We start from the raw sequence: 71,420 nt of genomic DNA on the forward strand, positions 1-71,420 counted from the left end.
TTAGCCTGTTGAAGTTAAGGTTAGACTCTCAGAAGTGTGTTATCCTTTTTGTTTTATATGTGTGAGCAGGGTCTGAATGAGCTCTCCCCTGACATCTAGTGACGAGCTGTGAAAAAGGACTTCAGGAGCTGATCTCGTTTGCATGGGCACACCCACCCTGCCCAGGTGCTCAGCATGATGGGATTCCTTGCCCAAATGATCACTTTTGGCTGGTGCTGGATCCCCAGACTCTTTGTTATTGGGACAGGCATAATAAAGGGTTGTTATCCTTGCTGTGTGAATCAAGGGCAGCAGAACTGTGCTTGGCATACCCTGATTGAGGAGCTCACCCTCAACTTACTAGCACTCCCTAGGCAGGGGACATGGGTTCCAAAGCCCAGTGAGTGGAGAGAAGGTGGGTTTTGTGTAAGGGGTTATATTGCAATCATGTAATAAAAAAACAAAAGAGTCTGGTTACGTACACCAGAGCTGAAATCACTGATATCTATGTCTAAGTGTTAGACCTACTTTGGGACAGTGTCTCTGATGCAAAAGGTTGCTTAGTGTGCACCAGCAATGAGGCTTCCCCATTAACAGCTGAAATCACTGAGAGCTGTGTTAAGTGGTGGGAGCTGAAGACATCCTAGTGAGAGGGTGCCCTGTGGAGAGGAATGGCAAGTGAGTCCCTGGACAGAAAAGTGAGCAAGGTGTCTTCTTACGCGCTCATCCCCCCATGGTGGGAGGTGAACTTGGCAGATGCACCTCTGGGCCTGCACTGACCAAGGACAACAATTGTGAGTGGGGTGTGGAGAAGAGACAGGCACATTGAAGGGACTTGTGGTTGATGGACTTAAGAACCTGAGGGAAAAGGACACTGTCCAACTTACTTGGGGGTGGGTCTTTTGCTCATGGTTTATGTTATGAACCCTGGTTTGACAAAGATTGTTTGACAAAACAATGAATAGGGATGTTTTGCCCAAGACATCAGGAACAAGGGAAGGTAACAAACAAACGTCATGATATACGTAAGGTGGCGTGTAAATTGTGTATGTTAGTTTGGTTTAGCCTATAAATGTAGGGGTACTTCGCCTTCACTCTTTCTTTGGCCGAGGGGGCAGCAGAAGCGCCCGCCTCCAGCTGAGCCATTCCTTGCCACTGGCACTCATGTGTGAGCGTATCTGTAACCATGGAGCCAGGGCACCAGGACTGTGTCATGATGCCAATTAACCTGGCCAAGTGCCTTTGTCACTGAACAGTGCCTGTGGTCTTTCTTTATAAGTAACATCAAGGTCTGGGTGAACGAACATGCTGCACTATCTACTAATAACGTTGAAGCTTCAAGGACAGAAGGCCGGAGCAGCCTAACCAGTGTTATTGCGGTAATGACATTCCAGCCTTCAGTACTTAACAACAACGAGTAGTATTATCGAGACCTGCTAACCCAGCTAGCTATATAGGGCTGGACAGCGCACTGAAGGAACACACAAGCATGTAAGCCCACTGACAACAGCCATCACAAAAACAAGCTGGAAAGATGTCAAAGGGTACGTCTACACTGCATTGTAAATCATAGGCACCGAGTTTCTAATCTGCCAGGGGGTGCTCCCCCCAGCTCCACCCAGGCCCCTTCCCCCAGGACCCCACCCCCACCCTGCTTCTTCCTGTCCTCACCACGTCCCTTCCCTGCACATTTCCGCCCCCTCCCTCAAGCAGGCTGCGCCCTTGCTCCTCCCCATCCCCCACAGCGCCTCCTGATACCGTGAAATAGCTGATCTGCGGCAAGCATGAAGCTCTGGGGGGAGGGGGAGGAGCTGATAGGGGGGATGCCGGTGGGTCAGAACCCACCATTATTTTCCCATGGGTGCTTCAGCCCAGGAGCACTGACGGAGTTGGCACCTATGTTGTAAACTCAGCGCTTCCAAGCCTGTGACTGAGCATCCTCACTGTATTGTAAACCTGGGTTTACAATTGCTCGACCCAGGTCCCACAGCTGTGCTAACATGTCCATACCGCACTGCACAGATCTTCCGGCTCGGGTCTGTGGCTTGAGCTGAAGATATGCCGCAAAATGACAGAGCTTGGACCCAAGTCACAGGGGGACTCGGGCTCTGACCTTCCCCCACTCCAACAGGGTCCTAGGACCTGGATCATGAGTGCTTGCTCTCCCTAGTCACCCTAATTTGTGTGTGGACATAAGTGAGGCTTGGGCTCAAACCTGACTTATGAGGAGAGGCTGAGGGAACTGGGATTGTTTAGTCTGCAGAAGAGAAGAATGAGGGGGGATTTGATAGTTGCTTTCAACTACCTGAGAGGTGGTTCCAGAGAGGATGGTTCTAGACTATTCTCAGTGGTAGAAGAGGACAGGAGAAGGAGTAATGTAATGGTCTCAAGTTGCAGTGGGGGAGGTTTAGGTTGGATATTAGGAAAAACTTTTTCACTAGGAGGGTGGTGAAACATTGGAATGCGTTACCTAGGGAGGTGGTAGAATCTCCTTCCTTAGAGGTTTTTAAGGTCAGGCTTGACAAAGCCCTGGCTGGGATGATTTAATTGGGGATTGGTCCTGCTTTGAGCAGGGGGTTGAAGTAGATGACCTCCTGAGGTCCCTTCCAACCCGGATATTCTATGATTCTATGATTCTGAGTCAGAGCCTGGGCTTAGTGTACAGTGTAGACATACCTTAGAAGGCCAGCTGTGCATCCCCCTATGCCAGGACACCTGCTCCATAAGGCAAGTCCAAGCCACTTTAATCACCTGTGGGACTCACCATCAGTTTTGCACTTCTCATGCCTGGGCAGCCCAGAGAGCACTGTGTACCTGCCATGGGAAGCATCACTTGGCAGCATCGTTGTGAAATTCCCTCAGAAGCTTGCAGGGGATTGGTGTGAAGAGCAATAGCACAGCCAAAACAAAGAGTGTGGCCGAGCAAATAGGGCCTGGGCCTCAGGAGACCCTGGTTCAAATTCTGGCTCTGCTGCTGAGTGACCTTGGGCACGTCTCTCCCCGTGCCTCAGTTTCCCCAGCTGTAGTAAAGCAGTTGGAGATCTGCTGATGAAAAGCAAATTATAGGCGATTATTATATCTCCAGCAACGTGATGGGGCAAGATGTCCCCGTTATTAACCCAGGAGCTCATGTAAGCTCCCAGTGGAGCTCTGTACAGGCAGCGGCCAGCAGCCTCCTTTTGTGCAGGTGACGGGGGCCTGCCACGGAGAAGCCGAAAGCCGGGGCTTTGGGGGAAGCCGGCGCGGCTGGTGCCACGTGGCTCGTCCCGGCAGCGAGCTGGCTTTCGCCGCACGTGCAGGGGGCGTTTGTCACCCTAGCCAGCGGTGAGACCCACCCCCCCAGGGTAAGACAAGGAGAGGGGGGAAGGGATCAGCCCCCCCCTCCCCTCCCCTCCCCTCCCCCCCCGAGCGGCCGCAGGGTCGGCCTCACAGCATCGGGCTAATTTCGCGATCGCCGCACGGTCCACGGAATCGTGTTTCCCCAGGGCCACAGTTACCAGCCAGGGGCGCCCAGTGCGCCCTGGAAACCAGCCGCCCCCCTCCTCCCCGGCGCCGAGCCTTCCGCGGGCCGCCTGGCAAGGCGGGGTGCCGGGGGGGGGGGGGCGGGTGCCCGGCTACACCCCGCAGCGGCCTGGGCGCGCGGGGCCGTCCCCCGGCCGCGGCCCCGGACCGCGCCATGAGCCGCTTGGCCGCAGCGGAGGCGAAGCCACCAACGCCGCTCCCAAGCCTCGCCCTGAGCCAGAGGCTGCTGCTATAAAAAGATCTGCGAGAAACTTGGCGAGTCTCCCGGCCCCATTTTAAGGGGGGGGGGGAAGCAACGTTCTCCAGAGAGGATGTCGTTTTCTTAAGCGGGGGTGTGTGTGGGGGGGATTATTTGTTTATTCTTGCTAGCTTGTGAGTGACTCTTGCGCTCACGAGGGCCTGTAACGGCACGTCCCGGGACAGGCCGAGCACGGGCTGAGCACGCGGCGAACCTCCAGCCCGCGCCTCAGCGCCCGCCACGCCGGCCCCGGGCCCACAAATCGCTCCGCGGACGCACCTCCCCCGGCACCGCGCCGGCCGGTTCGGCCTCTCCCGCCGCTTCGCCTCCTTCCGCCCCTCCCTCAGCCCCTCCCGAGAGCCCTGCGGCAGCCGGCCCCCCCCCCTCGCCGTGCCCTGGGCGGGACTTTTCGGCCCTGGGCCGCCTCCCGCGCTCCTCGCGCTCGCTGGGTGAAGCGGGAGGGTGTTGCCCTACGTTCGCAATACACCCCTGCGGCGCCTCCTGCTGGTCGTGGGGGGAATCAGCTCTTTCCAGCGCGGCGCGCCCCCTGCCGGCCGGTGATCCGCACGGCTCTGCCCCCCCTTCACGTGTCCCTCACAGACCCCGGTGCCCCTTTCTCTGGGTGCTGCCCCCTGGCAGCAGCACCCCCCCCACACACACACACGCTGCCTCTGGGTCTCCCCTTCCTGGGGAACCCCCAACCCACTATCCCCACCTTGCCTCAGGCTGGGCTCCTGCCAGTCATCACCGAGCCCCCGCGCCCTGGGGCAGACTGCCGTGTAAAGGCCACTCCTCTAGGCAAGGGGGTTCGGACCGGCTGCCTTCCTCCGCCTCCCAGTACCTCCATGGGCCTTGGACCAGGCCCTACAGCCTGGGGAGTTGCCAGCCTGGAGCACCCCCACTCAGCCTGCTCCTTCCCCAGCACGGCACCACCCTCAGTACCCGGACGGGCGGGCAGGCCCGGCTCTCTCCCGGCCTGGCGAGAGACTCCTGGCCCGCTGGCTCACAGCCTTTTCGTACAGGCCAGCTGGGGCCTGATTGGGGCATGGCCCAGCTGCGGCTGCTTCCCCAATCAGCCATCCCCAGCCCTCTGCAGGGCTGCTTTTAACCCCTTCTGTTTTAGGAGCAGGGTAGCCACCCCGCTACAGGCACCTAGAAAATTACAGGGACGCGAGGTGGGGAGGTGCCCAAGCTAGTCAAAGCCCACCAGAGGGGGGCGCCACCCCGCTCTCAGAGTTCGGCACCTAAGTCCGGCCTGCTGGGAGGTGCCGTGGTCTGCTTACGATCCACAAACCAGCGGGAAGATGGGCGTTCGGGGGTGATCCAGTCAGCGTGCCTGGAGGGCGCTCACCCTGCCGATCCTTCAGGAGAGTTCACACAAAGCAGCAGGGGGTTGGAGGACCACTTCCCTTATAACCTGTAGCCAATGGTCAGAGTACTTGGGTAGGGTGTTTGCCACGTCCCCCAGCTCAAGTCCCGCCGGGATTTGAACAGGGCCATGCTACTTCTCGTGTGAGTCCCTAACCACCAGGCTCCAGAGTCATTCTGACTCCTTCTCTGGCCCAATTAATATTTAATTATTCAGTTACTTAATTAAAATGGACCAGCTGTAGTAGGAGAGACTGGGGCAGACTCCATGGGAGACTATCCCAGGGTTTAGAGCACTTACCTGTGAGGTGGTAGATCCCAGTTCAATCCTCCCCTGAGGTGAAGAGGGGACTTGAATGGGAGAGGGTCTCCCACCCCCAGGTGAGGGTCTCCCACCCCAGATGAGTACCAACCAGTGGGCTAAAGGTTACAAGGGAGCTCTTCCCCTTCCCCCGGCCCAGCTGTTTTGCGTTGAACCCGCCTGAGGGGCCTGATCCAGTGGGTCGGGCCCCGCATGCAGCGTAGATGGCCAAGCGCCCATCTTTCCGGGGTTGTGAATCGCCCTGGGGCCCAGCTGGGAGAGGGGCGCCTCGAGAGAGGCAGCAGAGCACAAGCCCAGAGGCAGACACATCGGCGCCTTGGGAAATTTCACTGCACACACTTAGGTGCCAAGTGAGGTTAGGTGCCTACAGCATTCGGCAGGAGTTTTGTGCCGCCTAAAACTGGTCCTCGGGCACCTAACCCTGTGATTTAGGCACCTAAGTCTAGGGTGTATTAGCCTACGGACCTTTGTGGGTCCCACCCTAAGTGCCCAATACCAACAACCCATCTTGGGGTCTGGTTAAAATTCAAAATAGATACAGAAGACCCTCTTCTGAGCAGCCGCTCCCAGGCCTGTCTCCCCAGAGTCTGACCCTGCACTTTATCGCTGCAGGACCCCCAGACTTTTCCACCTGGAGTCTGCCACAGGCTCACAGCAACCAAATGACCCTCCCAAACCCTTCCACCAGCCAAGGGTCTCCTGCAGGGGCCTCCGGAGCAGAGTAGCTGTGGCCACAGCTTCTTCTCTCTCTCTGTTTCCTGGCCCTTTCTGGCTCCGTAGAGATGCCAGCTGTTCCCTAGCACAGTGGTTTTCAAACTTTTTTCCTCGTGACCCAGTTGAAGGAAATTGTTGATGCCCGTGACCCAACATAATTATATCTTTTGACCAGAGTTTTCATAAAATCATAATATTGCAATACATTCCAGCTTAACCCACTTACATAACTAACACTAGACACTAGCATTAGTAAGCCAATGGTAAGGAGTCTGGTAGGTGGCCCAGGGTAGGGCAGAGGGTGCTGAGGGCTCTGTCTGGGGCTGAGGGCTCTAGGGTGGAGCTGGGGATGAGGGGTGCAGGGTGCAGGAGGTGGCTCAGGGCTGAGGCAGAGGGTTGGGATGCAGGGGGTGAGGGCTCTGGGGTGGGGCCAGGGATGAGGAGTTTGGGGTGCAGGCAGGCTGCCCTAGGGCTGGGGCCAGAGGACTCCCCCAAGCCCTCTCCCAGCTGGCAGCAGCTAGTCCTGGGGAAGGGCCTCTCTCTCCCTATGCACGGAGCTCTAGGGGAAGGGTCCCTCTCTCCCCGCTGGCAGCAACATGCTCCAGGGCCAGGGGAGAGGCCCACAGCAGCCCTGCAAGCCCCAACTTGTTCCCCTTCCCAGTTCCCACCCACCCCCTACCAATCTCCTCTCCAGGCCCCTGCTGCGCGACGATTGTTATGATTTGAATCAGCAAGACGACCCAGTGTCTGACATTCCAAGACCCAGTACTGGCTCCTGACCCGTACTTTGAAAAACACTGCCCTAGCAGGCCCCTTAAAAGTCTATTCATGAGCCACAGTGGGCTGGACCCAATCCCTCTTTAAGGGCCCAGCTCTGCTGGTGCTCATGACTCCTAACGAGCGATGCTCTTTGGTCGTCTAGTCCTGGGCTCTCACCCAGTTCTGCCAATGACCCTCGGTCCTTTCCTGCAGTGTTACCCGCCCTCATGGTTTTATTGTGAGACTCCTGATGTTTGGGGTTTTCTTAAAGTCCCAACTCCCGAAGTCAGTTGAATGTGTCTTCACACTGGGGTAGGAGATCAAAGTTTGGATTTCAGTATAGTTTTGTAATCAGCACCTTGAGCTCAGCGCCCTGTGGTGAGGGGAAGTCCTGGGGCCAGGAGCCTCCTGATTCCTGCATGAAAAGGACGCCTGCCAGCAGCAGTCAGCAGCCCCTCTGCAGTGACTGAGGAGTTCAGAGTCCTCTCTGAACCTGAGGCTCATTCACATAATTATGAGTCACTATCTTTTAGTTAGCTAGTCAGGGAAATTGTTTGGGGGACCCTCTACTCCCTGAACTGTGTCCTCAAGCCAAGGGGTCAGGGTTTGGGGATTTAGTTATCTGCTGCCCATTAAACCTGCAAAGGGACTTACCACCTTATCCCACTTGTGAGTCTTTTGGGCTGTACCGAGTCCAGTCAGCCACATTGCTAACTGCTGCACAGAAGATATCATGGTCACAAGTCATCGAGGGCCCCTACAAAGTTTGTGTACCAATGGGATACTCATTTTCATTGGTTATATCAGGTCACATGACTGGGAAACATCACAGGTAGTATGAGCGTGGGCACCGGTGACCCTGAGAATAATGTTCTACCCTGTTAGGTTATATTTCTCTCCTGTTTAATATAATGACTGTGTTCAATATATTGTAGGTGCCAGGAAGGAGCAAGGAGGGGAGAGAGGCACTGCCAAATAACTTCCTATGGAAAGAGAATAAAGAAGTTACATATTGATGAGTGGGTGGCAGGATCCAGAAGAACCCAGGCCTGTCCATCACAACCTGTAAGCAGATTGGCATTTAAGAAGGTAACTGGGTAGATAGGGGTTGCTATGTACGCAGCTTCAAGTCAGTGCCGCCAAGGTTCTATCAGTTGCATGGTAGCAAGTGTTTGCAAAATATTTTATATATAGAAGTGCGTAGCAAATTTCATTGTGACCTAAATCATTTTGGGGACTTGTCTAGAAGGCATCTAAGTGATGTTTTGTCTCCCCTTGGAGAAAATGGCTGAGTTTTATCTATTCAGTTGGACCTACCCAGAATCTCAGCTCGAGATTCCGATCCAAGTTTGCATCTTGAAACTGTACAAACCGGCTCAATAGAGCCATAGGTTTTAAGGCCAGAAGAAACCACCGTGATCATGGACTCTGCATTCCTGCATAACACAGGCCATAGAAATTCACCCAGGGATTCCTGCAGTAGAAGGAATTAAGCTCTCAAATGTACGAACACAGAATCCAAATGCCCTGCCATCAGATTTGGAATGCATCTCAAACCACCACATTACAGAAGGGTTGGAACCATGATTTTGTTATGCCCATCACAGCAATGAGAAATTGAGACCCCCATCTGCAGTTCAGACTTGTGGCTTTAGCTATGGCCCCTCTCTAATACACACACACACACAAAATGCAGCAAACAAGGAACAAAGACTCCCCCCCTCCCCCAAATGAGAAAAGAATGCTTTAATGAGAAAAGCTACAGTAACAATAGGCATGTATATTAGAACATTCTCCAATCTGAACCGGGACAGACATTTCACTTACTCCATCATTCAGGCTGTTGACCTGGAAGAGACCTTTATGGACAAGGTGGACTTTTTTTGTGACACCTTTTAACTGACACAAAAACAAGTTAAAATGCCCACACTTAATGCCAGAAAAGGGTTTTTTTTCAGGTTGAAACTAAACTTGAACCTTCTATATCCCAGAAGCTGGTGCATTAGGTTGCATTTGTTGGCGCATTGGTGGGTATTACGCATATCCCTCCCCCACTTTCCCTCAAGGTCCAGTACACCCCCAGACAATATTTCCTGCCCACCAGAGAGATCTTTACACTAATCAGTGTTAATTCCACCTATTCCAGCTTACTTCTGAGCTAACTTTGAAGCCTCAAATTCCTGCGGACGCAACAAATGCAAAGAGACGGATCCAGTTGTGTTAGGGGGAAAAAAATCTCTGCTACATTTCAGATCTTCCAGTTCTTTTTTGGTATGAAATAAGTGAAATATCCTTCCCCCAGCCTATATGATTCAAGTCGCTGTTTTATCTTAGGTATCAGAGAGCAATGAGAGTGCCCAGGTACTCAAAATTCAGACCCCAGTTCCTTCTGATTGCCACATCTCTGTAAAGGCCACCCATCCTCCCATGAAAAAAAAAATTATCCAAATAACTTCAGGGCTGGGACATTTTGTAGCTTTGTAACAGGAATCTGGGCTGGCAAATGAAGAGACATTCCGTTACGTCAAAATCCAAGGCCAGCATCGGGGGTTCATCGGAATCTGTCTTGTCCTAAAAACAAAGTTATTTTTAAGCACGAGGAGGGGAAAAAAACAGCAAAAAGCAAAGCCCCAAGCAGTTCCAGTTTCTCTTGGATCTGCACTCGGATTATCAATAATGAAACATCAAACTGATTCTCACTCCAATGTTATTATTTATATTGCAGTAATTGCCAGAGATTGGGGTCCCACTGTGCTAGGCACTGTACAAAGTGAAAGACAGTCCCTGCCCTGATGAGCTAAGGGTCTTAAATAAAAACACAGAAAAGGGAATAGAAGAACAAAGAGGCAAAGTGATTTTCCCAAGGACATATGGCAACCCAGTGGCAAAGCCAGGAACAGTGAGTTATAGCCCAGTGTCCTATCCTCTAGACCATACTGTCTCCCTATCTTGTTTCTTATATTGCACTCATTACTCTTATCTGACCACAGTTTCCATCCCACAGAGAGGGAACAGCATCGCCTGTGCCTTGTACCTTTTCTGAGTTATTAGCGTAAGAAGTGAAAAGAGCAGCAAATCTGGGAATGCTTCCCTACGGCCAGGCTGAATGTGAAGCAAGAAGAGCTGGCTGAGATCCAGAAAAGCACTTGGCCCAGAGATCTAACAAAATAAACTGAGGATTCACTAGCAGAGGATGTAACAAATTATACTTTATTATCAAGAGTTTGCAGCAGCCGGTTGGAGAGTAAGTGGAGGGACCAGTCTGTGGTTGAGAATAAAGATGCAAACAGGCAAACTAGTGGTGATAACCCATGATCATAAACAAGAAGAACACAGATGAGCTTAAGCTGCTATATGTGGCTCCAGATCCATGCTTCCCTCAGTGCTTGGGATGTTCAGGCCTGATGCTTTGGTTTGACCTATTAAACAGAGCCACGCTCCTAATTCAAATTCAGATCCAAACCTCCACAAAACTCGAATGGATTCATGTCCAGGGTTTGGAGTTGGCTTGTTATACCATTAGGGGTCTGTTATACATTTGGGCTCCAGATCTGAATTTTCCCAAAGCTGCGGTGGGGTGACGTGCATTCGATTTGGGACTATCTCTAAATAATAATCATGATGCATTATGTTAGCTGTGGGCACAGTCCATTGTGGATGTGGGCCAGCAGGATTTTAAATGTGCCAGGCATTTGCTAAAACAGTGTGTACGTAGGGATGAGAGAGGAAGGCCCAAAAGAAAGAGAACTGGACAGTGACAAGAAAACAGCAGCTGTTTAAAGCCAACTCACATTTTAGAGGCAAATTATATTTTGGAACAAAAGTATTGGAGACCTGGACTTGACTCCTACTGAAATGAACTCAAGCTCTAGGGCCTCAGCGAGCACAAAACCAAAAAGCCACTATTCTGCTGTCCTGTCTGCGGGTTGTGACAGTGCCAGATCTCACAAGCTAAGCAAAGTTGGGCCAAGTCGGTGCACGGGTAGAAAAATAAACCAAAGCTGAAGAGAAAGGAACTGGTCCAAATGAAGCCAATCTCTTTCCCGGCCTATCAGATCCTTTGCGAAATAAGTGGGGTGGTTGGTTCCTAGGTCAGACTTTTCCCATGGGCTGTAAAGATATCAATACTGGGATAAGACACTCAGAAATGTTTTCCAGGAAAGGATAAAAAAATGATGGGCAGTAAATACTGGAAATGAAGTTCAGCCAGTTTGGCATGGCGAGACTTGCGTTTGGGGTACTTAAGCTCTATTGTGGTTTGGAGAACACATTACTGAATGGGAGGCCAAAGGTACTGCCTGGAACAACTGAGGTCTTCATCTGGAAAACTGGGATAGCTGCCCATAAAGGTGGAGAATCTGTGTTGTGAATGGCCAGTAATTCTCCTGAGGATCTGGGTTTAGAGCCATAAGATTGAGTTGCTTCTTTCTATTTAGACATCATTTTTCATTCACCCGTGACTTCCTCCCTAATCGGTTTCTTCTCGACTTCCCTACAGGGAAAGACTATGACAGCAAAGCCTTTAAATTACACAACTATATTTTCAAAAGTGATGAGTGATTTTAGGGTCCTCAGTTTTCAGGTGTTCAGCTTGGGACACCTCTTAAGGGGCCTGATTTTCAGAAAGTGCTGAGAGCTCATCTTCTGAAAGTGAGGCCCTTTTAGGGTGCCTTACATTGGAGTATCAAAAATGTAAGCACCCTAAATCACTAGATAGTTTTGAGACGGTAGGTCACAGGGTCATTGTACTTTAGTTCCAGTGCAGTGTGGAAAATTATGTGTAACTCCCTTGAATGGAAGTTCTCAGCTGAGTTCCTCCTACAGTCCACTGAAAATTTTCATCCCCTGTAACTGATCATTTGCATTTCACGCCATGATGGGTTTTCCAAGCCGAACTCAGAGACATAGATAGATTCCATGCTCCCCCCAGCCACCCTTCACTCTCTTCTCAAAGGCCTGTATTATGGCATCTAGCAAGAGATAAGCCCAAACTAAGAGTGAGTTTCATTTTACACCCCCCAAAATTGGTGGGGTGGGTGATCAGACAAATAGTTATGAATTGGGCCTCTCATTATCAGTGTAATGGGGATAAATTATTTCCAGGCTCTTGTGTAATAAACTCTCGATTTAAGAGCTGAAAATCTAGCCCTGAAAGATTTCATCTCTGAAATGCCCTCACACCCAAAAGTGCTGTTTTCCAGAACAGAGATGGAAGAGCAAATTGGAAATATAACTCTGAACAAAACTGAAAAGAAAACATAGCTTCAGATTTCATAATGCTCATTCACAATAGTATTTTTCTTGTGGTCTCCTGAAAATGATCTGAAGGGGATAAATATCCCTATTATACAAACTGAACAAGAGATACCACCTCACAGTGGAGGGGTAGCTGGCCAGGAGATTCTCCTGTGTCCAGGGCATCTTTGACAGTGGCTTTGGAGAAAACGGCTGAGTTCCAGCTACATGGGACCCCACCCTATACCCCCAAGATGAGGCGGAGGCTGCAAAGCCAACAGGGGAAACTGAAATAATGGTGGGATTGGGGGATGAAGAAGGAAGAGGCTCACCTAGTGTTCAGTTGGACATGATGTGCTTCACAAAAGCTGGAATGAATAGAAAGAGATAATTTAGCATCTATTTCCTTCACTTCAGGAGCATTCTGCATCTGTTCAGCACTGTTGTTATTTAATTCCATTCCCCACTCATCGTTCTGCATAATTAATACAATTTAGCTTTGTAAATAAGCCCCCAGGTGCCATGGTGGCAAGTGCTCTACAGATCTTTAAGATAATATCTACAGTATGTTCTAATGGTCTCTCTAGCCCACATCTGAGTGGCCAGCCTCAGCTGCTTCTGTGGAAGGTGCAAGGAATCTCATTAAGGACAATGGACTTGAACTGCATCATGGCACCCAAACTTTGGGGAAGGTCAGATTCAAATCTTAGCTTTGGGGTTGAGGCCCATCATTGCGCCAAACTTTCACAGGCTTACTGACACCACGCCTTGTGAGATGAATCCAACCCTAACCACCTCATACCTTCATAGTTGATACAACCATTGGCATCTTCCTGGCCAGCCATTAGCTTATCAACCTCCTCTTCACTCAACCTCTCACCTGGATAGAAAAAAACAAATTCCTGCTCAGTGATTCGGAGTGTCCGAACCATCACTTGGGTTGGGTAGTGGTCACCGTCCAAAAACTACCTACACGATAACAGCACCTTCTTACTCATCTTAGCTGCTATCTGTCTGTTTGTCTGTCTTCAAGTCATAGCTGCTGACTTGGTGTAGAGAAATCAAACTTTGCAATTCTCATACAGGTGTGGGAGAGACACAGATTCTATGCTACTTCGCATACCTGCTTCATTTCACACTGAAGATCTAAGTAGCAAAAAGAACCTGGAAGAAATAAGGTATTGGTAATGTGTGTTTTTAATACTCAGTAAGTGCTCAGGTGCTATGATGATGGATGCCACATAAGAAAAGAGAGAGAGAGATCCCAAGGTGAATTTGCAATACTGAGTGTTAAAAATCCACTTTAGGGCTTGCAAACAGAGGAAATTTGACCTAAAAGCCAGTGACTCTGAACAAATATGGAAATCCCCACCATATCTTTTTCACATTATCACTTTTCTAAGTATAACCGTACTTTAGGGGCAAAATCTTAAAGCCCTGAGGTCCAGATTTTTAAATATGTTTAGGCACCTCACTTCCATTGAAATTAATGACATCAATTAAAATCAATGGGACTTTGGCATCGATGGGACCTTTTTCCCCTCAGTTTTCACTCAAGAAAAACTCATAGTAAAGTCACTTCAGTTTAGCTTTGAGTTTTAGATCCAGGAGGGATCCAAGATGTAACACAGGACCAGTGCTCTTTCAGGGTCTGCTCCCGCTGCCACTGAAATCAGTGACACAACAACTATTGATTGAATTGGTGCTCTTGGGAGCGAAGCATGGAGCCATCTGGAGAGTTAACAGAGACTAATTTATAGAAGGAATTTATTTTAGATAGTACTAACTATGATTATGATTTACAATGTTGCCAACTCTGGCAATTTAATTGTGAGTATAGTTTTCTTAAAGCCCCAACTCTGGGAGTCCTGTGATTAAGTGAGAATCTCAGCTCTCGTTTTTTCTAAAAAAGTGAGTTTCTAGTTGTAGGGAAAACCCTGAGAACATGACCCAGGTTAACCTAATTGCTCTGAGATCAGAAGATAAATAAAAAGAACCGAGTTTATTTTTAAAAAGTATCATGTATTTAAACTGATGGCATGATTTTTGAGTACTTCAGGTTAGCAACACTGTGATTAATATATTTATGGTAGTGCCTAGGGACTGCCTAAGAATGCGGCCGCATTGTGCTAGGTGCTGTAGAAAGAGTAAGAGACAGTCCTGGCCCCAAGCATCTTACAGTCTATATAGGCAAGACAGATTCAGGGTAGGGGACAAGGAGTATAACACACAATTTGTGATGGTTGGTAACTGTCATGTTAGTGTCAAAGTTTTTCTTTTGAATTCTGCTCTATTAGGAGGGGATCAGAGAATGGAAAGGCAAGGGGAGGGAGAGAACTTCAAGAAGGAGGGCAAGGCAGGGCAGAAGAAAGAGAAAAGAGAGGAGGGGAGAACAGAGGGCAGTTGGAGTGAGGCTGAAGTGAAGATATTGTGGGTTGGGGACAACAGTCAGTCAGCACAGGGCAGAGGCTGTCCAGAGTCCAACCTGTAGGAAGCATCCAGATGACATCATCAGTGCCTGGCCAGTCCCTGCTACAGTTTCTGCTCTGGCGGCTACTCTGCATGCCCCTGTCCACACAGCGGGAGGCTGGAGCACGGGTCCTATTGCCTGCATCAGGTGGATGGGAGTTCTCCCCTGCACTGTACTTGTTCTGTGGGTGGTCCCGGCTGGGCCCCATCTCCCGTCACCTTCCCCCAATGTTGCAGAGTATGCACAATCTCTCCTGCCCCTTGGTTAGGATTGAACTTTCCTGCCCAAGTGACCACAACTTGAGCTGAATATTTAGCACATTCCCTAGCTCCCGGTCGCACCTCTCTGCCCCCAGCCTGCCATGGTGTCTGCCCCGAGCCCATTCCTGGCTCATCCGCTTGTCTCCCCCTCTGCTTCCTGGCACCTTAGCACGTCCCATTTGGAACTGAAGACTGGCGTGGTGTCTGCTTTAAAATCTGAATTCTTCGTGACGACCCCATCACAAATGCACTGGACCAATCTGGATTTCAACACTGGTGTAAATGAGAGCAGAGTCAGACTCATGGACTAATCACATGAGGAAGGGAGCTTCTTCCTCTCTCTGGGCCCATTTCTTCTCCCAGCCTGTGTCTGTCTAGTCTCTTTAGAGTGTAAGCTCTTTGGGGCAGGGACTGGCTCTTTTTATGTGAATGGGGCCTTGGTCTTTACTGGGACCTTTAAAGCAACACCATAGTAGCAGTATGTAATAATCACCCGGAGCAGGCCCACAATGAGCTGTCTAGCAATTTTACCTTGCTTCACATACCTTTTGCAATGAAACTTCAAAGTTGGACGCTGACAGAGCAGCTACATGCCTGCCCATTGGTGTGTAGAACGGCCCAAATCTTCAGCTGGGATAAACTGCTGGAGCTCCATCGAAGCCAAGGAAGCTGCACCAGTTTTCACTGGGTGAAGATTTGGCCCTGCTCAAAAATCCTTTGAAGTCAATGCAAATGTTTCCAGTGACTTTCATGGAGTTTGCTTAAGGGTCTTATTCAGCACCGTATGTGACTGCCAAGAAAGTATGTTGCAATTAAAGGGTCCGCGGATGTGAAGTCACACTCAACAGGTTTTCTATTAACTGCTTAATGGCGAATTGAAAAGCTTTCCCCCCCGAAACATAGAGCCAAATACATGTAAAAAGCCACTTCAGATCGGCTAATCAGTAACAAGATATGTGTGCCGATTTTAAAAAGGTGGGGTCAATCAGTTTTTCAGCTGGAAAGTGAAATTGTCAGGTAGCTTTAGCCAAATATATAGATGGCATTTAATATATAAATATACTGGTCAGGGTTCACCTCTGTGTTAATTCAATTTTACATCATTGATTTTGGGCACATTGGGCCAGCTGGTGGAAATCTATGTCATTCCACTGAACCCAGATTTACACCAGTTGAGGCTCTAGGCCATTAATTCTAAATCTTAATCTGAATAAAAATGCACTGACTTTTTTGCTAACTCAATGATTTTCCTTTGGACTGAAATATTCCCCACCAGGGCTTGAAAGCCAGACATTACAGTGTTGTGCTGGGTCAGGAGAACCAGAAAGGGGAAATGTCAAGCTAAAGAAGTGAAATTGACCAAACTGAGCAAACTAGTTTCTTTGTCCAAGATGCTTTGAATGGACGCAGCTCCCCTGACCTCACTGACATGGGCCCACGTGCCTCGGCACTGAATTTGGTCTAGGGTGACCAGATATCACGTGTGAAAAATCAGAATGTTGTGTGTGTGGTGGTGGGGGTGGGGGGCAGTAATAGGTGCCTATATTAGACAAAGCCCTGAATACTGGGACTGTCCCTATTAAAATCGGGACTCTGGTCACCTAATTTGGACCCCAAAGTAAACAAACACCATACATGGTAAAAAGGGAATTTGACATTTAAAATTCTATTTTAATCTTCTCAAGTGTCAGTAGCAGAGATGGGCCTAAAATGGAATGCCTTCATCATAAGTCTATGCAACTAAAGAAAAACAACAAAGACACAGATGAATTTTTCACAGTTTACAAAGAAAGTGTCTTCCAGAGCTGGACAACTGACCATATAAATTAACAGTTGTCAGGGGGAATAGAATGATAGAACTAGAAAGAGAGAACTCAGAATTCAGAAAGAGAAAATCTGTGAACATTTGAGCTGAAAGATAATGATCCTGAGCTGGAATCATTTTAGGAGTTCTTCGGATCCCTGCCGCTAGAGGGTGACATAATCATCCCAGATGCTTAAGTGCACCTGTCTTTCTGTCCAGCAGAGAGCAGTGGTGCACATTCACACCAGTCAGTACGTTACCAGCTGTTCTGAAAAGACCTCAGAGTTGAAATGATATAAAGAAAGCTTCACCTTACCCAGAGTCGCCAAAACATGGCGGAGTTCAGCACCCATGACCGTTCCATTCCCCTCCTTGTCAAACACTCGCAGGCCTTCCACAAAATCCTCATAGGTGCCCGTGTCTTTGGTCTGGGAGATGTGCTGGAGCATGGGCAGGAAGGTCTCGAAGTCAATCATTTTGCTGTTCATTTCTGTAAGATCACAGGTTCAACAGAAAGGTGCAAGGGATTCTGTGGAGACAGTGTGGCTCAGGGCCATTCAGAAGGTGAACAACACCTTGCAGGATGTGTGTGAGGGAGCTTGGCAAACTGTCAGCTAAACAGAAGGGCAGGAATATGGGACCAAGATAAGAACAGAGGGGAGGGAGAGAGAGAGAGAGAGAGAGGTGTATGGAGAATGCTAGATAGATGGATATTTGCAGTGGTGTTGTAGCCATGTTGGTCCCAGGATATTAGATAAGGTGGGTGAGTTAATGTCTTTTTACCTCAACTTAAGTTGGTCCAATAAAAGATATTACCTCACCCAGCTTGTCTCTCAGATAGATAGATAGATAGATTAGATTAGATATGTGTGAGGGTGGATGGATGGATGAATGGATGGATGGATGGATGGATGGAAGGGTATCAATAGGGATGGATGGATGGATGGATGGATGGAAGGGTATGAATTAGGCTAGATAGATAGATGGGTATGAATGGGGATGGATGGATAGACGGATATGAATGGGGATGGATGGGGAGATGGAGGGGGATGATTGGATGGATGGATACATGGGAGGGATGGCTAGATAGATGGAGAAGAATCAGGATGGATAGATAGATAGATGGAATGGATGGGTGCATAGATGAATATGTATGGGTATGGATGGATACATTGTCATGGTTGGGAATGGATACATGGGTATGTATGGGGATGGACAGACAGCATCTGCAAGTATTTGAAATATGTAAATGTCATGGAGGGAAAACAATTGTTCAGGGTTAATCAATGCTTATTAATTAAGACTAAGTACATGAAATTGAGCAAATGAAAATTAATATCTGGAAAACAGTCCTGGCAGTGGAATCACTTTTGCTTTGCTGTAGTCTCCCCAGGGCATCAGGGCAGTGGTGGCAGCCCTGTAGCATAGGCATGTTTAAAACTGGGGAGCAGGCAGGAAAGGGGCTGGTTATCAGATGGGCCTTTTCCATCTCTAATTTCTATGATCCTGTGCCTCCCATACTGAGCTAAGGAACGAGGTCCTCGTAAGGTACAGTTCTTTCTTGGATAGCCCCAAAGTCCACCCTTGTGTCATCAGCCAAACTTGCTGTATCTTGATTGATCACAATTATTCAACAAGAGCCTGATTCTCCAAGGTGCTGAGCGGCCTCCATTCCAATTAGCTTAAATGGAGATGGCAGACAGTGTGGGCAGGTCTGCAGGGCTAGTTTGTAGGTGTGGGTCAGGGAGACTAAGCCCTGCATTCCTATGAGCAGATATATTGAGTGTGGGGAGCTTTCAGAGGAGACCTGAAAACCCAACATTAAAGATCATGTGACACTTTTTTTTAAAGAGCAGAGAATGCCCTACAATCCAGTCTACCTATCTGTTCATTTGACCCTCAGAATATCTGAGCACCTGCTCAACAGAAATGAATTTTATTCTCAAGGCAATCCTGTGAGGCAGGGAAGTATCATTATCCCCATTACAGAGATGGGGAATCGAGGCAGAGAGAGATTAAGTGTTGAGGGCTGAATGCACAAAAGGAGATATGTGCCCAAGTCCCCGTTTTAATTACCTCAGTCTCCGCTTTGGGACCACTGCAATGCTGAACCCTGAAGGCACCTAAACACGCTTGGCGCCTATGTCTCTGCAGTATGAGTTCCCTCGTCACCTATGTTTCTACCTTTGGATCTGCACACGGCTGCCTCCTTGTGGGTGCCCAGGGGCATGAGCCCCAAAGCCATCCACAAACCAAGGGAAGATGGGCATGTGGACGCCTCCCTCACCGGAGGGGCCCGATCCAGCAGGCATGCCCAGAGGCTGCCTGCGAGTCCCCATAGGGGAGCTTACCCAAAACAGCTGGGGGTGGGAAAGAGGAGAAGATGTGGAATAGGCCTTCCCTCACAACTTACAGCCCATGGTTAGGATACGCACCTGAGAGAAGGGATCTGAACAGGGATCTGCTACCTCTCAGTTGAGTGCTCTAACCTTTGGGCAATGGGCTTTTCTCATGTGGGGCTCCCTCAGTCTCTCCTGTTGCAGACTCTCCCTCCCTCCCTCAGTCTCTCCTGTTTCAGAGAGAGGGAGAGCACACCCACATGAGCATGACTCCATAGCCTGCTGGTTAGAGCACACCCAGGATGGGGGGGACCCAGGATCCAGTTCTCCTGTTCCAATGGGTCCTTAATTATATATCCGCAGTGCAATAGTTTCTCCACTTCAGGCAGAAGGAGAGGTGAACACCCTCACCACCGGGCGAAAAGGTCTCCTCTCCCCCTGGCTTCTTGCTAAAATGGCATGAGGCACCTAACTCCAAGGAGGGTTTCCAGCTTCAGAATCACAAGCAGAACTAGGTGCCTCCCTGCAGCTGGAACTCAAGTGCCTATCTCTGTGAGAGGGGACACACCCCTCTGGCCAGCATCTCCCAATGGCTAGCTTAGGCGGCTGCCTGCCTTGTGTGGTGGCTTTGGTGAATCACAATGTAAGGTTAAATAATTAGCCTCTTAGAGTTGATATGGCAACTTCCACCTTTTCATGTTCTCTGTATGTATGTATATATATGTATCTTCTTACTATATGTTCCAATCTATGCATCTGATGAAGTGGGCTGTAGCCCACGAAAGCTTATGCTCAAATAAATTTGTCAGTCTCTAAGGTGCCACAAGTACTCCTGTTCTTTTTGCGGATACAGACTAACATGGCTGCTACTCTGAAAAATGTAAGGTACCTATGTCTCCCCATTAATGTGTAAGAGCTTAGGTGCCTAACTCAGGCTTTGAGAATCACCGTGATTTTTCCAGGCACCTAGAAGTTAGTTGTTGTGACACTCATCATCACAACACCAAATTCCTTTTGAGCATTCAGCCCTAAGTGTCTTGCCCAGGGAATGCATAGTAGAGCTAGGAATTGAGATCAGAGACCCCAGATTCCACTCAAGTGCCTTGACCACAACGACCATCTCTTCTCATTGCCCCTGATTGACTTGGAACCCCAGAGGAGGCTGCTCCAGGTTGTTATGTTAACCTCAATCAATCTTTCCACCAACCGAGGGAGACACGATCCGATTGGCCTGACAATTTACTCCTGGAGATCTCTCACCGAAAACAAACAGAAAGAGGGTCACTGACCTTCTGGTTTGGGTCTGCCAAGGACTTTGTGGACCTCCACTTGGGTTGGATTCTGCCCCAAAGCCCTCAGAACATCTCCACACTGCGCATATGTGATCTTCATCTCAGAGCGAGGAGTTCTGTCGAAGAGCGAGAAGGCTTCCTTAAATTCTGGGAGACACAAAGAGAAAAACACAGAGAGAGATAAAGTAACAGCCTGTCTGAACCTTCCCCCCAAACTCTCACTCAACCTGACCCTGAACCTTTTGGTTTGCAATTTGGAAGAGTTCATTAACATTGTAGTTCTCTGACATGTTTACATTCCTCCTCCACCACACTTCCTGCTTCCAGCCAGGAATGGAATTAAACAGGTCAAACGGTTCTTCTTGTGGTATTTCCGACTCAGGGGAAATACAGGAAAGCTCATGGGAAAGCCAGACCTTGAGAGCTATGCACACCAGTGAGAGTGCGCTCCATGGCCCAGAACTCTCATTGGCTTCAATAGCAGCTCTACATGTTAATTGCTTGCTTAACAATCCCCTGCATGAGTCATCCGTAGGGTTTTACAATACAGGAGCTTCCTATTCCATTTGAGTTAAAGGGGCATCTCTACTGGCTGGTAGCATTTGCAGGCTGTTCTCTTGTAGTGGATGCTCACTTGACACACACTGCCAATGTGTGGATCAACCCCCAAGACGTTGGGGTGCTTATCCAGGGTGAACCCTACCTCTGACACTTGAGGTGACTAATTATAATACAGCCTCTTCACCCCTTCAAGAGGTATTGTCAGTAAAGACAGGCTAATGTAATGGCCTAACTGTACAGTCTTTGCTCAGATAAAAGCCCATTGAACATAATGACTGAATGACGATTGAACAAATTCAACCTAAGGGAACTATATAGTGAGAATAATTGACTGCTAAAGACGAACAATGTAATAGTGGTTAGCAACCGACTAGGAAGCTTCCCTCTTGGCAATCTGATGAAGCAACGGCAGAACAGGGAGGATTGGTGTTGCTATTTGAAAGCCCTGGGAATCAGAAAGTCTTTTAGGCCTTAAAAGTTAAGGGCTAGATTCTGAGCGGCACAAAGGAGTAGCTGAGTAGCACAGTGGAGCCAGAATTTGGCTGTAGTGTAAAAATGGTAGGAGCTGGTTCCTGTACCAACAGGTCACCTATGCTGTGTGTCAGGGACAGGCAGAGGCAGGCAGTGGGCATGCAGGGGGTAGCAGAACAGAGCTCCACTCTCCGCTACTTCAATGCACAGTTGGCATATGGTCTCTTAGGGGTTGTAAGCAGTTGTCATAATCAAAAGCAGCCCCTAGGCTACTCTAGTTGCTGTTGGGACAGCTTGAAAATCAGCCAATAACTTACACCACGAAACGTTTTCAAGAATGATAGACATTATTGGTGGGTGGATTTGAAATGTTCTGCTCTGTGATGAGGAAGTGACTTTGCAACACTAGAACTGTCAAACTTCCTGTTTCGCTGTTCCTGTGTGACCCTTGCTTTGCTGTAAATGTGAAGACCTTGAAGTGCAGCAATAAATACATAACCTCACACCCGCGGTCAGTGCCAAGTTACCATCCAAATCTGTTATTTCAAATTGGAAAGAAAGGCCCAGGCAGTCAATGATGTGTAATACGCCCATTGTCCCATATTCTCCTGGTTGGGCTGGGAATGGATTGAACTGGCATTGGCAATGGGTATGTATTGGACGGTGTATTTCTGGTCTCTTTGGGACCAGATTCCTTAATGGCTGGACGGAGGAGAAGAACACAAGCTATTCAAGCTGAGAATGTAGGTAGCAATTAGTCATAATAATATATCCACTAAGCCAGCAAGTGGTTTAATGGCTAACTTAAGAAATGAGGAGGGACGAGCATCCCCGGTTTCACTGCTCTGAGTACAACTGTGCGAGCCATTGAGCTCAGAAAGAGGGATGCTTTTGTATATGGCCACAAGCGATCCCCCAAAGCCATAGACCTTGTGCTCTAGTGAGAGCACACTTTCATTACGATAAAGAACCACCCGAGCTGCAGGTGACTATGGCGCAGCATGTCCTATTACAAGATGCTGCAAGAGGCCCAGTTTCAAATCAAGTTCAGGCCTGCCCTTAAGCTTTCTTGGGGCTTCCACAGCACGGTGAGAGGTTAAGCATCTAAGATAGATAAGTGGATTTCCCTGCTGCCCCGAATCCCAAGAGAACAGCTGGAAATGGAGCAAATTTGAATACCACGCACTATGGCGTTCTCTGTCCAGCCATCAGCAAGGGTACCGTGAGATGAGCCCCATGCTGTAGCAAATAATTCCCAGGGGATCTGGTGTCTGCCCTGACTATGGGGACAACGCCCAGGAGAGGGAAAGAGAGAGAGAGTAAGAAGAAAAACAGAGAGACAGGGAGAGACAGAGAGACTGTGCATATCTAGGGAGAGAGAGGGGATGCAGAAAGAAGCAGTGGAAGAAAAGAGCAGGGGGGTAGAAACAAGCAAAGTGCTGCAGGAGGAAAAAGGAGAGTGGAGAAGGAAGGGACTAACAGGGAAAGAAAGAGAAAGCTGCCAGGAGATGCCAGTGGAAAGAATGAAAAAATGGAAATAAAGGAGAGAGATGATAAAAAATGAGAGGAGAAGTGAGCAAAATTCTGAATGCAAACTAATGAATAAGTGAATGAAACAGGATCCAGGGAGGGCTAAGGAAATCTAGTCTCACCAGACTCCCATGACATGCAGACTGGGGAGAGAAAGGCAGACAGGAGAGGAATAACTGCAATATGAAGGGCCAGATTCAGTAATGTGTAGCTGTTAAAGCTAGAGTGACAATTGTGATAATCCAGCCTGGGGTCCTGCATCACACAGGCCAGAGAACCTCATTCCTGCATTGAGCCCCCCACTGATGGTGGGACTGGAGCCTAGAGGTTGGTGAGCATGGACTCCAGTGAGACTGCCCGTGTGAACAACTGCTCACCAGCTTCAGGGGCTCATCCTCTGACCCATAGTCCACAGAGCGCTAGGAGGTGAAGGAGAGATGGAATTAGGACAAGTCTGTGATGGGAAGTACCTGCTTGATGATGCATCCAAGCACAAGGTTTGCGAGGTGGGTATAAAACCAATTCTTTGGCAACATTTACTTCTCCTGACATGAGACACATTTCTGGTGACTGTATTTGTTGGCGTACAAAGGTGGAAAGTCTCCACAAGCGATCAGAGCTGGAACCTGGATCTGGGGCATGGATTGAAGGGTTAGAGGATCTTTCTCATAGACTCATAGACTTTAAGGTCAGAAGGGACCATCACCATTATCTAGTCTGACCTCCTGCACGTTACAAGCCACAGAACCTCACCCACCCAGTCCTGTAATTGACCCCTAACCTCTGGTTGAGTTACTGCAGTCCTCAAAGTGTGGTTTAAAGACCTCAGTTACAGAGAATTCACCATTTACACTAGTTTAAACCTGCAAGTGACTCATGCCCCATGTTCAGATGAAGACGAACCCCCCTGCCCACCCGAGTCTCAGCCAGTTTGACATGGGGGGAAATTCCTTCCTGACCCCAAATATGGGGATCAGTTAGACCCTGAGCATATGGGCAAGACCCACCAGCCAGACACCTGGAAAAGAATTCTCTGAAGTTACTCAGAGCCTTCCCCGCTAGTGTCCCGTCTCCAGCAGCTGGGGATTTTCTAGATTTGTCTGTCCTCATTATTAACTGACTGCTAGCTTGTTGGGCCTGATTCACCCAACGGCCCCTTTACATGCTTTGCCAGTGTAAAGGGACCTTGATGTGGATGTAAATGAACCTTTCCACCGGAGCCTTAGTGTAAATGAGAATCTGGCCCAATAACTTAACACCAAATCAGTTTCCCAAGAAGCAGCCCACTTCACCAGAGAACCATCCTTTCTTGGACTCGCCTCTCCTTTACCACCCCAACCCACGTGTGCGTGGCTTTCAAAACCATTTATTTTGTGACCCTCCAGTGGCTCGTCTGTAACAAACCAGGGTGACATACATACAGGCTCAATAAGCTGTCAATGCGGATTGAACCCAGCTCTTTCTGCGCCCATCTCCCAGGCGAATGGCAAACTCTCTTAGGTGTAAGTAGCAGGTTGTTCTACTTATGGAGGCCACACACTAGATGGCGATATGATCCTGGGATATGCTTATAAAGTGTGGGTTCTGTCCCCCTCCAGTGGCTGCACCATGCTGAGGATAACAGCCTGCTACTGCTGCCAGCTAAAAGAGTTACTCCTTCAGTTCCAGCAGTGGAGGTCCATGCTAAAGGTGCTAGATTCAAAGCCTGCTGACTGCTGGAGGCTACAATCACATCTCTTCACCCGCAGTGACACACCTAGACCACAGTCTGAGAATCATAGAACTACATCAGGGACCACTCAGGGCACTGAAGGCTGGTTGTCTAGGAACAAGAACCATAGACTGGGCTTGGCTAAGCTCCTTCACTTTGATGGTTTGCCAGGGACAAAAAGAGGCTCCTTCTGTGCTCTGACCACTTAGACAGCCCGGCCTCTGAAAAATTCATGGCCTTTGAGATAGAAAACAAAATGCCCTTTTATCGTACCGCCTGGAGTGAAACAAATTGATGCCTCTGGAAAGCAGACGTGGAAAGAGACAAACTTGGAGATAGAAGCCTGGCCAGATTCAACACCAGACACGGTGCAATCGGTCTGTTTCCTCCACCCTTTGCTGCCAAGAATGAGGTTCTCCCCAGCCTGGCTGGTTATCACCACGCCATTTGCTGCGAACCTGTCCGAAGATCATGGCCCTTCCATCACCGTGGGCTGAAGGTGAAAGTGGCGGCTCTGGCCTGCCATTGTGGCGGCTCTTGCCTGACTGCAGCTGAAAAAACACACTGGGTTTTACTCGCAGTGTTTCTCTCTCGTTTGCTTTGGCCTGTCCTTAACGATTCGAAAGTCCTTGTCAGCAGGAGCTCCGATCTCCGTCTAGCTCATTCAGTGGTGCTCGCAGAGCTGTGGCTTTGAATTCCAGCGCAGACCTTGGCCTGATGCTGCCGTGCATTGCTTGGGGGCAGGCGGGAGGGAAAGGGCTGTTGCACTGTGGGAAAGCAGGTCTGCTCTGATTCCATTAGCCCCCTCGGCAATGCTGCGATTTGGGAACTTCCACTGAAACACCCTCTCGGAGACATTGCTGAAGTTCCCGTAATCTACCCATCATCTTAAACTGTCCAGACCAAACAGCAATGGGACAGGCCTCTCTCTGTTTCCTCGTCTCTGTATTTCTCCTCCTTCCTGGGCACTCTTCATTTTGGGGCTCTTCCCCACCCTATCTCTCTGGTCTCTCCTCTCCCTGTAGTAGCAGGATGAGCGGCAGTAACCATGCTCCACTCCACGGGTGGGAAACTCACTCGAACGCCTCCACTCCATCTTCCTCTGCCTGTTGCAGAATCAAACAGACTAGATTGCTCTCATCAGTTTTTTGCTGCAGCTGACTCCTTACGCAAAGGGAAAAGGGGCCAGGCATCTCCTTTGATAAAACTCCTAGGTTGAGCCCAGAAGGCAGCAGGGAAAGATCAGGGCTTGATCTACAGCTCATTGAAATCAATGGAAAGACGCCCACTGCCAATAACTTCAGGGCTCCAGTCCACAATGAGGGTCAGGAAGGAATTGCACCAAGGACCGGATGGGCGGGCAGTATTTTTAGCTCATTCAGTACGTGATGCCTTTACTGACCGGTGCTTCTGCCGGCACTACCCTCACAGCACGCACACCATGGTCTGTGGAAGCGTCAATAGAGCAGAGTGGAGTTGGCATGGGCTGGGATTTGGTGCCCTGTAGTGTTTTTCCTCCCCTCAGTAACTCCCACTGTTGCTGATGCAGTGTGGGAGCGGTGTGTTGCGCTTCATGGACACAAAGGCTGACGTGGTCCCTGCCTGCGGGTCCCACTTTGAGACTGGCACTAGATAATATGGCAAACCTGGATTCTCAGCTCTGTCTGGTATCCTGTGGGTGAAGGAGATGGGCATGGCTCCCTGATTCGAGGGATGGTCTATACCAGCCCTGGACCTGCTGCACTTTAGAGCAGCCTTAGGGCTACTCCAAAATACACCATATATCTGTGGTCTCCAGAGGTTCTCTCCTGGCTGAAAGTCAGCAGAGTACAGAAGTGCTCCAGCCATGCCCTCTCCTCTACCCTCCCCTACATATCTCCTATACCAAGGGCCAATGGGGCAGTGGGTGGGGACAGAGCATAGGAGCCAGAAAGGGACTCTCCAGCCTTAGGAGAATCACCTTTTAGGGGCAATCCAGCTGTTTTCAAACCCCTTTGTGCCACTGAAATGGTGCAAGGGGGCTGGCTTGCAGCTCAGAATGTAGCCCTGTGAGCTCAGCATTTGCTCACACACAACCTTGGATGCCAGTAGCTGTGTTCAATGAGATGGGAACTGTTGCCTAAGACATGGGGCGTTTCTCTTACCCTTTGTGGAAAGCTCTCTGGGATGTGCTTCAGTGCAGCATCTCATTGGGAGCAAAGTGGCTCTGTGTGTCAGGCCACACAGTCTGGGCCCCAGAAATGGACACACACGGAATCTCTAGTCATTTTTTTTAAATGATCTATTATTGTCAGAAGGGAAACTGAGGCACAGGGTGGTGAAATTACTTTCCCAAGTCTTGCAGTACATCAGTGGCAGAACCTATGGCTCAAGACAAAAGGCATGAATCCAGTACGTCCTGGATCAGAAAAACCCTTGAAAGTAAGAAACCCATCCTCCTTCCCTTCAATCAGCCTGTGGTCCCATACCCATAGGGGAGTTTTCCACTGTGCTGATAACCAGCTTGTCAGCTCTACCTTTCAAACATTTGAGAACCTGTTAAAAACCCCATCAGACGTTCAACCACAAAGCATCAATTATGTCTAAACAAATCCTACATTGGGTGCCAAGCTACAGGCAGCCAGCTACGTCATGTGGTATTTGCAGCACTACATGAGATCGGCTTCCGTCTCAGTTTCTGGGACCGGGGTGGCCGGCTAGGAAATTGAGCTTGATGTTTTTCCTTCAAATGAAATAAATTAAAATAAAATAAATGCTCTGAGTTCCATTATGTAGCTGCAACAGATTAAATTCCAATTTAACTCAGGGAAAAGTTTTCAAAGGCAAAGAAGGGCTGTTTTTTGTTTTTTTTTTAAAGAAAGGACATATGGTTACATTGAGTGATTTTATTCTTTCTCATTGGGGCGTTTGTGTTTTCCTTAATGTAATAAATCTGCTTTGCATGTCTGTAATCTGAACGACGTATGATTTTCAACCCTCTGCCGAGCACCACAGAGCCATTTGGGAACGTGTCTTAATTTCATCAAGGAGTAAATTAAAGTGCCCTTCCCCTCAGTGTATTGTGCAGCATGTCTCCATGGCAGGCATGGTAAGAACAGGGCAGACACGGCTCAGGGATCAAGTGCTGTGAGATCGAGGAGGAGATGTGTGTAGCTTATAAGAAAGAAAGCATTGGTCATTGTGAGATAAACAAGCTGTGCTCACCAGGTGGGTAAGGGTCAGGAGATACACCTCATCCAAAGGGACAAACAATGGAACTAAAAAACCCCACTTACTGTTCTGAAGGAACATTCATGTGGAAAGTCTCTGTTCCCCTCTGCAGCATCTCGGTGTGACCAAGCGTCACCAGGCCAGCCATATGACCAAGTACCATCAATGATCACTTCTCCAGACTCCGCCAGGGGGCCCACCTCACCCCTGCTTTACATGCTAGATGGTGACTTGCCCAAGGAATTCAGTCTCTCTTGCACCCCTGCAGGGTCTGCCCAGATCTTGGGTCCAGCAGCACAGGGGCCAGGAGGTACTATGCACCAGCTTACTCCATGCCCAGAACTGGGGGCGGGGGGCACTGGTGGAGCCTTGGCTCTGCCTTTTCTCCTTGCAGAGAGATGTTGTAAATTGCTTCTGACATAGACCACTACTCTCCCCACCACATAGCAAGAGACCGATGTGCTAGACACCGTGCATACACACAGCTAGGGAACTGCTGTGGAAGGATCTGGACCCAAACAAAATTAGCCATCAAAGTAAGAAAGAGAAAAAGAAGAGAGGGACATTTCAACGATTGTTTGGTACATAGGCCTCGTATACACTACAAAATTATGACAGCACAGCTATGTCAGCAAGGAGTGTGAAAAAAATCACACACAGCCCAGCCGACACAGCTATGCTGGCAAAACCCCTCGTGTAGACGCAACTAGGCCATACCTACAGGATGTAGGGGCTCTGTCCTGGGAAGCAGTGACTCTGACAAAGTTTTGGAGGACATGGTGGATAGTCAGCTGAACATGAGCATCAAGTGTGACTGAGGGTGTGTCTACGCTGCTATTAGACACCCGCCGCTGGCCTGTGCCAGCTGATTCGGTATAAGGGGCTTGGCTAAGGGGCTGTTTAACTGCAGTGTAGATGTGTAGCTTGGACTGCAGCCTGAACTTTGGGACCTTCCCACCTTGCAGGGTCCTAGAGCCAGGGCTCCAGCCTGAGTTGAACATCTACACCACAATTAAACAGCTCCCTAGTGTCAGTCCTCCAAGCCCGAGTCAGCTGGGTATGGGCCAGCCATGGGTTTTTAATTGCAGCATAGACATACCCACTCTGGCCAAAACAGCTAATTCTGGGATGCATAAGCTGGGGAATCTCAAGTAGGAGAGAAGAGGTTATTTTACCTCTGTATTTGGCCCTGGTGCAACCAGTGCTGGAATCCTGTGTCCAGTTCTGGTGCCCATAATTCAAGAAGGAGGTTGATTAATTGGAGGGAGTTCAGAGAAAAGCCACGAGAATGATTAAAGGATTAAACACATGCCTTATAGTGATAGATTCAAGAAGCTCAATTTACCTTAACAAACGGAAGGATAAAGGGTGACTTGATTACAGTCTATAAATGCCTAGATGGGGAACAACTATTCAGTCTAGCAGAGAAAGGTCTAACACAATCCCATGGCTGGAAGTTGAAGCTAGACAGATTCAAACAGGAAGTAAGGCATACATTTTTATCAATGGGAGTAATTAACCATTGGAGCAATTTACCAAGAGTCAAGGGTCCTGCCATGAGTGCCGGGGACTTGACTAGATGACCTCTCAAGATTCTTTCCAGTCCTATGATTCTATTCTATGATCCTATGGTGGATTCTCCATCACTGACTATTTTAAAATGAAGTTTGGATGTTTTCCTAAAGGATTTACTCTAAGAATTATTTTGGGGAAATTCTACGGCCTGTGTTGTACAGGTGACCAGACTAAGATGATCACAGTGCTCTCCTCTGGCCTTGGAATCTATGAATCTATGGCGGCAAAGTGCTAAAGTTGTATGGAGAGGTGGTGAAGCCATGCCAGTACGTCTGTTGGTTTACACTGCATCTCCACTAGGGCCCTCAGCAGGCATAGCTATACCGGCAAAGGCTCTGTAGTGTAGACAAGCCCAAAGAAACATGACCACTGAAAGGACTAACGCTAGCTGAAATAACTGAAACTACCTCAGTTTACACCAGCTGAGGATCTGGCTCCAGACATGAAATTAGGGACAACCCTATTTTGCTTAAGCCCAGAGAAAAAACACAGTTGTGATGTGCCTTTTACTCACATTGGAATATGCTCTCACTGTTAGGTTTTGTGCCCCTGCCTTTAGAGAGAACTTGCCCTGACCAGAGCATTTATCTGTTGCCATGGAATTACCCCAGTGGACTGCTGGCATTATGGGGTAGAAAGCTGGGGTGATATGACAGTTTGTTCAGTGACTAAGGCACTGGCTGGGAACTGGAGATACGGGGGTTCTAGTCCCCACTCTGTCCTGCTGAGTGACCTTGGGCAAGTCATTAGCTCATCTGTTCCTTCCCCCAGCCCCCATTGTCTGTCTTGTCTATTTATCCCAAAGGGGCAGGGATTGTCCTTTTCTATGCGTTTGTACAGGACCTACCGCAGTAGGGCCCCAATCTCAGTTGAGGCCACCAGGTGCGACCATACCACAAATAGCAAAGCTGTTAATTAAGTATCTTCTTTGTCAAGTTAATTATAAGCTCCAGAGGCTGTGTTCATTCCGCCCACCGCCACCACCTGGAAAGAGAAGCAAATTCTCCTCACCTTCAATCTGATCGGGCGTGAATTCAAGCTGAAAGAGAGCAAGAAAAAAAAGTCACAGTTTAGTCCCTCTGCTGATGTACCTCAGGGACTGCGATCTCTGACATATGGTGCTGGCCACTGCTGGAGAAAGGCTACTTGGCTAGGTCGACCCCTGGTGTGATCCAGTCTGGCACTTCCAATGGGCCTGTGGAAACCCTCTGTGTAGAGAGGGTCAATGTGAAATAGGGTGAGGAAAATAGGGCCCTGCCACTGTCAACCCAGCACCTTTCTCTGCTCTGTTTCTGATCAAGGATTGTTTTATTAAAAAATTGAAAATATGTCCCATTTTAACTCGGATGGATGGAAATCAAAATGTGAAAATATGGCCACTTATTTAGATTACTCATTCAGCACTGAAAATCTGGCCCATAATGCCCAAAGCTAGGCGCTGACTAAATGATTTCACTATTCACTGCTCTTTGCCTCAGTTCCCCATCTGTAAAATGGGGATAATGACCCTGACCTCTTTTGTAAAGCACTCTGAGATTTACAGATGAAAAGCACTAGAAAGATCTAGGGACTATTCTCAAGGTAACTTTTCTTTCCCAAAGACAATATTTTACACCCACTATTACTTGCGAGTGAACCACGGTGTTTGTTTTAGCATGACACTGTTATTTGGAACGAGTCCAGCTTTCACTAGCGTTTTCTCTGCCAGCCATTGTGTTTCTGAGCCCTTTGGGGCAAGGACAGTTACTGATTATATGTTTGTACAGCACCTAGCACAATTAACCTCATGTGGTTGTGGCCTTTGTGTGTGTGTGCAGGGAGTTTGCACCGGCATTGTTTCTTGCATTCTTTTAAACAACGCAAACAAGGAGTCCCCAAAATGGAACCAATGTGTTTCTCTTCTACGGCAGGCTAAGGAATTCTAATGTTAATAACGAGGTTCTTAACTAACCAGGGCGGGGCTGGGTTAGGGATTAGAAATGCTGAGGATGGGAAGAGGCCCGGAAACCCATCAAGGTCTGTATCGTGGTGATGAGGTGGCATTTGTGCCCTGCAAGATTTTTTTCCACTCAGTCCTTTTTAAAGCTATTAACACACATTGTGCTCGGCAGCAAAACCCACAAACCCATCGGTTTGTGCACAGAGCTATTCCGTTGCATGCAAAAGCCTGCAGTGCCCAGGCCCATGTGTTTATTAGTGTGAGGTCATGCTCCCTGGTTCAGTAGTCCATGAGCTTTGGTACCATCTGCTTCTTGAAATTCTTTCTGATCTGTGGATACCTGAGGTTCTCCACTGCATAATCCACAGAAGAGAGGATGGAGAGAGAGAAATGTGTGTAGGCAGGGGAGGGGATAGATAGATAGATAGATAGATAGATAGATAGATAGATAGATAGATAGATAGATAGATAGAAAAGGGTGTGTATGGGGTAGATATAGAGGTGTGTATGGGGATGGATGGATGGCTAGATAAATTAGATAGATACTAAGTCTGCTCTTAATACTGAGGATGAGTATTATTGTCTGTTCAGTGACCTCTTTAACCTTCCTACAACCCACACCTGCCTCAATGCTCCTTTCCACCTGCTGAACCTACTCCAAACCCTCTCACAAGCATTCTGCTCTGAATTCCCCCCTTGCTGGTCAACCCACCCACTAACCCTTCCTCCCACAAGTCCTCACACCCTCCTCCCTCTTTCCCAGCCATTGAATCCTCCCGCTCCCCTTTTCCCCTGGAAGGCAAACGGGGACCCCTGTCTGGGTCACAGGAGTTCCTGGGCTTGCTAAAAGAATAGGACGTGGCTGGAGCAAGATATCATGGGAGTTGCTTGCCTGGGGTGGCCCAGGGGCTGGCCTGTTGTTTGGATTAAGTGCCCTTCCCGATGATCGCTAGTCACACCTTCCGCAGTCATTGTGGAGCGTAAACTCCACAGGGATCCCCGGGCAGCTTTGGTGACTCACAGCAGCCCATGCTGAGTGACTTGCCCCAGGCCCTGACAGAGCTAGGAACAAAGCCCTGGTCTCCTAGCCCTGCACTGTAATCTGAGCCTATTCTTCCTCTCCCCGGGCATAAGCGGGTCATCTGAGGTCTGTCCCCATTAACTGGGTTTCATGATTCGCTCTGTCTACGTTACATGGTAGGTGATGTATCACCGTTGTCTGTCTTGTTATTCCAGCACTTATACTCATGGTCTGGGTACAGACTAAAGCCCAGATCCTCAAAAGCCTTTGGCAGTTAGGAGCCTAAATACCTTTGAGGATCTGGGCCAAATTTCCTGTGTTTGGGGCAACCACTCAGGGGCGCTGTGCAGGGAAGAAGGGAGGTAGAGCCAGGTCAGGGCTTTAGCCTGCATAGATCTGCCATGCCAGGTACCTCTCCCTTCCAAGCTGTACTCTCTGACCCTTCTCCTCCCTCAGCCTGTGGAGAAGCTAAATGGGGGACGCTGGCTGCATGGGGAGCAGTGGCTCGCTGAAGCTCTGGCAGGGGTCTTCTCGTTGCTCTATGCAGTGACCAGTGCTCTCAGGCGAGGAGGAAGCATGAGGTTCTACCTCCTGTGTGAGAAGCTGCGGGAGGTTGTGGCGAAGGTTAGGGAGAGGGAGGAGAGCAGTACCGCTGCCAGGGCTAGGGTCTGGCTGGTTGACTAGCCTTGCTTAGAGAAGGGCCCAAGCTACAACACGTAGCTTCAGGTCTGCTCAGGGGCAGGGTTTCACTGCAGGCCCATCTCTTGTAGGGGAAACAAGAATTCTGTCTTCTGAAAAATGTCAACATGGCCCCGGTTGGTTTTGTTTCCACATCAGAACGAGTCTAGCCCTGATGAAAATGTTCATGAAACCACAATGAAAGCCCCGCCCTGTGAGAGGCACTAGCCCAGCAGTGAGCACGCCCTCCCTGATTCAGAGCAAGGTCTTGAACCTGGGTTAGGTTCGGAACTTCAGCTGAGCTGTGGGAACCCAGGTTCTGGGCTATTGGCTATAACGGGGCAGACCAGAGATTCTACCCTGGACCTGAGGATCCTTCCTGACATTTCTGTTGACACTGATACATTTTTGCAAAAAGTCACAGTTTGACAAATTTGACACTCTCCGATGGAGTAATCGTTTCTGTAAAAAATTCCCAACCCGCTCTAATCTCTAGCCTGAAGCCACTAGAAGAGAAACCCACAAACCCTTGGGGTGTTGAGGGCTAAACCTAGCAGCCCATGGGGAACATGAGTCTCCAGTGCTCAATCTCCACTTCTGCAGGGCCACCAACCAAAGAGGAACAGGGACCACGTGCTCACACTTTAGTCTATCCTACACTATGGGTGCTTTGGTCCTGGCCTACAGCCAAACCACCCTGAGGTCTTTGGGTGGCTGACGAGCAGCAACCCGCCTTGACGGGGACGGCCATTTCCAGCCTCCTCCTTGCAAGCATACTTTTTCAGAAGAGACTTTTTGAGGGCCTGGGGTCGCTCTTTGTTCTTTTCAGTGCTAAGCCAAGTTGGCAGGGAGGCTTCAGTCTGTAAAGTGATAGCCTCTTTCTTTGATTGAGAACATGCTCCTCTTTCTTTTCCATAGCATGGGGAATTCTGAGGCATCAGCAGGAGACGTAGGGCCGCTTTGCAGAAACTGAGACAGTTTCTGGCAACATTCGGCCCCAGAAATGTAAAACATTTTAACCTCACTCTTCCCCTTCAGCAACATGAGCTTGGATTCTCTGACCACTTATTGAAGGCTGGCTCACCTCCTTCTCTCCCCCCCCGCTCCGCCCAACACACACACACACACACACACACACACCACAAGCCTTGCAGCAGATGTTTGTTCAGATGTTCTTAACCAGCAAAGTATTATGAAAAATTAAAAACACCCTTGGATAAATGGCAGGGGAAGCCAAATATTGTGTGTGCTGGCTGCTTAAAGGAGAAGACCATAAAGGGCTGGGCTGGGTAGATGGTGCGTTGCAGGAATTACCCTGTAGCTGGGCCTCCAAGGGTATGTTTACACAGCAACCAGACACCAGTGGCTGGCCTGTGCCAGCCGAATCAGGCTTGCGGAGCTGTTTCATTGCTGTGTAGACGTGTGGGCTCAGGGCTGGAGCCCCCACTCTAGGACTCTACGAGGTGGGTGGGTCCCAGAGCCCGGAAGTCTACACGGCAATGAAACAGCCCAAGCCAGAGTCCGCTGGCGCAGGCCAGCCAGAGTTTTTTCTTTGCTGTGTAGACATACCCCAGAGTGAATTCTGGCTGACTCAGAATTTCCCGAGAGTCACATAGCAGAGGTCCAGGACTGACTAGGCTATCGAGTCCAAAATATCTTCTCACCCCTAAAGACAGTCCTCTCAGACACAGCCATGTTGCTTTTCCACGGCTCCACAAAGGACTGTAGGAGTGGGTGGGTTGCATCAAGGAATCCCAGGTGGCCTTTGAGTCCCACGTGGATAAAATTGAGAACCTCTGCTCTATAGCCCAGCATTTCTGTCATGGGATGTCACAGTTACAACACTATGAACCTGCAGTAGTAACCGCACAACCCACAACAAAGCAACACAAACAGCATTGTCACAGTTTCAGGGTAACTGCACCCTTGTTCCCTCTCCATGGTCCACTCCAACAGTCTCAAGTCTGGCGTCAGTCCCCCAGATATGGTGTCTTTGGGCAGGGACAGAGTAGCTCCTTTCTAACCATGCATTTTAAGTCTTCACAGCCTCCTGCCATGTACTGTGATACCCCCAGTGAGCCAGTCTACCCTATAAGCCAGCACCTGTGCATTGCTTTCTCTCTGAGACCAACAGTGACCACACAGCTCTTCCAAAGCAAAGTACATTTATTCTTAGGGCAAAAGCACCACAGAGAAAACATATAAAACAATAAAAGGGTTTAAATGCGCACTAAATGTACCAGGAATTGCTCATCTTTTGCAGTAGGCCAATGTCCCTTCCACCTCTTCAACAAGGGTTGGGGCCTTCCTGTGGACAGAAGGGCCTGGCCCTTCACTGAATCAAAATGAAGCTCCTGGGTCTGTTTAAACTCAACCTTTTGTACCCAAAGCCCTCTCTTTGTCTCTTGGTCTCTGGAAAAGAGATGAAACCAGTCCCTTGCCCTGACCTGACAGTCAAGCTTTATAGACAGGCTTAGGTTTTTCATTAATCGCCCCATAGTGATTCCGGGAACCCCCAAATACACCTCACCTGTATTGATACCAAAGTCTATGAGTATTATACAACTCATGTTGCCTGATCCATCTCAATATAATGGCTTTTTGAGATTTTCATGCTTTCAATGTCAAATACAACAAGGTTCCCAAAGGTACTGACCGTGCTTGCAATATCTGTCACAATCATAGAATCAAAGGACTGGAAGGAATCTTGAGAAATCATCTAGTCTAGTCCCCTGCACTCAGGGCAGGACTAAGTATTATCTAGACATACCCTTACAGGTATTTGTCTAACCTACTCGTGACCCTGTGACACTGTGGTGAAAATCCCACAGCGCCGTCATTATGGCTATAACCGGCATGCTGTGGCATGCCATAACGGTTTTAGTTAGGCATGCAACAACTCATTTGCATGTCGTAGCCGGTCCAAAATGGAGTCCTCCATATGGCGTGGACAGAGACCACTCATCAGGTTATAAACTAGACACACCTATTGGGGTGTTTTGTCCCCCGTCTGGTACTGAGACAAAACCGGAGGTGGTTCTGTCCGGTATGGGACAGGGGACACCATAATGGAGAGCGAGCCACTCTCCCCTGCTGGCGTGACCTCACACACACCGTACATGCAAGGTCATGCTGGTGGGGGCGGCGCAGAGAGCGCTTCAAAATGGCATCCCCCAGGAGGCATGACCTCACATGCACCATGCGTATGAGGTCATGCAGAGGGGGGGGGCGGGGTCACACTAGCGGGGGTAGGTTCATATCATTCCTGAAAGTGCCGGTATGTCTGGTATTCCGGGAATGTGTGAGTGGTCACCCAAGCGGCCTGACCATGCCCCTCTGGTGTGTGAGGTCATGCTGTGCCGAGGTTGGTTCTACAAAATGGCGCCCTCCATGGGGGCCAAATGGAATTGTGCCGTGGGCCAGATCTGGCCAGCGGGCCACCAGTTGGACAGCAGCCAGCCAGTCGGGCATGGTTTCCTGGCATACACTAATGCCTCGCCACCGCCATCCTGGCCCCACCAGTCTGACTTCCTGATGCTGCAATGAAGGCCTCCTGATATCGTGACACAAATGTCCCAACAGTGCAACCTACACTGGAATGGTGCAACGTGCCCCTGAGGATCCAGGCTCCTTGTAGGTTGAATCAGTGCCTTTGCACTCGACAGTATTAAAATTCCAGCAGGGTAAATCATAGCTAGCCAGCTAGAAATGTCACACTGCCTGGTGTCCTGTATAACCGCGTCCCTGAATAACTAGGGTCACTCCGTCTCTTCCAAAGAATCGCTGCGATAAAGAATTGGCACGAGAGAGAGAGCTCTGGTTTTGTTTCAGAGTTGGCAATCAACTGGCGTGCCTCTCCCGAAATAATCATCCTGGAATTCAGCCATGGTCTTTAATGGGCCAAACTGATCCCCTGAGCAAATCATCACATCAATGGATCTGCCCCTGGGGCACAATTGGACCCATTACTGTAATTTATTATTGTCCTACAGAGGACACTCTTCATTGCAAACTGACAAATATTGTGTTCTGAGTTTTCTTTGTAATCCCAACTGTCCTAGACACTTAGTCTGGATCGAGGAGTTTACTAAAACAGTGGGAAGCTCAGACGAAGTTTGCTGGTCGGTATTGTTGGAAATGTCAAAATTGTGATGCCCTTTTCCAGCAACATTTCAAATTATAAAAAGGGAGGAGGATCAAAAATTCTGCTGAACTAGACGTGGGTCACAGCTGCAGAGCTGAACCCAGATCCAAACCTTTCCACAGCTCAGGGGTGCTTGGATCCAGGTATTTGGTTCAGCGCATTAGAGCATCCAGGTTTGAAGGTTGGAGCCAGATGAGTGTGTTCAAACTTTGGCAGTGTTAATGAGGTGTGAACCATGACTGTGTGGTCCAAACTGGGAATTAGGGGGCTGTTTAGTTAATCTGGGAGTTAGAAGCCAGAGAGAACTACACAGTTTGTCTATGTCCAACAGCCTCATAAAGAATGCCCATTGCATTCGTACAGCTGAGTCTGTCCTTTTCTACCTCAAAGGACGCAAATCATTCAGATGAATGGACTGTGGTTCAAAATCTTGGGAAATCCACTCTGTGGCCAAGTTTGGACCCTAAACCAAGTGAATATTCTGCAATTTTTGCCTGTATTTTTCTTTCAGTTTGGGCTCAAACCTGTGATTCAAAATGAAACTTAGGGGGAGGAAGTGTCCAAATCCAGACCGATCCAAGCCCCAAAATTCCTGCTGATGGGAAACCTGAGACTTTCACCACCCCTAGCCATAAACCCTGAGGGGGTTTGCAACTCAATCTGTTTCCTTACCAATGTTTTTTCCCCACATCCAACATACACGTGCAAGTTTACTATTGTAAGGTCGCTTCTAAGCACAGTTGTGTCTTTATAGGGTTCTCTCTGTAGGGCGTGGATCAGCGTTCACTTTGCACTCCCCATCAGTCCCCGGTCAGGGGAAGCTAATGATCCAACTAGCGGACCAAATTCGGTGATGAATCCTGGTCACCTGCCACCTGAGGCACGTTGTGCAGACGCTAAGAAGGAGGGTTCTCTCTAGACATTGTTTTGTTATGGTAGGGTTGCACACAGGCACTGTTTTGTTCCCAAAGGGTCAGTAATAAGCACTGCTTTTGTGTCCTAGGGCCGGTCGTAGGCACGGCTCTGTTATGATAGCGTTGTCTGTGAGCGTCTGATGGATGGTGGCATTAATATGTGACTATCCGGACGTGCTCATGCACGTCCGTGCTTGCAGGCTCGGCTGGCCGTCTCCAGGGAGAGATCAAGGACTGAATGCCATCGTCAAGTCCGGGCACCATCCCTCCCTGCACATCAGTGGGGTGATGTGGGGGAGAGCTCGCCCATGCTGCACCTGCTTTAGGGCTGGAGAGAGGCCTTCACTCTCCAAGGAGGTCATGCCGCCACCTCCCTCCAGCTCTGTATTTATGTGCCATTAGCACCCCGCCCAAAGAGCAGCCAGCACCAAGGGGTGGGAGACATAAAGGGCCATATCCTCAGCGGGCGTAAACCAGCACATCTCCATTGAAATCAATGGACCATATCCACAGTTGGTGTAAATCAGCACATCTCCTTTGACATCAATGGGCCATATCCTCAGCTGGTGTAAATCAGCACAGCTCCATTTACATCAGTGGGCCATATCCTCAGTTGGTGCAAATCACTACAGAACCATTGAAATCAATGGGCCATATCATCAGCTGGTGTAAATCAACACAGCTCCATTGAAATCAATGGGCCATATCCTCAGTTGGTGCAAATCAGTACAGCACCATTGAAATCAATGGGCCAGAGCCTCAGCTGGTGTAAATCAGCACATCTGCATTGAGATCAATGGACTGTATGATCTGCTGGTGTAAATCAGTGTAGCTTCATTAGACTCAATAAGCTGGCTTCTCAGCTGGTGTAAATCAGCCTGGCTCCACTAAAGCGAATGGGCCAAATCTGCAGATGGTGAAAATGGGTGTAGTTCCCTTGAAGTCAGTAGCTCCTGGACATGGACATATTTTGTGAATTCAAGAGCTCTATGCTGCTTTTCACCAGCCGAGGCTCTGGTCCTGAGTGTAGAGAGATGCCACAAGTGAATGCATCTGAATCTTCCTCGGGCACTATTATTAGCAGTGATAACACCCGGCTCCCTGTACGTGACCATTCGGTACATGATTCTAGGAAGCAGCCACCTCATCTAGGAGAACTTGGCTCCTGGATGACCACATACCCTTGACATAACTTAACGCTTTCAGTTTAAATTTAGTTCCTCTGATGCCCCCCTCCTCCCTTACCACTCCTTGTGATTTGGAGTACAGGCCAAACAGAGAGAGCAGGGAACAATGCCTTATAAGATGTCTGCCTGCAGCGGGAGATGAAATTACACTCGGGAAGGGATTTTGCTCAGGAACAATTCTAGCGCGGGCTTGTGATTGCATTGCCCCTCTGGCCATATCGCTTCCCTTTCCTTTCCCAGGTTTCTTTCCAAGCCTTGAAACCTGCCAACGTAAAAAAGAAAGGATAGAATTGCTGAGTGTGCTGCCTGGCTCTAGCCCAGACTTGTAGCATGACCTTGGGCAAGTTTCTTGACTTCTCTTGGCCTCCATTCCCAGCCTGTCGGACAGGAGTAATACCTCTCTAGCTCTCCTTTGAGTGTTCATTCCCCTGCCATTGCAGGGTCCTCATGCATGGGTGCAGCTTGGCCCCTCCTGTTTTCCACCTGTGGCACACAATAATCTAGTCTCCTATGGGTCTCATTTCCATTGCTGGGTTTCGTGTGCAGGGGCCAGGTGGTGTTGGTGGCTCATGACATACAGGGCATCTGACTGGATGGTCTGGTGGGCCCTTCTGGACTTAAACTCGATGGCTATGATATAGTGCTAACCATAGGAGGAGGCAATGGGCCCAGTGACTAGACCACTGACCTGGGATATTAGAGATCTGGGTTCTGCTGCTGGGTGTCATTAGGGAAGTCCCATCTCCTCCTCCAGTGACTCAGTTTCCCCATCTGTAAAACAGGGTAGTGCTACAGAGAGCTTTGAGATCTACTGATGAAAAGCCGGCATTGGTACTATCCCCATTTTACACATAGGGAACTGAAGCAGAGAGAGGCTAAGTGACTTGTCCAAGGTCATACAGAAAGTCTGTGGCAGAGTCAGGACTTGAACTCACATCTCGGCCTACTGTCCCAACTGACAGCCATTCTTTCTCCATATACTAATATCTCCATTGCCTGGCTGGTCTACTTAGATTGTAAACTCTTGGTGTCAGGGGCTGTCTCCTACTGAGGGCTCAGTTGTGAACCCAACTAAACACCTGCACTGGGAAATCAAAGGGCATAAGAAAGGAGCCCTTTTAAGCCCATGTATATCTATCTGCATTGCCACAGCTTGGAAGGAGATAGCAACCAATGGTAGGCAGGGAGTGGGTGGACCCTAGGCTCTGACCCCCTAATGCGGGGTCAGTAAGCCGTGCCAAGAAAGGAACTGGTATATGGTACTCTCCGAGTCACATTTCAGTCCCTTTAGGTTTTACTGGTTTATGGGTGAAATAAATATTCCATGCCTACTTGCATAATGACAGGTCTCAGAGTAGCAGCTCTGTTAATCTATATTCGCAAAAAGAAAAGGAGGACTTGTGGCACCTTAGAGGCTAACAAATTTATCTGAGCTCGAATAAATTTGTTAGTCTCTAAGGTGCCACAAGTACTCCTTTTCTCCATGCCTACAGTTTGGCTTTTGAGTCACTTGGGAAAAGTTTGGCACTTTGGCTCCAGCATCCTGCATGTATTTAGTTGTGCATTTAACTTAAATTTAATAGAACAGTTATTGCACATTAAACAAATAGTGATTAAAACCACATTTATTGAGGTTTAGCAGCTATGTGAGAAATGCAGATCTTATTACAGAGTTGCTTGGTCTCCGGAGTGTGCTTTTAATAACTCCCTGCACATCAAGACACATTGTGGCTGGGTTTTAAAAAGAATCAATAAGGGAGGGCCAAGATCTGGGAGGGCTAGTGGATAGGGCACCGGACTGGGAATCAGGAGACCTTGGTAAAATTCACAGGTCAGGTAAAAATTGCCCGTGTGACCTGAGGTAAGATGCTTAAGCTCCTCTGTTCCTCCATTCCTTATCTGTGAAATGGGGGTAAAACTTCCCTACACTTGTAATGATTGTGAAGTGCTCAGATACTACAGTGATGAGGTGAGATAAACATGCAACTAGAAAGCAAATAAGATACTTTGTTGGTGTAAATCAGGGAAGCTTCATTACCAAGGTATACTAGCTGAAGCACAGCGCTCGTCCCCAATCTTCTGACTGGTACCAATAACATTTGTAACTATGCAGACTACGGTAACGAAGATAATACTAAACAACCCTCATGCTTCAAAGCACCATCGACTTGCCTGTGAGGGTCAGGAAGGCATTCTACTCTATTCGCCAAGCCCCAAGTACATTGATGACTAGAGCTAACAGGCTGTATTCTCAGCTAGTGTAAAGCAGGGTAGCTCCATTGAAATTAATGGCCATATCCTCAGCTAGTATAAACCAATGTAGCGCCATTGAAATCAGTAGGCTGGATTTTCAGATAGTATCGCTTCTCTGAAGTTAATCAGCCTCCAACTGACCTCAGTAAGAGCTAGATTGAGCCATGGATTCACACCAGGTCCTTTGCAGGAGCAGATTCTGAGCATTATTAGACACGGGTTGTCATTAGATTAATTACACCAGTGTCTTGGTCCGGACACAGCTCTATCCCTGCGTTCCTGCTTTACTGAACATTCCTGTTATGACTAGACCCTTAAAAGCCACAGATCTCACCTAGCTGACACCACCTTGGCAATGCAGGGGTAGCAATCTCAGCACATCCTGACTGAGCTCAGACAACGACTTCAAAGCAAAACCCCCCAAAAAGATTTACAAACATCTATAATGCTGATACTTAGAGTTGTGCTAAACTATTGTACCAAACTGAGATGCCAGGTGAGACTCTAAATTCAAGCCCGAAACTATGATGATGAGAATCATATAAGTATGAGAGAGAGAGAGAGAGAGAGAGAGATGGGTACCTATGGAGATGATAGATAATTAGGTGGATAGATGGACATGTATGCATGGGGATAGATGGATGGACAGGTATGCTTAGGGAGAGAGAGAGAGAGAGAGAGAGAGAGAGATGGGTACCTATGGAGATGATAGATAATTAGGTGGATAGATGGACATGTATGCATGGGGATAGATGGATGGACAGGTATGCTTAGGGAGAGAGAGAGAGAGAGAGAGAGAGAGAGAGAGAGAGAGAGATGGGTACCTATGGAGATGATAGATAATTAGGTGGATAGATGGACATGTATGCATGGGGATAGATGGATGGACAGGTATGCTTAGGGAGAGAGAGAGAGAGAGAGAGAGAGAGAGAGAGAGAGAGAGAGAGAGATGGGTACCTATGGAGATGATAGATAATTAGGTGGATAGATGGACATGTATGCATGGGGATAGATGGATGGACAGGTATGCTTAGGGATAGAGACAGAGAGAGAGAGAGAGAGATGGTTTTGGCTGGTTTTATGGTAGTTTGTACCAGGAGTTGCACAATGCCAAGTTCAGTTTTAAGCAACCCAGGGCCTACTTTCGAAGAGCCCCCAGCTTGAGTTTTGAATGTGCTATGGGTTTCCTGTGGTTCCATAACCTGGACTGAATTAGTGTAAACGGTGAAAAACATGTGACACTTGAAGGGGTCCCACAGTGGCTCTAATCTCCTGAGTCCAATACAGTTCCTTAACCACAAACCCTTTCTTCCTCTTGACTTTCTGATCCCTCGATCTGCCCTTGTGTATCTAACCTGGCAGCTCTGTCCCTAGCTCCCCATCCCTACCTTTCAAAACCAGTCCCTTCCGGGAATACCCCTCAACATTGGGCCTGTTTGTGCTCCAAGAGCTGGAGCAAGTTATGGTGACTCAAGCCCCATCTCTACTTACAAGGAAAGGGCTCGATCCTGCACCCTTTCCTTACATGAGTAACCCCCAAGGAACTGTCAGGTCCAGCCAGCGCTACTGCATACATTTGTTTCCTAGAGTCCAAATACCACCCGCCACGTCAGATAGCGACCAACTCCTGCACAGTTAGTTGCCAGATTCAAGTCAACCCAAGCCAGCTGCTCAGAAGGGAGAGAGGGGGAAAAACGGGCTTTCTCCGATGATTAAAAGCCTGCCCCGCAGTGCCCAGCCTGACGGAGGACAGTCTGTATCTCTGGCTTTACAGGCGCTGTGATAAATAAAGAGCAAAGCTGCCTTTAGAACTGTCCTCTGACTTTCTGGTGTTTCAATTATCTTTGCTGCTGGGATCCATCCACAAGCGCCAGAGTAAATTACTAATAGGGTATTCTGAGCATGGCATGGGCTGTATTGCCTACATAAAACAGACCCAGTCTTGGCTGCAGGCTCCTGAATGCTGAGGGAAAACTGGCTGGAGGTAATTGAAGACAACAACCCTTTGCAGCAGAGGAGGCTTGTGAGAGGAAACAGAGATTGTGTTGACAGGCCAGATCTGGATTCCTCTTGCTGAGATGCCCCCTCCCTGGGTGTACGCGCTGTGTGTAACATCACACTTTCCTGCCTCCTGTTACAGAAAGGGGACACAACCGGGGGGGGGGAGGGGGAAGAAAGACCCTTCCATTTATAGAAGACAAGAGCAGAGGGGGAGGCAGGCCTCAGCTGTGGTGTATGCCGAGGGTGGCTGCTGGACCCTGATAGAACACTGCTCAAGCCAAAGCCCATTGAAATCAGAGGGAAAACTTCCGTGAACTTTGGATCAGGTGCTTTGCCCAGGCCAAAACGTCAGTAAAGACTGCTACTCAAAGACTGCTACTCACAGACTGCGACTCAAATTTCTTTTTGCTCAAACTCCTCAGGGAAAAAAAATCACTTACAGGCAGAGGAAATAAAATTTCAGCCTAATAGGTGATCACTGAAACTTACAAGTGTGTGAGCAGAGGGGGCCGTAAGGGAAATTGTTCTGCAAGTATAAATCCACTGGGCAGCACTGGGCACCAGTAATAATAATGGGGGTGATGATTAAAAATATATTTCCTAGGAAAGAAAGAAAGAAAGAAAGAAAGAAAGAAAGAAAGAAAGAAAGAAAGAAAGAAAGAAAGAAAGAAAGAAAGAAAGAAAGAAAGAAAGAAAGAAAGAAAGAAAGAAAGGCCAGACTGTAGCTAACCTCTGGAGACTATAAGAAGTTTCCACCTCCTTCTTGGGCCAGAGCAAGCCAGAACCCCAGTGAGATTCATGTCTTCTGGCATCCTGAAAGATGCCATGTGCCCCAAGGTGGGTGAGGCCATGGCTCTACCTTTTGCCTAGCCAGAAGCATAATCTCTCCCTCTTCAAGGATGACCATGCCAGTGCCCATGTGTGCAGCATGGCATATCCAAGGCAAATCCCTTCTGAGTCAGGATTTTGGTTGCTACACTCCTCCTGGCATTACACAGAGCACCATATAGCCCGTGCAATGGGACTGGGGGAGCAGAGAGGGTGTCTAACTCATGCACTGTTATAACATCATGGAAAAAGTGACACAAATGTGACCAATTTTCCAGCTTTTCCCAGTGAGGAAATACACAGAGATTGGGTCGCTTCCTTTTTTTCTTTCCCTCCTGGCCCACAAACTCTTTAAAGAGATGTGTAGGATTCTTCCAGGAGGGAAGAACATGGTTTATGTTCGAGGCCCTGGCTCAGCAAAGTATTGAAGCGTGTGCCCAACTCCAAGCGTGTGCCCAACACCAAGATTGCTCAAGTGATTCTGGGTGCCCATCTTGCGATGCCAGAAAGGGCCCTGATTCTCAGAACATGCTGAGCAATCACCCTCTGAACCTCACCCTCTACTGAGGTTCTGGCCCACCATTTGGTAATGATTTAAAGTTATCAGTTGATGGCTGTTGAGTGGCTGATATGAGCAGAGCTGGTGGGTCTCAAACCGTCTCTCGTGGGTTCATGTCCCATAAGCAACCTTCTCACCTGGCCCTAACTGGTCTCGTCTAAGGAGGGTTCAGCACAGATGCCAAAGAATGACAGCGGATGGAGAATGTATGCAGTGTAGTTGTAGCCATGTTACTCCTATAAATGAATAAAATTCAGTTCTCCTCTCACTCTAGGGAGGACCACGTGGATCAGGGTTAAGGCATGGTAATGGACAGCGTGGAAGAAGCCAGCACTTTTGCTGCCCATTCTGCTCCATGGAGACAGGGCTCCAGATCCCAGGGCCACCGATCTGCCAGGTTTCACCAGCCTACTGAGACTTCAGGAATTCGTCTGTGCCAGGACATCCCAATCTTACTTCCAACAGGTGGATTTTTTCCTGGCAACAGAAGCCCACTTTGCATTTTCTTATGCAATCAGTCCATTCCCCTTTTCAAACGAGCCCCATTCCTCAGCCCCATACACCTGTCACTGGCCATTTAGGATTCTAACTGTGGCAGACTTTCATGTGCCAACATACAAAACACAGACCTACCCTCACAGGTTGAAATCCTCTCGCGTCCCCTACGCACGCATGACCCCCATGCCCTTCCCGCTTCTTGTCCATCTGAGTCTGCCTCTCCTCCACTACCCTGCCAGGGCACAGCATGGGATCTCTGAATGCTCTCCATGCCTGTGAACTGAACCCATGCCTCTGAGAATGGGTAGGGAACTCATCTTCACTGTCACCCACTGCAGAACCAGCTTCACTCCCTCATGGCTGCAGCAGTCCTGGAGCCTTAAAATCCTTCCTTTCCTGCCAAAAGAGGAAGGGAGCTTTGTAACCAGAAACTCAAGGTTATACCAAGGTGTGCAATCTTCAGGGCAAGAAAGCCTTGCAGGAGAGGTGGGCTTTCAAGGTTCTAGGACAGTAGGCGCCCAATGAAAATAAACCATGCCCATCCCGTCTCCAAGACACGTACATTCGTGAATATTGTTACGATGGGCAGGTGGAATGGACACATCTGCCCAAGGTTCTGGAATGGTGACCATTAGCCCAGCCCTTCTAGCTCCCTGCATAGACCTAGTTGGTATTGGTCCTGCTGTGAGCAGGGGGTTGGACTAGATGACCTCCTGAGGTCTCTTCCAATCCTAATCTTCTATGATTCTCTGACCTACTCCTCTTGGTCTTTGGGCTCCGAACCCCCTGGACTCTCCACAGGCACCACTCTGGGGCCAAATCCTGCCTCAATTTATGCCCTGTGTAATCCATGGGAGCAGAATGCAGGACAAAATTTGGTACCCTGCAACATTATAAGCACTCTACAGGGAGTGAAGGCAGTTTGCGCTGTGTGTATAAAGAACCCAATGTTCTGGCTCCAGAACATCTGAAGGACAATTCATCCCTTAGGGGAGGGAGGCTCGGGTGCAGATTTATCAATGCCAAAAGTCTGTGCAGAAAGTTCACGATATTGGTCACAATGAGACAAAATCCAGGGAAGGGCTTATGTTTTTCATGGGCCCAGTCCACTGCCCACCGAAGTAAACAGAAACCTTTCCACTGACTTCAATGTGCTTTGGATCCCATCCAATGTCCTTTACAGTACCAAAGTGTCAGACCCAATCCTGTGCTCCCATCCACCACTGCAGCTCCTGAATCACTCCACTGACTTAAATGGAGTTACTCCAGATTTACACTAATGGAACAGAGACAAGAATATAGGGCCTGATCCTGAACCCATTAAAGTCAATGGCTTTAAAGTCCCATTCATTTCCAGAGTGTAAGATCAGGCTTTTAATCCATTATTTATTAAGATAGAAGCTAGAGGTAGAAAAGACCATTTATCTCCGGCCCCGAGAAGCAGAGTAGCTACACTCCCTGTGTGCATTTACTAACGTTTAGCCAGTCTTGTTTTAAATGTGTCAAGTAATGGCTTTCAGTCAGTTCCCACGGAGACCATCCCACAGACTGATAGATCTCATCCCTGGGAAGTTTTTACACTTCCCCACCAAAAAAAATGGCCCTTTTTCCTTTTATGAAAAATGTTGTATTTGAAAATTCTGGTCTAGGAGGATGGAAAATCATTCCGCTGGCGGAAAGGTGCAGTGTATTTATTTTAAAATGAAAAATCTGCCCACTTGGAAAACTAGTGGCGTGAAACTGTGTTCAGACGTTTTGAAAAGCTGGTGAATTTAAAAGATATAGATATATTTTGACCCGCTCTAGAATGCACTGATGCCCATCTCTCTAGCCTACTAATATGGCTCTCATTACTACAGAATGTGAGAGCCTTGCAGCCTTTAATGTATTGATGCTCAGAACGCACCATGAGGTAGGGTGGTGCTGTTATCCCCATTGTACAGATGGAGAACTGAGGCACAAAGAGGCTAAGTGACTTGTTCAAGGTCCCACAGGAAATCTGTGGCAGAGCATGGACTGGCACCTACCCCTCCCAAGTCCTAGGCTAGACCCATAACCACCATCATTAGAGTCCTTTTATGCTTGTTTGTCCTCTCTCTTACTAGGATGCTCTTACTAGGATGTTCTCCTCTTGCTGGTCCGCCGTTTGCAGACCGTTACGTCTGGGGCCCTTGCTATGTGAAAGAAACCAGAAGGAGGTCCCAGACCAGCTCTTCCTTCTCAGAAACCCTCAGATGAAATATTGTGTCACAATCTCTCCAGGGTAGCAAAGCATCCGCCATGTTCTGCTACTCCGCCTGTGGGCCAAGTTGCCCTGAGCTGAACGAGCACCCCACGTCGGCAGCAGCATGACACATTCACATCCTCTGGCATTCCCCGGCTCCTTTATTTGCCTTGACTTTTTAACTAGCAAGAAAGGCTGCTGGAGGTGTTGCTCCCCTCCCCGCCCCTCCACATCTGATAGTTAATCAGTGTCTCGTCAGAGAAGCCGGGCCAGATCCTCAGGTGGTGTAAATCAGCATGGCTCCATTGACCAGTCAAACTATGCCAACATGCAACAGCTGAGAGTCTGGTCCCATGGGCTTTGTACACCAGCTGTGGATCTGACTCCATTCATTCAAGGGAGTGACACCAATTTGCACCAGCTGAGAGGCTGTTCCACCGCAGGTTTTTTGGCCCCCTCTCCCTGGAATTACCCATTTTCTCACTGATGCCTTAAAATCTTCTGCTCGTCCTAAATGGAAACAGTCCTCGGGACACTTCCCATGCAACAAGTTGGATCATTATTAAAGCAATGGGCCAGATACTTGGCATCGTTTTAAACCAGTCAGTGGAAATATTCTGATTTACACCACCTGAGGATCTGGCTCAGGTCCCCACAAGAGTTCGCTGCATAAATTGCCATGGTGGGTCCTTCATTTCCTAGCTCAAAAGCAAACCCTTTGCAAAAGGCAGACAGACCTGCTACTGCCTGATGGCCTCCATCTGTTGTGTAGCCTTTAACGCGCCAATGGTGTGAGAAAGTGCTTCCTAAAGACATCTGTGGGGCTTCTGGATTTCAATCCAGTCCAGAAAGAGCGAAGGGTAAATGTAGCTGCCCTGCCTTCAAATCTTTATTTCTTTCGTTAATTTTGTAGGAACCAACGGGGCAAACCCTCCAGTAATTCATCTCTGACACTGACATTTGGATGCATTCTTGCTCTCTTTCTCAGTCTGGGCCAGATCCTCAGCTGATGTACACAGCCACAGCTGAAGTCAATGCAGCGACACCGATTTACATCAGCTGAACATCTGGCCCTCTCTGTGCTATATAGGAAAGGAAATACACACAAACACAGGCATATGAACACGACTTAACCAAATACTCAAGGAATCAACAGGATCAGCTGTGTAACAGAGCGGATCTAAGAAAGGTAGAATGGAATGAGGCTCATTGCACTTGTTATCCTTTTGGGCAGTCCCTTAAGGCAGCAGGATGCTCAGTATGCATGGACTTTCGCCCGGCTTTCTCTCTGCATACCTAGCATACGTGCACACTGAGGCTTCATATGCCACTGTGTTGTGCTGCTCTTAGAAACTGTGGGGTGGATTTGCTCACTTGCTTTAAGGCAAACAAGTATTTCTTATTGGCATGGAAAACCTTGCAGCATTAGATTTCCCATCCCCGTGTGGAAAGGCGGAAGGGGAGGGATTTGCCTCTAACCGGGGGCAAGAGGATCAAACGTATCCCTTGTCAAATGGAATTCAGCCCTCAGCTTTTCTCTTGGGAAAAGAGAAGCCCCTGGGAGTTCCATTATATTGCTCAACTGCAGATTTGACTCCAAGAGCTGGCCCAAGGGCACAGTCCCTCTGCTGCCCACCTCCCGCAGCAGGACCTGGCCAAGTGACAAAGGGTAGCTCCAGATAGGCTCGGCTCTAACCTCATAATGCACAGAAGGCAACAGCCCTGCTTCAAACAGCCCTGGCCATGCCTCCTGCAGTAGGTTGAAAAGATACCTACTTTGATGTTAGCTGGGTCAAACAGGACTTCCTTGGGGGTCTCCGGCTCTGGTGGTGGTGCTGGCTTAGGTGCTGCCTTCGGTTCCTCTTTCTTTGGTTCGGGCTTCTTTGGGTCAGGCTTCTTGGGGGGCATGCTGCTTTTTTGACTGTTTTACAAAGAGGGAAAAAAAGAGAGACGGAGAGGGAGAGAGAGACAGAGTAGGGGTGGCTGCTCAAGGATAAAGCAGAGCACAAATCACTCCTCCAGCGGAGGTCTTTATCCCTGCCAGTCCCTTAATGTCACACATTGTGTCATTCACCCAGCCCATCACATGCCAGGGCCCACAATAGGGGCACTGCTATAAAAGGACAAGACATTTACCCTGCTATTTTAGAGCAGTCCGTTATGGCATTGTTATGAATTAGCACTGAAATGGAAAGAGAGTTTGGGGATTTTAGGCATGAGGTTGGAGCCTGATCAAATTTTTCTGGGGTGTGTGTGTAGGGGAGGGGGGAGTGGATTACACTGCAGGTTCCCATCTCTTTGTTCTGTGTCCAGTGGACTCTGACAGGTACCTTTAAAGCTCACCTGTTTCTGAGTGACCAGCTCTGCTAGAAGTGATGGAGCTCTGTGCCTTTGCTGTACAGTATTTAGTTGATTGTCAGTAAAAGCCCTGGTCTACACTGGGGGGAGGATCAATCTAAGTTACACAACTTCAGCTACGTGAATAACGTAGCTGAAGTCAACGTACTTAGATCGACTTACCGGGGTGTCTTCTCCGCAGTGAGTCGACTGCTTTCGCTCCCCCGTCCACTCTGCCTGCACCTCTCGCAGCGGTGGAGTACAGGCGTCAACGGGAGAGCGCTCAGGGGCTGATAGACGCAATAAATCGACCCCCGCTAGATCGATGGCTGCCCACCGATCTGGCGGGTAGTGTCAACATACCCTTAGTTCCCATCTGAGACAAGAACGGTCTCAATTTTAGATGTCAGCTCTCTGATTCCTAAGAGAGGATAAGGCACAATGGGTCTGTTCACATGGCAGTTAGGCACCCGTGGGCCAGCTGACTTGGGCTTGGGCTGCTTAATTGCGATGCAGACATTGGGCTAGGGCTGCAGCCTGAATTCTGGGACCCTTCCACCCTGCCGGGACCTAGAGGCAGGACTCCAGCCCAACCCTGAATGCCTACACTGCAGTTAAACAGCCCCTTAGCCTGAGCCCGAGACGGCCGGCACGGGCCAGCCGCCGGTTTTTAATTGCCATGTAGACAGACCCTAAGAACCCTGGCACCATACATACAGTCCTCTCCCAAGGGAAATTAAAGGAGCCAAGGTGGCCGGATACATAGCCGGCATTGTTTATCCAGCAGAACGCAGCGATGCACACACACAAGCATTCACACTCTAGTGCGATACCAAAAGTCTCTATCGAAAGACGGGTTTCACCATCGTGGGTGAGATTTCCGAAACTGCCTTAGGGACTCAACTGATGAATTAAAAACAACAGGAACTGTGTGCCCCAGTGTCCTAGGGAAGCTTGGATAATGTCAGCTTTTGTTCTGATTAAAAAAAAAACTCACCACCATCAACGTAGGGACTAGGGCAGCCTGACCATTTTTCAAACATCCCTAGAAATGATGCAACTTCCCCAGTTCAAGATCGACAATGCACTGGCAGTGTCCCCAGTATTTCAGATGAACAGCAGTTCCAGCAATATTCTTTTGCCCTCTGTCATTCTTTCTGGGTTAATGCAACATTCGGGGTTCCATCAGGCAAGCCCCTACGGGACCTGCATTGATTTATGTTTGACATCCTTGGTAGCTTACAGTCCCCGTCCATCTGTCTGTCTCCACCTGTTGTCTCGCTTCTACCTTGATTTTAAACTCTTTGGGCCAGAGACCGTTTTTCTGTCCTGTGTTTGCACAGCGCCTAGCACAATGGGGACCCGGTCCATGACTGGGGCTTGTAGGTGCCCTGGTAGTACAAATGATAAACAATCAAACTGTATTTATTCGTGTGTCTTGAACAATCATGATTGTCCATTACGTGTTGTCCAGCCAGAATTTCCCTCCTGTAATCCAAGGTGGATGTGAAAATAATCCAGACACTTGATCGGCTTTTCTAGCCTGATGCTGTTTCATTCCTTGTTCCACTGGCTAGTCACTGATTTCCAGAGATCTCTAGTGAGCTGTGGATTATTAGACAAGAGGATCGTTTTTTTGAAATGTAGCTTCACGTTATCATACTGGTTCCTACTCCTGACACCTCCTCACCCTCCACCGCTTGTAAGGAAGGTAGAAAGGATGCAAGTTTCTATTTGGCATTTCTGAGGAGGCCAATCCATAGGCCTCAGAATCTACAGGCGGGTTAGCACACTGAAATGATACGTACCAACAGCCCCTGCCAAACGGAAGGTCACCTGTTCTTCAGCTATCTGAGGCTGAATGCCAACAAGAGCCGCATGCCCGGCTGGCATCTCACATTTCTCTCTGCTGTATTTGGTCCTGCCGGGGCTCCCATCTGCAGTTGTCTCTGCTCAGGCCTGGCCCAGGTGAAATGCGACGTGCGAGAAGTGGTGGGATCCCGCTGAAATGACACACTCAAGAGCCTCCAGGTGACGGGACGAGCGGCTACCCCGCTGGGGCAAAAGTCGGACAAGCCTCCCATCATCTAAAAGGAAAATGTTGGCTCAAAGCTTCCCAGCCTTCTTTGCTTCTCCAGTTACCAGGCAGATGCAAAGCCACCTCACCTGGAGTGTGAGAGAGAAGAGCAATCAGCAAGGGCAGCCCTTTGTCTGCTCACACCACAAGGACATTGCATTGCTGGCTTGACAGATTCTAGAGCCTGACACCTTCTATCCACAGAAAAGGGAAGGGACCGGACTAGGGGCTGCCAACTTTCTAGCTGCTGAAAACCGGATACCCTGCCCCTTCCCTTCCTCCCCACTCCCCACCGAGGCCCCAGTCCCAGCCCCGCCTCTTCCTCCAGGCCCTGCCCCCTGCTCACTCCTCTCCCCCTTCCCTGCATTGTCCCCCCCGCCCCTGGTCCCAGTACTCACCTGCCGCTGGCAGAGCTGGGCTGGGAGGAGCTGACGTGGAGCTCGCCTGCCTGCCCAATCAGGACATGGCAGGGCAGAGGGAGGAGGGTCAGGGCCTGGAGCGAGGGGATGGGGAGCAATCGAGGGACAGCGGGGCAGACAGGGGACAGACAGGCTCTCCCCCCACACCCCATACCTACTTCTCAGCCACTCAGAAGCCAGCCGGCCACTTCTGTCCATGAGGAGCTGAGCAGAGAGCAGCTCCTCCAGGCTCCAGCCACAGCTACTGCTCTTCCTGCCCCGTGCTGGCAGAGACCGGTTACTGCAGGTAACCGGTCGTTTAGTGTCCAGTCAGCAATGCTGACCGGACACTGCCAGGTTCCCTTTTCAACTGGACTCACTGGTCAAAAACCGGACACCTGATAACCCTAGGCAGGCCAAACTCCCATGTCAATGTGCCTTAGCGCTGCCCTGCAGGGGAGCTCTACTCACTGGTCTATCCTATAGCACTGACACCCAAGGGGTTCATTAGTGCCAGCGGTAACAGAGATGCCAGCCCCCCAGGAGCAGCACTCAGATCCAGCCACTCATTTCACTTAGGCCAAATTCCAGTGCTGTCAGTGTTCAGTTTTTGCATCATCATAACTGAGAGCAGAACTTTCCCCTCCCGCCGCAGGAAACTGGCTCTGCTGCAGTAGGAAGGGCAGGGAATGGAGATTAGGCGCTAGAGTGACAATACAAGTGCAGAGATGGACAGAAAGTGTGGCAATCACAAGAGCACCCCACTTGGTCAGAGTGGGAAGAGATAGATGTTCATGACCTTGCTGAAAGCAGAGGGAGGGAAGGTGATGGCCATATCCCAAGCCTTCCTCTACGTACTGCAAGGCAAGCATTGACAGAACTAGGATGCATCAAGTGCAACCACATTTTGCATGCACGTGACCACCCATGTGCCACTTAGCAGGTTATCCCCATACAGGGTGGTAGCTGAAATCCTGCCATCCTTTATGCCTTCTAAATGGTTGTGTTGCCTTTATGGTAAGTGTCCGTTTACTTTAATACTGTCTTGAGGGAAATTCACTGCCGGAGAAAAGTGCCAAATGGAAAACAGAAGTTCTCCATGAATAAAGAACATGGATCCGGCAAAGGCAGAGCCAACACAAGCTTCCACCACATTCCCCCTCTAATGTGCCTCAGCCTAGAGGGACCAGGTCTTAGCGTGGGAAGGGGAGTTCAGAATTCCATTTACTCCTTGATCTCATGGCTGAATCAGCCAACCGAGGGTGCTAATGAGTGCTCAGTGTGTGGGCGGTTTGGGGGCATGGAATCAAGCCCCCTCCCCGATTCATTTCACGCAGACCACTGAACATCCAGCAGATCTTATTTCTGAATTGGCCATGGCCATGAAGAGAGGGGAATATCAGGCATGCCAGAGACAGCTTAGCAGCAGCTCAGCATCTCGTCAGCTCGGAGGTTACAAGGTAATAATAACAACAAGGCGTTTTCTCCATCCAGAAGTTCACAGATCACAGTTAATTTCTCAGCCATATTCATAAAAAGACAGTGGAGGACTGATAGTGCAGGTGGAAGACCTTGTCAGGTCAACCTGTATAGACTGGAAAGCCCACCACAGTCTGATTGTACGCCCAGGTTCTGACAAGGGGACAGACAGAATGTAACCTGGAACAAAGGGCCCAAGAAATGCTGAATTCTCACTGTGCTCTTAGGGGCTGATCCAAAGGACACTAAAGTCAATGGGAGTCTTTCCATTCATTTCAATGGGCTTTGCCTCAGGCCCTTGCTGCAGAGATGCTTTTTGCCCTGGGCCACCAAAGACACAAGTTTCAGAGGGGTTGCCGTGTTAGTCTGTATCCACAAAAACAACGAGGAGTCCGGTGGCACCTTAAAGACGAACAGATTTATTTGAGCATAAGCTTTTGTGGGTAAAAAACCCACTTCTTCAGATGCATGGAGTGAAAATTACAGATACAGGCATAAATATACTGGCACATGAAGAGAAGGGAGTTACCTTACGAGTGGAGAGACAGTGGTAACAAGGCCAATTCGATCAGGGTGGATTTGGTCCACTCCCAATAACTGAAGAGGTGGTGTCATTACTAAGAGAGGGAAAATTGCTTTCCTGATATCTGATTTGTGTCCATTTATTCTTTTACGTAGAGGCTGTCCGGTTTGGCCGATGTCCATGGCAGAGGGACATTGCTGGCACACGATGGCAGATATCACATTGGTAGATGTGCAGGTGAACGATCCCCTGATGGTGTGGCTGATCAGCAGCGTATTAACAGCTAGGCCGACAAGGCCTAGGCCTAGGGTGGCAAATTTGCAGGGGCGGCAAATTTATAACAGCAGCCGGAGGCTGCTTCCCCCAGCGCTGGTTTGCGCCCTCCGGCCCCAGCCCCGCCCCAACTCCACCCCTTCCCTGCCCCCATTCTCGGCCCCCTCCCTGCCCCTATTGGTCCCCTTCCCCAAATCCCCACCCCGGCCCAGCCTCCTCTCCTGAGCGCGCTACGTTCCCCCTTCTTCCCCCATCCTTCGCAAAGCTATTTCACTCACAAGCACTGGCAGGAAGCGGGGAGAAGCAGGACCCGATGGCGCACTCAGGAGAGGAGGCGGAGCGGAGGTGAGCTGCGGCGGGGGGCCGGGAGCTGTGGGGGGGCGAGGCGGGGCAGCAATTATTTCATATTTAACTTGCTTGAGATCAATTATAGAGCTGGAAACCAGGATGCAGAAACCAGGAGTCCTGATTTCCTAATTCAGTGCTTTAATCCAGTGGTTTGCAACCTTTTTTCATTTGAGGACCCCTAAAATTTTCAAACGGAGGTGCAGCCCCTTTGGAATTCTTAGCCATAATCTTTGGAACCCCCGGGGTCTGTGAACCACAGGTGGAAAACCCCAGTTCTATGTTAATGACACCCATTCGCGGACCTCTTACACACGGTCTGCGGCCCCTCAGGGGCCCACGGATCACAAGTTGAGAACCACTGCTCTAATCCCTAGCTGCCATGCCATTGCTATTCTGATAGCATCCCGGGAGCAGCAACAGATGCAGGAGGCATTAGCAAGAATTTTGCTTCCTATTAATTGACTTTCAGGTGCAGAAAAACATGTTTTTCTGTTTTCAGTCATGTTCACGCAACAGATGTTAATGGCAGCTTTCTGTGCCAGAAAGCTGTTTCAGAATCACCTGTGCATTTTATACAATATAAGAATGTAAGAACGGCCACATTTGGTCACACCAGCGTCCATCTAGCCCAGGATCCTGTCTGCCGACAGTGGTCAATGCCAGGTGCCCCAGAGGGAATGACAGAGCAGGGAATCATCAAGAGACCCATCCCCAGTAGCCCATTTCCAGCTTCTGGCATAGGCTTGTTGTGGATCTCCTGAAATACTCTTGTTTATTACGTTTTGAGAAGTTCCACCTGAGAGCTGGGTTGGGGTAATCACCAAAGACAGTGGAGCTTATCGGAAAACGGGCATTTCCCAGAGATAATTTCACCTTTTTTAGACAAAAAATAAATAAATCAAAAGCCAAAATATTTCGGGACCAAATCGGAATATTTCCATTCAGAAATGCTGCCGTGGTGCCCCATGGGAGTTGTAGTTCTGGGATCTCACGTGCCCATTCTCCTCCATCAGTCCAGCTCCCTGCTCAGACTACAGCCCCTGCGCGCCTCACAGAGAGGTGAGGAGAGTGCATCATGGGAATTCCTGGGAGCGGTGAAAACGGGAGATGGAGACCAGCCCATACGAAAAATGAGGGCACGAGGAAACTGACCTACAACGCCCGTGAAGCGCCACAGCGGGACCTTTAACTTTAAATATTTTGATTTTCAGATGCTTTTTTTTTTAAACCCATCCACCCCCCCAAAAAATGAAATTTTCCATGGAAAGCAGGCACGTATTATGAAAATTTAATGTAGTCAAAATCTCAATTTTCCATCTAAAACTAGGTTTGATGGAAACATGTTTACAAGACCTAAAAGAGATCCCGGGAGGCTGTTGTGTGGCGTTCCCCAGGCAGGAATGTCCTCTTTTGGCATTAAGACAGTGTTCACTTTCAGCATCTTTCCTGGAGAAGGATAGCAGAGAGGCTTTTGCTGACTTGCCTGCAGAAGCTGGTGCGTGTTCATGTTCCTTCAATTCCCACCCCACCACATACCATGTCAGTCACTGAATGGAGAGGGAAAGCACTAAACCAGAGGTGGGCAAACTACGGCCCGCGGGACCCTCCTGTCCGGCCCCATAGCTACTGGCCCGGGAGGCTCGCCCCCGGCCCCTCCCCTGCTGTCCCCCCTCCCCTGCAGCCTCAGCTTGCTGTGCTGTCGGCACAAGGCTCTGGGCGGCCAGGCAGCGCAGTTGCAGGGCCATGGCCTGACCCAGTGCTCTGGGCTGTGTAGCTGTAACACCGTCAGCCATCGGTGCTCCAGGCAGCGCAGTAATGGGGCAGGGGGGTTGGATAGAGGGCAAGGGGAGTTTGGGGGATGGTCAGGGGCCAGGGGTGTGGATAGGGGTCGGGGCGGTCAGAGGGTGGGGAACGGGGGGGTTGTTTGGGGCAGGGATCACGGGGGGCAAGTCAGGAATGAGAGGGGTGGTTGGATGGGGCGGCAGGGGGCAATCAGGGGTGGAGGGTCCAGGGGTAGTCAGGGGACAGGGAGCAGGGGGTGGTAGGAGTTCCGGGGGGACGTCAGGGGACGGGGGGGGGGGGGGGTTGGATGGGGCAGGAGTCCCAGGGGAGCTGTCAGGGGGCTAGAAGTGGAGGGGTCAGATAGGAGGCTGTGGCCAGGCCATGCCTGGCTGTTTGAGGAGACAGAGCCTCCCCTAACCAGCCCTCCATACAATTTTGGAAACCCGATGTGGCCCTCAGGCCAAAAAGTTTGCCCGCCCCTGCACTAAACAGATGGCAAGTTGAGATCTACACACTGAACTGGCCAAATATTTCAAATTTTCAATCACATTTCAAATGTTGACAATTAAAACGAAACACTGGAAACATTTCTATTAAATTGTCACCATTTCCCCACCCTATTTTTGAACAATTGTACAGCTATTGAAATTATTTTCATCGTCAGAAATTTTGAAGTTCACAAATTGAAATTTTTCAGCTTTCAAAATGTCAAATTTTGGAAAATATGGGGGGAAATTGAATAGCATGGTCCCTACCCCTTTTCCTCTCCAGCTCTCTTCAATTAGTTCTGTTGAAAAATCTGCTTTAATGGCTGTGCAGTTAATATATATACATAATGTTTTCAATTTGTAGTCACTTTATGTTAATCTTAGAAGTGGAGGGTAAGAGAACAGTTGGAAGACCCAAAACTAGATGGATGGATATCATACAAAAGGAACTGATTAGCTGAAGAGTTTCCCAGGAACTGCTTCAAGATAGAGTCCTTCTTCTCCATTCCAGTCTAAGAACTGACCCATATAGATGGGACTAAGGCTAGTAGAAGAAGGAGATTTTTAGTCACTTTATGACTTATAGCACAATGGAGCAGCACAACCATTCTGTTATCGACCTCTGGGCAACTATCAGCTGACCCGAACTGGCGTGTCGTGAATGACTATACCAGAACATACATGTTAGTTTCTGCATGTCTGTATCCACATGAAACTTTCTACAATGCTGCTGTAGGAAGAAGTTATTAATAGAGTTGGGCAACAGTTTTCCAGTTTTCAAAAGGCTGTTGAAATTTTTCCTCAAAATGTTGAACTTTGATGACCAAATTAGCTTCACCCAACGGACTACAGTGGAGCGGGGCCGACTTTCTGACTCTTTCCCAGTCTTCCCCTCCCCTTGTCTCTTCTCTCCTGCTCTCTCCCCCTCTGGTGACAAGCTAGATCCTCGGTTCATATGACACTGTAACTATTTTTTACAGCCTTTGCCTCTTCCCACATGTACCGCAATGCGGCTGCCGTAAATTAAAAAAACTGAGCATTGCGGAGACAGCTGCCATGCCGGGGGAAGGTGGATTTCTTTTCTTCTCTCCAGCTCTGTTGTTTCCAGCCAGGTCGACTGGAAATCAATCCTGGGGGTATACAGTAACAGCTGCTTGCTTCTGGCAACCTGTAACACATGTAGGAGTCGACATAGGCCCAGGCTAGGAATATGACCTCCTGCATGTCCACAATGGAACCAGCGCTGCATGTGGTTTGACTGAAAGGTTGGACCAGGAAAATCCATGTTCAACCCTTATCAGGGTTTTCTGATGCAGAGCTCAGTCGGCAATTAAATCATGCTCCTCCCTGTAGAGATCAGAAGGAGAATTTTAACCTGGCACGTTAAGCACAGGCCTCCACCACTTCAACTAACTGCTTTAGCTGGTAGTACTCGGCAATCTTGCAGTGGATCGGCCATGAACGGGGAATGTAGCACATCCTCTGCCAGAACATCATGCTGTACCCCTTATCACAGAATCATAGAAGACTAGGGTTGGAAGGGACCTCAGGAGGTCATCGAGTCCAACCCCCTGCTCAAAGCAGGATGAATCCCCAACTAAATCATCCCAGCCAGGGCTTTGTCAAGCCGGGCCTTAAAAACCTCTAAGGATGGAGATTCCACCACCTCCCTAGGTAACCCATTCCAGTGATCAGCAATGGCTATTTTTCCTACTAGTGTAGACAACCTGAGAAGGAAAATAAGCTGCCCTTGTGTGACCTGCACTGTTCAGAGTGTGCTCCAGGTCTCCCTTCAATGGCTCAGGTCTATGACTTGGCTGCTGCTTCTACTTGTCGGGCTTATTTCTTTAGCTCAAGTGGTAGTGATTCCCGTTTTCAGCACTAAAGGAACTGGCCACAGGTTCTGCTGTTCATCTCCCCTGCTCCAAGAGAAGTGTGAAAAGCCAGCAGGTGAACATGAAAACTGAGCTTGGATCCAAACTAAAAGCGCAGCCCTCCCCCCATGTCCTTTCTTAAAAATAATTCACATGCAGAAAGCTCACAGGTAAGAGTACAGACCCAGATCCATTCACTTACAGCGGTTCTCTCTGCCCACGCCACGGACGTGTCTGGCAGGGGGGCTGGAGCAGTTTGTATAGTGGGGGTGCTGAGAGCCATTTAGCCAAACTGTAGACCCTGTATATGATGGAAACCACTTCAAGCCAGGGGGTGTGGCAGCCCCCCATACTCCTGGGTTCTAGATTGTGCTCTAAGAACCAGTGTTTATGGCTGCAGAATTGTAATTACATCACAGTGTGGCTGTGGGTTTAACATCCTGTTAAACTGAGTTCTGACAAGCATCTCCTAAGGGTAAAACTGTAGGTATAACATAACCCACTGGTGTGTCTTATGGGATTGCTGATGGAACTGACCCTCAGAGCATAGGAGTGTGTTACAGCCCCAGGGGGGAAGCTCAGTCTCTTTATCTCATGCTGTAACAGATTGGGCTTTTAGCTCTGGAGGTCCCCGGTGTGCCAGCCAACCCAGCAGTTATCCCAGCAGAACAAAAATGGCATTGGGGGAAGGTGTTTCACTGTAGCTCCTTGACTGATGGGGTGGCAGCAATAGGATGATAGGAAAAGAAGAGAGAAATGGTTCCCAGGGATGCTTGGGAGAAGCTGATGAGATGGGGACAGACCCAGCAGCTGTGGGACACGGCCCAGACCATCAGGCCCCTCGGTGTGGCTGGGAATCAACTACCGATGATTACTGACTGTCGACTTGTGCGGTCAAGTCTGACATTGGGTTGAGTGAGATTACTTATGCCAGCAACACTGAAGAGCCCAGCACAGGAACTGAAGAAGAATGGGTGGGTGATCCTGATGCTGCCAGGAAATGCTGGAATGGGTTACCCAGGGAGGTGGTGGAATCTCCATCCAGAGAGGTTTTAAGGCCCGGCTTGACAAAGCCTTGGCTGGGATGATTTAGTTGGGGTTGGTCCTGCTTTGAGCAGGGGGTTGGATTAGATGACCTCCTGAGGTCTCTTCCAACCCTAATCTTCTATGATTCTATGAATAGCCAGGGCCTTGAGGCAACTGGGAAGTAGCTGAGGTGCAGGACCACCCTGGCCTGCCCACGAATTGGGCCCACTGAAGTAGGTATCAGAGGACCTGGGCGTGATGACTGAGAGGGTTCTGAGCACTTGCAGCTCCTGTTGAAGTCAATGGGAGCTGAGGGTATCTAACATCTCTTGGGATCAGGGGATCACAATCCAGAGATGGAAAAGAGTACTGTCCCAACATGTACCAGGTTGAGCATAAAACCAGGGATGAGCTCTCTTCTTTGGTTGTTCCCAAGTCCTGGTCAGGAATCGGGAGAGGACATTCCCAGGGCATTGCAAACCTTTCCCGTAAGCACACACAGCAGCGCTAAGAGTGTGTTGGAGACGCTCCTGAGCTAGTGGTGACTCGAGTACATAAGATACTAATCCCCCTTAGATGTGAGTCGAGATGGCGGGAAACCCCAGCTCACAAGAAAGAGCCAGAGCCATGTTAGGACTCAGGACGCTGGTGGTGTTTTCTGACCGGATGTCAGCAATTGAACGGCTGTTCACCTCGGGCCTGATCCTGACAGGAGCTGAGCACTAGCAACTCCCATTAGCATTATATGGGCCAAACGCCTTTAGGTCTTATCTCTAATTTCCATGTCACCAGAGCCCTGCCACACCCCAGCCCTGGTGCGGAAAGGGGACAGTGTCACCAGCAGCCCTGGTTAAAGCCACTCGAGCCCTATGATAATTTGTATCACAGTAGCACTTTGAGGCCCTGTTGTACCTTAACTATCACCTGCCTCTATTTCCCCTTCCCCAGCGCCCCTTTAAGAACCCACTGTTTCCCGTTTCCTTCTCAGCCCAGAATCTTTTAAGGCACCCTTCACCAACAGTGCTTATCAAAAATAGAACTCAAAAATCCCACCGAGAGCACAAAATTCCCCCCAGCCCCCCTGCTTTCATCAGTTCCAACTCCACACAGTTTCCTGGGGTTCCCCAGCTCCCTGCCAGGCCTCCTGGCTTGGACAGTCCCAGTAACTCCTCCCAGCCACCCTCTTCCCTGCCACATCCTGCTGCCTTTTATATTTGGAGTCCCTGGCTCCTCTCGGTGAGTCTCGTCTTGTAATCAGGGCTGGTTTAGCCCCAGGCTCTCCAGACCCAGGACAGCCACCCTGTTCCAGGCCCCAACAGAGACTGGAGCCCCATTGTATTAGGTGCCATACAGACCTGTAGATACAGATAGTTCCTTCCCTGAAGAATTTACAATCTAGAGAGACACGGCAGCCAGAGGGAGTATTTTCATCTCCATTTCACAGATCTGAGGCACAGAGAGATTAAGTGATTTGCCTGTGGTCACAGAGGAGCTCTGTGGCACAGCTAGGAATTAAACCCAACTCTCTGAAGTCACAGTCTAGTGTCTTAACCCCCAGCCAGACCATCCCTTCCACATGTTATTATACTACCCAGTGGCTGGCTACAATCCCTCTATAGGGCACCTGGCAGGAGCAATTATTAATTCCCATGATAGTGATTCTCTCTTACAGTGATAATATTGACGGTGAACAATTTCTTTGGTGTGTACTTGGATGTTTGTAACAGGATTTCCACAGGGGGGCTTGGCACGCAGCCGTGGGATCCTTTTGCATGATGTCACGCGTGTACAGTAACACTGCCTCCCAAAATACACACCTTCCTTTCTCATTCAGTGGAATTTCTGGCCCCAGAGTGAAATCCAATTCCACTTGTGAGAGCTGTAACACAATCTACAGCAGCCGCTCAGGAACAATGCTTGCACGGGCTGACTGCAGAAGCACCTAAAGCCTGGCCTGGTGGTGGGGATTTCTGGGCTGCCTGTCTCCTCTCTGTGCTCCCGAAAATGTGGGACACTGTCTGACAGGTCACTTGGGTTGAGAAAAGGAGCCAAGCATATCGGAGAGGGCTGGTGGCATAGAAAAGATATGGGCCCATGTTCCCAAATTAGAATCCAGATCCAAATTTCTCCAAAGCCTGTGGGTGCTCCAGATCCGGCTTTGGTACTGAATCTTTATAGAGATACAGTCCAGTGTGACAAAATTCCTCCTTTGCCTTGGTGGGTCCTGCGCTTTCTGGAGGATTTGCTCGCCACAGAGGTTCATGGCAGTCCTCAGTTTGGCCACTTTTGCTAGAGGCTCAAACCTGCCATTCACTCAGCTAACCTCATCACTGGCCAGCAAGGGGGAGAATAATCTCCGAAGTCGCTGTTGTCCCACCTAGTGGGTTGGGGACAGGCCAGATCCCTTTCCAAATTAGACCTTCCCCTCTGGTGTGTCTCACAGACCAGGTCAACTCCTCCTGTGTCCGATCAGGAGTTGCGGGGGGGATGGGGGGAACCCGGGCCCAGCCTCTACACTGGGTTCCAGCCCAGGGCCCTGTGGATAGCAGCTGTCTACAACATCTCCTGTATCAGCTGCGTGACAGCTACAACTCCCTGGGCTACTTCCCCATGGCCTTCCCCCAGCACCTTCTTTATCCTCACTGCAGGATCTTCCTCCTGAAGCCTGATCACGCTTGTACTCCTCGGTCCTCCAGCAGCACGCCTTCTCACTCCCTGCTCCTTGCACGCCCCCCTCACTAACTGATGGGAGGCCCTTTTTAAACCAGGTGTCCTGATTAGCCTGCCTGCCTTAATTGATTCTAGTAAGTTCTTAATTGACTCCAGGTGTCTTAATTAGCTTGCCTGTCTTAATTGGTTCTAGAAGGTTCCTGATTGCTCTAGGGCAGCCCCTGCTCTGGTCACTCAGGAAACACAAAACTATTCATCCAGTGGCCAGTATATTTGCCTTCTACCAGACTCCTGCCCCAATCCCGGACACCTGCCCCTTTTGCGGCGTGAGGGAAACCCTGGCGCACGTCTATCTGGAGTGCGCCAGGTTGCAGCCCCTATTCCGGCTCCTCACCAATCTTTTGTTACGGTTTTGGTTGCACTTTTCTCCTCACCTTCTCATCTACGCACTCCCTGTCCGTGGCCCCACTAAGTCGCGGGACCTCCTGGTCAACCTCCTCCTGGCCCTGGCTAAAGCGGCCATCTATAAAACCAGGGTGAGGAGGTTGGCCGATGGAGTCTCCTGCGACTGCGGGGCCTATTTCCGATCCTCTGTCCGTTCACGTCTCCGAGCGGAGTTCCTCTGGGCGGCGTCCACCGACTCCCTTGACGCCTTTGAGGAGCGGTGGGCGCTGTCCGGGGTTCTCTGCTCGGTGTCCCCGTCCGGTTCCCTTCGTTTGACCCTTTGACCGCACTCCCGTCCCTGTTTTTCATTAGTTGTCCCCCGTAATTAGTTGGTTCTCCAGGCCCCGTGGATCTCCCCCTTAGGCTGTGGGGGGATCCTTTTGTAGTGGACGAGCTCTGCCCGCCCACGTCCTGGATCCCAATAGGACCAGACTCCTGCCCCAATCCCGGACACCTGCCCCTTTTGCGGCGTGAGGGAAACCCTGGCGCACGTCTATCTGGAGTGCGCCAGGTTGCAGCCCCTATTCCGGCTCCTCACCAATCTTTTGTTACGGTTTTGGTTGCACTTTTCTCCTCACCTTCTCATCTACGCACTCCCTGTCCGTGGCCCCACTAAGTCGCGGGACCTCCTGGTCAACCTCCTCCTGGCCCTGGCTAAAGCGGCCATCTATAAAACCAGGGTGAGGAGGTTGGCCGATGGAGTCTCCTGCGACTGCGGGGCCTATTTCCGATCCTCTGTCCGTTCACGTCTCCGAGCGGAGTTCCTCTGGGCGGCGTCCACCGACTCCCTTGACGCCTTTGAGGAGCGGTGGGCGCTGTCCGGGGTTCTCTGCTCGGTGTCCCCGTCCGGTTCCCTTCGTTTGACCCTTTGACCGCACTCCCGTCCCTGTTTTTCATTAGTTGTCCCCCGTAATTAGTTGGTTCTCCAGGCCCCGTGGATCTCCCCCTTAGGCTGTGGGGGGATCCTTTTGTAGTGGACGAGCTCTGCCCGCCCACGTCCTGGATCCCAATAGGACCAGACTCCTGCCCCAATCCCGGACACCTGCCCCTTTTGCGGCGTGAGGGAAACCCTGGCGCACGTCTATCTGGAGTGCGCCAGGTTGCAGCCCCTATTCCGGCTCCTCACCAATCTTTTGTTACGGTTTTGGTTGCACTTTTCTCCTCACCTTCTCATCTACGCACTCCCTGTCCGTGGCCCCACTAAGTCGCGGGACCTCCTGGTCAACCTCCTCCTGGCCCTGGCTAAAGCGGCCATCTATAAAACCAGGGTGAGGAGGTTGGCCGATGGAGTCTCCTGCGACTGCGGGGCCTATTTCCGATCCTCTGTCCGTTCACGTCTCCGAGCGGAGTTCCTCTGGGCGGCGTCCACCGACTCCCTTGACGCCTTTGAGGAGCGGTGGGCGCTGTCCGGGGTTCTCTGCTCGGTGTCCCCGTCCGGTTCCCTTCGTTTGACCCTTTGACCGCACTCCCGTCCCTGTTTTTCATTAGTTGTCCCCCGTAATTAGTTGGTTCTCCAGGCCCCGTGGATCTCCCCCTTAGGCTGTGGGGGGATCCTTTTGTAGTGGACGAGCTCTGCCCGCCCACGTCCTGGATCCCAATAGGACCAGACTCCTGCCCCAATCCCGGACACCTGCCCCTTTTGCGGCGTGAGGGAAACCCTGGCGCACGTCTATCTGGAGTGCGCCAGGTTGCAGCCCCTATTCCGGCTCCTCACCAATCTTTTGTTACGGTTTTGGTTGCACTTTTCTCCTCACCTTCTCATCTACGCACTCCCTGTCCGTGGCCCCACTAAGTCGCGGGACCTCCTGGTCAACCTCCTCCTGGCCCTGGCTAAAGCGGCCATCTATAAAACCAGGGTGAGGAGGTTGGCCGATGGAGTCTCCTGCGACTGCGGGGCCTATTTCCGATCCTCTGTCCGTTCACGTCTCCGAGCGGAGTTCCTCTGGGCGGCGTCCACCGACTCCCTTGACGCCTTTGAGGAGCGGTGGGCGCTGTCCGGGGTTCTCTGCTCGGTGTCCCCGTCCGGTTCTCTTCGTTTGACCCTTTGACCGCACTCCCGTCCCTGTTTTTCATCAGTTGTCCCCCGTAATTAGTTGGTTCTCCAGGCCCTGTGGATCTCCCCCTTAGGCTGGGGGGGGCTCCTTTCGTAGTGGACGAGCTCCGCCCGCCCACTTCCTGGATCCCAATAGGACCAGACTCCTGCCCCAATCCCGGACACCTGCCCCTTTTGCGGCGTGAGGGAAACCCTGGCGCACGTCTATCTGGAGTGCGCCAGGTTGCAGCCCCTATTCCGGCTCCTCACCAATCTTTTGTTACGGTTTTGGTTGCACTTTTCTCCTCACCTTCTCATCTACGCACTCCCTGTCCGTGGCCCCACTAAGTCGCGGGACCTCCTGGTCAACCTCCTCCTGGCCCTGGCTAAAGCGGCCATCTATAAAACCAGGGTGAGGAGGTTGGCCGATGGAGTCTCCTGCGACTGCGGGGCCTATTTCCGATCCTCTGTCCGTTCACGTCTCCGAGCGGAGTTCCTCTGGGCGGCGTCCACCGACTCCCTTGATGCCTTTGAGGAGCGGTGGGCGCTGTCCGGGGTTCTCTGCTCGGTGTCCCCGTCCGGTTCCCTTCGTTTGACCCTTTGACCGCACTCCCGTCCCTGTTTTTCATCAGTTGCCCCCCGTAATTAGTTGGTTCTCCAGGCCCTGTGGATCTCCCCCTTAGGCTGTGGGGGGATCCTTTTGTAGTGGACGAGCTCTGCCCGCCCACGTCCTGGATTCCCAATAGGACCAGACTCCTGCCCCAATCCCGGACACCTGCCCCTTTTGCAGCGTGAGGGAAACCCTGGCGCACGTCTATCTGGAGTGCGCCAGGTTGCAGCCCCTATTCCGGCTCCTCACCAATCTTTTGTTACGGTTTTGGTTGCACTTTTCTCCTCACCTTCTCATCTACGCACTCCCTGTCCGTGGCCCCACTAAGTCGCGGGACCTCCTGGTCAACCTCCTCCTGGCCCTGGCTAAAGCGGCCATCTATAAAACCAGGGTGAGGAGGTTGGCCGATGGAGTCTCCTGCGACTGCGGGGCCTATTTCCGATCCTCTGTCCGTTCACGTCTCCGAGCGGAGTTCCTCTGGGCGGCGTCCACCGACTCCCTTGACGCCTTTGAGGAGCGGTGGGCGCTGTCCGGGGTTCTCTGCTCGGTGTCCCCGTCCGGTTCCCTTCGTTTGACCCTTTGACCGCACTCCCGTCCCTGTTTTTCATCAGTTGTCCCCCGTAATTAGTTGGTTCTCCAGGCCCTGTGGATCTCCCCCTTAGGCTGTGGGGGGATCCTTTTGTAGTGGACGAGCTCTGCCCGCCCACGTCCTGGATTCCCAATAGGACCAGACTCCTGCCCCAATCCCGGACACCTGCCCCTTTTGCGGCGTGAGGGAAACCCTGGCGCACGTCTATCTGGAGTGCGCCAGGTTGCAGCCCCTATTCCGGCTCCTCACCAATCTTTTGTTACGGTTTTGGTTGCACTTTTCTCCTCACCTTCTCATCTACGCACTCCCTGTCCGTGGCCCCACTAAGTCGCGGGACCTCCTGGTCAACCTCCTCCTGGCCCTGGCTAAAGCGGCCATCTATAAAACCAGGGTGAGGAGGTTGGCCGATGGAGTCTCCTGCGACTGCGGGGCCTATTTCCGATCCTCTGTCCGTTCACGTCTCCGAGCGGAGTTCCTCTGGGCGGCGTCCACCGACTCCCTTGACGCCTTTGAGGAGCGGTGGGCGCTGTCCGGGGTTCTCTGCTCGGTGTCCCCGTCCGGTTCCCTTCGTTTGACCCTTTGACCGCACTCCCGTCCCTGTTTTTCATTAGTTGTCCCCTGTAATCAGTTGGTTCTCCAGGCCCTGTGGATCTCCCCCTTAGGCTGTGGGGGGATCCTTTTGTAGTGGACGAGCTCTGCCCGCCCACGTCCTGGATTCCCAATAGGACCAGACTCCTGCCCCAATCCCGGACACCTGCCCCTTTTGCGGCGTGAGGGAAACCCTGGCGCACGTCTATCTGGAGTGCGCCAGGTTGCAGCCCCTATTCCGGCTCCTCACCAATCTTTTGTTACGGTTTTGGTTGCACTTTTCTCCTCACCTTCTCATCTACGCACTCCCTGTCCGTGGCCCCACTAAGTCGCGGGACCTCCTGGTCAACCTCCTCCTGGCCCTGGCTAAAGCGGCCATCTATAAAACCAGGGTGAGGAGGTTGGCCGATGGAGTCTCCTGCGACTGCGGGGCCTATTTCCGATCCTCTGTCCGTTCACGCCTCCGAGCGGAGTTCCTCTGGGCGGCGTCCACCGACTCCCTTGACGCCTTTGAGGAGCGGTGGGCACTGTCTGGGGTACTCTGCTCAGTGTCCCCGTCCGGTTCCCTTCGTTTGACCCTTTGACCGCACTCCCGTCCCTGTTTTTCATTAGTTGTCCCCCATAATTAGTTGGCTTTCCAGATCCTGTGGACTCCCCCTTAGGCTGGGTGGGAGGATCCTTTAGCAGTGGGCGGGCTTTGCCCACCCAATTCCTGGATCCCAATACGACCGGACTCCTGCACCTAACTGGTCTGGGTCTGTCACACCAGCCATGGAGTGGGAATAGCGATCCACAGTTCATGGGTGTTCATCCAGGTATTGGCTTTGGACCCATTTCTATTTAGAAGCCACGCTGTATCTTTGCTCTAGTATGTTCCTCTCATTCTTTATTGACAGGACCGTTTACCAGGAATGGAGAAGTCAATTCCCATATAGAAAGCACCAAGCAGAGCCCACTCCCCAAACTCTAACCGAATCTTCCTTGAGCTGTGAAAACTTTGGCTAACTTTTCTCTCCTGTTTTGGGTTCCACCTGCGTTTTTGGGCTCCAGCTGTGATGTATCAAGAGAGATTTCCAGCCTCATTTTGCAGATTCCAGAGGGTTGGGCAAGATTCAGATACACAGCTGAAGTTTGAGGTGTGAATGAAACCTCCCAACTGTTGTTTGTTGCTAATATTTGAAGGGACCTTTATAATCATCTTGTCTGACCTCCTGCATAACACAGGCCAGAGACTTTCACCCCAGCACGGGCCAGAGAACTTCATTTGCTCCCACTGAGTAAGGGCAAGTCTACACTACAAAATTAAGTCAACCTAAGTTATGTTGATGTACAGCCACCGCAGTCATTAAATTGCTTTTGCATGTCCACACTACGTTCCTTGTGTCAGCGGTGCGTGTCCTCATCAGGAGCGCTTACACCAATTTAACTATCAGTGTGGATGGCTTCTGAAAAAGCCCAGATTCAAAAAATAACTAGATAAATTCAATTGCTATTAGCCAAGATGGGCAGGGATGGTGACCCTAGCCTCTGTTTGCCAGAGGCTGGGAGTGGTCGGCAGGGGATGGATCACTTGGTGATTGTCCGTTATTTCCAATGGGGCATCTGGCTTCGGTCGCTGTTGGAAGACAGGATACTGGCCTAGATGGACCTTTGGTCTGACCCAGTACAGCCGTTCTTATGTTCTTAAAGGCAGCAACAGGTGATGTAAACAAAGTGGTGTCTGCACTGACATTACGTCAACCTAACTGCATCCGGAGGTAGAGTTATTAAGTTGGTGTAGTGGGTGAGTTCCATCGGTGGGAGTTACCTTTTAGCGGAGACGCTCACAGAGTTAGGCCGACATGAGCTGCCTTGCACCAACCTAACTCTGTAGTGTAGACCAGGCCTTAGAGTCACCTGAAGTCTCTCCTTTTGGCGTAGAGCTGTAGCTAATAGCGGTAGGGCCACTCAGGCCAGCTCCCTGCATGTGAACGGAGTGTTCTCTACAGGTATTTCTACGCAATTGGCAGACACTGCACGCCCCACTAACCTGGGGTTAAATAGCAATATAGACAGTGATGCACTGCTTAGGTGAGCAGAGCAGGGCAGAAAGCCCTATACACCAGAACCCTAAAGCATATACCCTCCCTGGCTCTCTACACACCCAAGCAGCACCTCCCAGTGTAGTGTCCTCCTGCCTACCCTTTGCCAGAGCCTTTCCCTGCCGACTCCCCACTGCCAGAGCCTTTCACCGCGGAATATAGCTAGACACGTTGTCCCTGTACTCCACATGCTGCCATACGTGTAGACGAGGCCTATAGAACCTGATCCGGTGCCGCCGGAATGACCTACCAGGCATGAGTGTGCGCACACACGCAGGGATTCTAGGCTTCATTGGTCTCATCACTGGTGATTGGATGAAGTGAGATAGGGTGGGAGGAAGTTGGGGGGCTATTGCTCTGGGCTTTTGGTGCCTCGTAACTCCTATAGCTTTAAATGTAAGACTAGGGCATCCAAAGTGCCATTTGGCATGGAGTATCTTTTAGATCCAGCACCATCCCTCTGAAAATCGGGCTCCTTAAGGTATCTTGAGTTGAGCAGGCAAAAATGGAGACACCCCGACTCACCAGTCACTTTGGAAAATCTTGACCAAAATAAATTAAATAAATAAACACTGGTCTGGTCCTGTCGGGATCCCACTGGCTTGACCATGAGATGAGGCTGGCAGGTGCTTGGCACCTGACAGGATTGGAGCCAAAGAGGAGCTTGCGACATCAGATGGGGAACAGGCCATGGAAGCATAACCCTCTGGTGAACGCGTGTGATGTATCCCCCTCTGTGCCTATCCATGAAAGATACAAACCTGTTACGGCAAGAGTTCCGCAGTCACAGTGCTCTAGCTCAAGCAATTCAGCATTTAGCTTCAGAGGTGGTTCAATCTCTGGTGTTTTGGTCAAGATGTGAGCTATCCGTCAAATACCCTGTTAATTAAAGAACTGGGAAAGCAAAGGATGATAATGTTCTTACATTGATAAAGAGAACTTTTCACTCCCCTGGGTCTTAGCGTGCTTCACACATGTTACTAAACTACATATCTTCAGGAATGAGTCCGCTCACCACAGAAACGCAGCTACCTCTAGAACAAAACGTGGCACCTACTTAACCAGGTGCAAGCACCGAGGGAGAGGACATGAAGAAGAATGCTGTCTCCTAAGGAAACCTCAGGGGGAATTTCTCATAGGCAGAATGCAATTTAGCCATGATGCTGGTGCCGAGACTCCAGGTCATGTGATAAGTGTCATGTGATCATTAATAACTAAAAGTGGTCAAGTGCTTGGTTTTATGACCCATCCCAATGACGTGGCATAGAAGCAGTATGGTCAAGGACAGAATGAGCCCAATTCATGCTTGTTGACATCCATTGATACCTTGCAGATGAACTTGACCAATCTATTTTACAAGAAATACCAGTGGTCGTGTAAGAATGTTCTGAGGTTCTGAAATCAAAGGGTCATTTCCTTTCATAGAATCATAGAATATCAGGGTTGGAAGGGACCTCAGGAGGTCATCTAGTCCAACCCCCTGCTCAAAGCAGGACCAATCCCCAACTAAATCATCCCAGCCAGGGCTTTGTCAAGCCCGAACTTAAAAACTTCAAAGGAAGGAGATTCCACCATCTCCCTAGGTAACGCATTCCAGTGCTTCACCACCCTCCTAGTGAATTTTTTTCCCCTAATATCCAACCTAAACCTCCCTCACTGCAACTTGAGACCATTACTCCTCATTCTGTCATCTACTACCACTGAGAACAGTCTAGATCCATCCTCTTTGGAACCCCCTTTCAGATAGCTGAAAGCAGCTATCAAATCCCCCCTCATTCTTCTCTTCCGCAGACTAAACAATCCCAGTTCCCTCAGCGTCTCCTCATAAGTTATGTGTTCCAGTCCCCTAATCATTTTTGTTGCCCTCTGCTGGACACTTTCCAATTTTTCCACATCCTTCTTGTAGTGTGGGACCCCACCCAAAACTGGACACAGTACTCCAGATGAGGCCTCACCAATGTCGAATAGAGGGGAATGATCACGTCCCTCGATCTGCTGGCAGTGCCCCTACTTATACATCCCAAAATGCCATTGGCCTACTTGGCAACAAGGGCACTGTTGACTCATATCCAGCTTCTCGTCCACTGTAGCCCCTAGGTCCTTTTCTGCAGAACTGCTGCCGAGCCATTCGGTCCCTAGTCTGTAGCAGTGCATGGGATTCTTCCATCCTAAGTGCAGGACTCTGCACTTGTCCC

At 49.8% G+C, this 71,420-nt stretch overlaps 1 protein-coding gene across 1 annotated transcript; it reads right to left on the minus strand.

Annotated features, from left to right (window-relative positions):
- Nucleotides 1-8,633: 8,633 nt before the first annotated feature.
- Nucleotides 8,634-49,514, minus strand: MYL3 (myosin light chain 3). Its single transcript, XM_073329601.1, has 7 exons — nt 49,383-49,514; nt 30,372-30,399; nt 20,300-20,449; nt 16,988-17,161; nt 12,940-13,017; nt 12,470-12,505; nt 8,634-9,473 (listed from the first exon to the last, which is right to left on the minus strand). Exons 1-6 carry the CDS (start codon nt 49,512-49,514, stop codon nt 12,477-12,479), a joined length of 591 nt encoding a protein of 196 aa, XP_073185702.1. The 3' UTR covers nt 8,634-9,473; nt 12,470-12,476.
- Between the last annotated feature and the right edge of the window lie 21,906 nt (nt 49,515-71,420).

Source organism: Lepidochelys kempii, chromosome 2 (genome assembly GCF_965140265.1).
Source record: "Lepidochelys kempii isolate rLepKem1 chromosome 2, rLepKem1.hap2, whole genome shotgun sequence".
In the NCBI taxonomy this organism is placed as follows: Eukaryota; Metazoa; Chordata; order Testudines; family Cheloniidae; genus Lepidochelys; species Lepidochelys kempii.

What these genes read in the sequence shown, in the direction of transcription:
- MYL3 (XM_073329601.1), bottom strand. Translation starts at nt 49,514, where the DNA reads ATGCCCCCCAAGAAGCCTGACCCAAAGAAGCCCGAACCAAAGAAAGAG. An exon ending in CCATGTTTTGGCGACTCTGG is followed by an intron (nt 13,018 to 16,987) that starts GTAAGGTGAAGC and finishes TTTTCTATCCAG; the next exon opens with GTGAGAGGTTGAGTGAAGAG. An exon ending in TGGTTGTATCAACTATGAAG is followed by an intron (nt 12,506 to 12,939) that starts GTATGAGGTGGT and finishes TATTCATTCCAG; the next exon opens with CTTTTGTGAAGCACATCATG.